The sequence below is a fragment of the Pituophis catenifer genome, unplaced genomic scaffold, assembly GCF_029215685.1.
Source record: "Pituophis catenifer annectens isolate HBS135680 unplaced genomic scaffold, rPitCat1.0.hap2 SCAF_6, whole genome shotgun sequence".
Lineage (NCBI taxonomy): Eukaryota > Metazoa > Chordata > Lepidosauria > Squamata > Colubridae > Pituophis > Pituophis catenifer.
In genome coordinates this window covers 77,912,796-77,984,556 of record NW_027256886.1, presented here as the reverse complement: position 1 = coordinate 77,984,556, position 71,761 = coordinate 77,912,796, and the positions used below count along the sequence as shown (strand labels likewise).

General features: G+C 41.0%; 2 protein-coding genes and 1 long non-coding RNA gene across 4 annotated transcripts; 2 read left to right on the top strand and 1 right to left on the bottom strand.

The window, feature by feature from the left end:
* The first annotated feature begins 21,604 nt into the window (after nt 1-21,604).
* VPS26A (VPS26 retromer complex component A) lies at nt 21,605-38,748 on the top strand. The gene is made up of 9 exons (XM_070946556.1): nt 21,605-21,686; nt 27,258-27,407; nt 28,712-28,787; nt 30,116-30,272; nt 30,807-30,971; nt 31,967-32,073; nt 34,140-34,208; nt 35,767-35,909; nt 37,099-38,748. Exons 1-9 carry the CDS (start codon nt 21,684-21,686, stop codon nt 37,210-37,212), a joined length of 984 nt encoding a protein of 327 aa, XP_070802657.1. The 5' UTR covers nt 21,605-21,683; the 3' UTR covers nt 37,213-38,748.
* Nucleotides 38,749-42,075: 3,327 nt separating this feature from the next.
* LOC139318389 (uncharacterized) lies at nt 42,076-46,317 on the bottom strand. 2 transcript variants are annotated; one of them, XR_011600508.1, is made up of 5 exons: nt 46,232-46,317; nt 44,559-44,676; nt 44,240-44,372; nt 43,482-43,641; nt 42,076-42,407 (listed from the first exon to the last, which is right to left on the bottom strand). It is a non-coding gene; the product is annotated as an uncharacterized lncRNA (long non-coding RNA). The 2 variants fall into 2 exon arrangements; XR_011600507.1 differs by having other exon boundaries at nt 43,482-43,622.
* Nucleotides 46,318-46,645: 328 nt separating this feature from the next.
* Nucleotides 46,646-70,618, top strand: SUPV3L1 (Suv3 like RNA helicase). Its single transcript, XM_070945165.1, has 15 exons — nt 46,646-46,964; nt 51,230-51,307; nt 52,131-52,238; nt 52,803-52,917; nt 55,037-55,205; nt 56,578-56,689; nt 57,475-57,552; nt 58,299-58,390; nt 60,556-60,736; nt 62,031-62,124; nt 62,842-63,061; nt 65,762-65,842; nt 67,687-67,863; nt 69,176-69,324; nt 70,125-70,618. Exons 1-15 carry the CDS (start codon nt 46,646-46,648, stop codon nt 70,576-70,578), a joined length of 2,427 nt encoding a protein of 808 aa, XP_070801266.1. The 3' UTR covers nt 70,579-70,618.
* Nucleotides 70,619-71,761: the final 1,143 nt, after the last annotated feature.

Sequence of the window (71,761 nt, the reverse complement as noted above, 5' to 3'; positions counted from 1 at the left end):
CAGATTTCCCACAGTCACATGATCAAAATTCAGATGCTTGGCAACTGCCATGCATTTATGATGGTTGCAGCATCCCTGGGTCACATGATCAGTCACCATTTCCAACCTTCCCAGCTGGCTTCCGATAAGCAAAGTTGGAGTTGCTTAACAACTGCATTATTCACTTACCAACTGTAGTGATTTGCTTAATAACCATGGTGAAATGGGTCATAAAATCGGACATGATTCACTTAACAATTGCCTTGCTTAGCAACAGATATTCTGATCCCAATTGTGGTCGTAAGCAGAGGTGGGTTTCAACAGGTTCTGACCAGTTCTGGAGAACCGGTAGCAGAAATTTTGAGTAGTTTGGAGAACCGGCAAAAGCACCTCTGACTGGCCCCGCCCCCATCGATTCTCTGCCTCCCGAGTCCCAGCTGATGGGGAGGAAATGGGGATTTTACAGTATCCTTCCCCTGGAGTGGGGTGAGAATAGAGATTTTACAGTATCCTTCCCCTGGAGTGGGGTGGGAATGGAGATTTTACAGTATCCCCTGCCACGCCCACCAAGCCATGCCACGCCCACCAAGCCATGCCATGCCACGCCCGCCATGCCATGCCACGCCCACCAAGCCACACTCACAGAACCGGTAGTAAAAAATTTTGAAACCCACCACCATAAGTCGAGGGCTACCAATACTGATTTGTTATTTGTTTGCTTTTCTTCCTTGCTCAAGAAAACAGTTATTCCTCAAGAGAGGCAGCCATGCTTCTCTGACAATGGTAGAAGGAGAATTGCCATGATGCAGTTATGTCTTCATTTGAAGTGACCGAGATTGAGAGAGGTCCAGCTACAATAGCAGATGGTTTGAATGAGAACATGTGCAGTGGCATGACTCCGGAGTTCCATACTTCTTCCATCTTTTCGATTTTCCGCAAATTGTTCCAGATTAGGGTGGGAGGGGGAGCCGGGAGGTTAGTTGCCGGAGCGTATTTGCAGTAGCGCCTCTCAGTTTTATTTTATTTTATCAATTTTTAGTATTCCCACTGGATCCATTTTTATTTAATTAATATTCTTTGGATGAGATAACAGCAAAGACCACAACACAGATAAAGGGTTTTTTTTTTTTTTCCGTAGGACGGATAAGACATGGGAAAAAGAAAGAAAGGCCATGGTACCAGCCCGGTATCCAGGGGTGGGTTCTAATTTTTTTTACTACCGGTTCTGTGGGCGTGGCTTGTTTTGTGGGCGTGGCTTGGAGGTCATGTGACTAGGTGGGCGTGGCTAGCTGGTCAGAGTCATTTCTGGAAGGTCCTTGCACTTACGACCAGTACTCGCACTTACGACCCGACTCATTTGTTTGCTTTTAACACTGATCAGCTGTAGGACGGCCCTTTGAAGCCCCGCGGCAAGAGTTTAAACAGTTTTTTTCCCTCTAGTCATCAGCTGGGACTCAGGAGGCAGCAATAGATTGGGGGTGGGACCAAATAAAAGGTAAGAATAATGTGGGGAGGTGGGGGGGTGGGAGGGCAGGGGGGAAGAACTGGTTCAGTGACGTCATATCGTCACCGCTACCGGCTCGAACCGGACCGAACCGGGAGGAACCCACCACTGCCGGTATCTCTCCAGTCCGTGAAAACTGCAAAACAACCAAGAATTGAGGAGCACTTTGCTGGAAAGAAAACTGTAAGTATAAGTAACCCCATCCTTCCACCTCCACCAAATTTGAGATGTTAGAACGGGACCTTGAAAGAGAATTGACAAAACAACAGCTATTAGACTCCCAGATTAGGACAGTGGTTGAGCGCCTTTGGTTCAGACTTCTGGTCAAGCTATATCCTTTTTCTTTGCTGTATCTTCTTTTCTTTTTAATTTTCTAAACCGTAAATCATTCAGAATAGCTGTGGTATTGGGCCCCCACAAATTGAATCATTAATAAAAAAAATATATTTCTTGATTGAAGTCTTTGGGATTGGTTTGTTTCTTACCAGTTTGTTACCAGTTTGGGTCACATCCACATAAAGCGTGTACTAGGTCAGGGGTCTCCAACCTTGGCAAATTTTAAGACTTGTGGACTTCAACTCCCAGAGTTCCTCAGCCAGTTGCTGGCTGAGGAACTCTGGGAGTTGAAGTCCACAAGTCTTAAAGTTTGCCAAGGTTGGAGACCCCTGAACTAGTTTGAATGCAGGCCTTTGCATTTCCATGACTGGGAAACCGAAGTTCACTATTGATGGCTCAGCATCATGGCGGCAGATACGATTTTGCAGGAAGGGGATTCAGCTGTGTCAGAACCTGTAACAGATGCTCTTTGTTCTCAGAATTTTAGTACAGCAGAAGGAAAGCCAGTTACTTCACACTGTTTCCAAGGATTTAGGAGATGAACTCAGAGGCAGTATTGATATGTGACTTACACATCCTGTGCTCTGATTAACAACCTAGGTAGTCACTGAATGACTGCATCAGGGAGAGTAGGGGTAAGGGGTCATTAAGTGAGGTGATCACATGGGCACTTTGCTTAACAACTCTCATGACTTGTGACCATAATGGGCAGACTCCATTTCGGCCATAACTTTTTTTTTTTATTGCAAAAGTTTTACAATTACATTTTCCCCCCTTTCCCCCCCCCCCAACCCACCCCAACCTTCCCAACCTCCCTAACCCTCCCTAGCCCTCCCCTCCCCCTGGACTTCCACACAGTATACTCATATCAAGTAAAAAAAAAAAAACCCTTTATATAAAACTTATATAAAACTTGAACCCCTCCCTCCCCCTTATAATTTTCTTTTTTATCTTCATTACATTAACATATTTCTATCTTGATATATCATTTTCAAATGAAAGCTATTTGATACTTCCTAGTTTGGTATTTGTTCTGAACATAATCTATCCACTTTTTCCATTCCCATTCATAAGTCTCTTGTGAACAATCTTTTAGATATGCTGAAATCTTCGCCATCTCTGCAAAACTGGCCATCTTCATTTCGGCCATAACTTGAGGACGGTAGTATGTCATGCTAATATAGTTTTATATTAATAGGTGTTACTTTATTTTAATATATTCTGACATGGATTAATTTAGGATAAGAAATGATAGCTTTAACTTATATTAAATATTCTTCATAGAAATTTGGCTGCTGGTAGAGGAGAACTTCCAAAATGTTTGAATTGCTAAATAGTCAATGGATACCAATTCAATATAATTTACTCCTAGGTAAATGATTTTTTCCCCAAAAATTGAAACCAATGCTGCATATCACCCTTGTTCTTTGGGAGTAACATTGAATCTGGTAAGATTTTACTCCGAGTAGACCTTCTCGTCTTTATCTGCAGAGGAAACACTGGCTTCCTGTAGCAATTAGATCAAGAGTGTAGAATTAGGATCTAGGCTTTGTAAGTAGAGGTGTCCCTTTTCTGAGCTCAGGAAGTCGTGATGCAAGGAAAGGGTTGGGTTTGAGGTTTGGAAACCTTTTGTAAAGGCAGCCACTCGCCTGCCCCTGTTTCATTTCCACATCAGCAGTGACGGTTGGCGGAGTGCGGAGGTGCCCAAGCCAAATTGGAGATGCTTGTCAAACCTATTGGAAGGATCTTTGTGGCTCTTGGTGTAATCCTCTTTCTGGGATGCCCAGGACAAGGTAAAAATTTCCGGTGGCTGTTCTTTTCCTAATCTCCTTGATAAGATGTGTTAACAAAGACGAGATTTGCACGGCAATCCTGTACATGTTGATTCAGGAACAGGCATCAGGGAGGTTCAGATGGGCTTACATCCAAAGAAATGAGGACAGAATCACTCCAAACTCTTGGGCTCTGGCAGATGTTCTTCTCCATGGAGGTTACGCTTAGCAAGTGACAGCCATATCCTTTCTCCAAATAGGAGGCTCATAACTACAGTGGACTGAAGGGTGGCATAGCCATTCCAATATGTTTTTTTTTTTAAAGTGTGTATTCTTCAGACAAAAAAGGCATAATCCCTGAAACTTAATAAGTGCAACAAAAATGATTTTGTTAAAGGAAAGCCAATGGAGTCTTGGAGCATTTCTTTCTGATTATGTTGGCGTTTAATATTTCTATTAGTTGTTCTGTCTTTCAACGTTTTCAAGGGCTCTTCTGTTTTTTGAGCAGGATGAGGAAATTGTCCCACCCTTATGGCAGGAGTGCCATAGCAGCTCACCATATTCCACATGGGATCTATAAGGAGCAATGGCGGTGGAGGCGGGGTGGGGTTTTCCTATTTTTTAAGAAGTTCCATTTTATAGTGGGAAGGTGCTTTAATCATAAACGTTGGGAGCAACACTTGACTAAAAAAAGTACAATTCCTTATGCAATTAAAAATATGATTGTCTTAAAGAGGATCTTATTTTCTTGCAGGTAGTAATACAAACAACATTAAGAGTAATAATAATAATAGCAATAATAATAATAATAATAATAATAATAATAATAATAATAATAGTAATAATAATAAATTTAATCCACCCAAAATTATAATCTCTGGAGGACTGATTACAGAACTACACAAATTTGGAAGGAGTAAAGCATATGCTTTTACCATTATAAAAAAATATGTGCATACTCTATAATTGTTAACTGTACCTTAAAATATGCTGCATGCGATAAAATACAGGAAAATTAAATTCTAAAAGCAGTTTAATGTGACACTGTTTGAGGGCACTTGTATTTTATATATGTATCCAGAACCAAGAATCTGCTGGACAATCCAATACATGTTTACTCAGATGTCTATGGAGATTCTCAATCATCCAGGTCATAGTTTTCCAACAGGTGCTTTTTCTAAAAGGCAAATGGACTTTCTCGATTTTTTTCCTTGAAAGCATTTCGCTTCTCATCCAAGAAGCATTTCAGTTCTGACTGAATGGTAGGGATTATTTTCCCCACCATTCAGTCAGAAATGAAGAAGCTTCTTGGATGAGAAGTGAAACATTTTCAAGGAAAAAACCAAGAAAATCCAGTTGCCTTTTGGAAAACCACTTTGAGGACATATTTACTCAGAATTTAATAGGATTTACACTGAACTAGCTGCTGCAGTCTAAGTACAAGCCAATAAAGCTGTAAAGATTGATCTGCTAGTTATGTGCCAAAGACATTTGTTCTGTGCCAGTTATGCAGAGAAACATTCAAAATGTTAATTGGAAAAGAAAAAAAAAGTTACATCATACATTTTTAGTTCTTGGATATCAGAGCTGCAAAACTCCTTGGGTCTGCTAGATGGCAGCAGTGTGATACAATTTTCTGGTTCATTATTACCATTTTACACCCTCTGGAATTGGCCTGAATTGTGGTGCAATAGACCATATTACATTAAAAACACAACTCTACATAGCCAGTTAAATATGTCTTCACGCTTCCCCTTGTGAGGAAAGACAAACTGACCAGGAACAGGCTTGTGATACAATGGTTATCAAGAATAAAGATGATTTTAAGCCACTGTTTGCTATTGGCTTACAAATGGTGGTTTGTTTGGGGACTTAATTATAATCCTGAGTATAATGGGAAGTTACACATTAGACTTTTAGAAAGGCAACCATGCTCCCTTGATCACACAGTTTAGAAGGATCTGTTTTATTCCCTGTTTCTTTCTGCTTGGCATCTTTTAAGAAACAACATTAGCAGCTCATTTGGCATCCTAGCAAGATATTTGAAAAGGTAATTATTATTTTTTTTTCTGTTAGAGCATTAGGTTTGTCTTGTGATGCAAAAGGAAATTGGTTTAAGTGTGAAGAAACTGAGGTTTCTGTTCTTTACAAGTTACCACACAGGCTGCTTTTACTGTTCTTTATTCAGAACAAACTTCCACTTTCAGTGAGCTAAATTCCTGCTGGATATCTGAGTACAATTTTCAAAAGCTAAAAGACAAATTACAAATTGTCCAAATATATCATATTTTTTTAACCCCCGTCTCATTTTTTAAAATGCTGATTTTTTGCTCTGCTCAGTCAGAGGTGCTTCTGGACATAGGACAGTGACAATAGTAAGGTCATGCTATTTGCAAAAGTACCATCAACACAATCACCCTTAAAAAGTAACCCAGGGAAGGAATTTCGAGGCCATTTGTCCATTAGCGATTTATAGATTACTCAACTATTGTAATTTATATTATCCTGGTGAGATAAAGTCTAGAATTCCTGGTGCTTTCTGAGCTTGGATGCTTGCTTGCACATGACTGATGATGTTATCCAGTTGGGTAATGAAGTCTCTGCAAGAGAACAACTAAGCTCAGAGAGCACCAAGAACTCCACAATTCAACCCTTAGCTATTGATAGTCTCTTTTATTGGAGATGAAGTCTGTCTCCAACAGGGATCTGTAACTACGAGGAAATAGTTGAGTGATGCGACACGATGCTAGAAATCACTAGGTCTAAGGTCACTCAATAAATATTAAGTATGGAAGATTGATTAATGTTGTGGAGGTTGCCTTGTGAAGGGCATGGCTGACTGGCTGAAACCTTGAAGAAAGGCACCCAGTATTAAATATTAACTATGAAAAAGGCTAGCACACTGTCCAAAATTGTCTCTTTTGTACCAGTCTTATTGATACCTCTGGTAATTCAGAAAGAAATTTCTGATGCAGCAAATCTTTGAGTTACACTTTCACTGTTGAGCAAATTTAATTACGAGTTTATTTAATTGTATACAGTGCAGTATGCAATTAAGCTGGACTACTTGCTGAGCTCTTCCTGTTCTTGTGTTGTCTCTCTCATATATAATATCATAATGTACCATTTTGGATTCAACCCACTCAACTCTGGAGCACGGCTTTGTGTTAATCCAGCACATCTCTCCTCCTCTCTGTCAGTTTTAAAGGCAGGCATAGCCCAACTCTCTTTTGTAACTTGAGGGTAGGACAAGCACCTGAGGGCAGGACAAAAAGCAATGGGTGGAAACTAATCAAGGAGAAAAGCAACTTAAAACTAAGAAGAAATTTCCTGACAGTTAGAACAATTAATCAGTGGAACAACTTGCCTCCAGAAGTTGTGAATGCTCCAACACTGGAAGTTTTAAAGAAGAGGTTGGATAACCATTTGTCTGAAGTGGTGTAGGGTTTCTTGCCTAAGCAGGGGATTGGACTAGAAGACGTCCAAGGTCCCTTCCAACTCTGTTATTCTAATTTTAATAATTCTAATTAAAGCCTACTAAATAATAAAACTTTCTTCAGGTTTACAATTAGGCTGCTGCTGAAGAAAGACAAATGATGTAAGATCCTGCAGGTTGGAGGACTCAGTGTCATCCTTTTGGGTTCTTAATCAGCTAGTGTTGATGACAAAAATTATCCTTCATAGCTAGCATAAGAGAGTTTTCTGGCGGTATGGTTGAAGATATGGATTGATAGATTTAATCTAAGAAATCAACTTCCAATGGTTTTCCTTAGTTTTGTTTCACTGACAAGAATGTCTGTGATTCTCAAAAGAATAGGAATATCATTTAACAGTGCAAACTGAAGGAAACGTAACAGAGAGATGCTGTCATACAGTAAAAGCTCAGTGAGACTGGGGTAAAAACAGCAATGAAGACTGAACACTGCGCTATAAACAAATAATATTTCTGAGAGAGGAATGAAAGGTTAAGTCTGTAAATTGCTCAGCACGATTTCAAATGCTTCTTTCTGTTCAGAAATAGAAGCAGGAAAAAGCTTAAAGGGAATGTGGTTAATCTAAAAAAAGAAAAAAAAGAAAAGGGTTGAAATGATTTCAATGATTTAGTCACTTAAATCATAAAATATCAAGGAAACATCTGCAGTCCCTGTTTTACTACTGATAAGCAGATGTAAGAAGGTACAACCATGTTCCTAATTATCCAAAAGGGGGGTGGCTGGGTGGGGGGCATTAGGGGGAAGGGTTAGGGTCTCTCCAGTCTGGTGCTCCTGAGATGGGAGGTTTGTTTGGAATTATACTTCTGCATGCCTGGTGGACAACAGAATGAAAAAGCTAAGTTGTCCTTTTCCCATTATCTCTTTTTCTGCTAAATCTCCCCATCTCCTGAGCTTGGGTTTGTGCTACATCCAGATAGCCTATCCCAACCAAGGCCTTCTACATTACTGAATTCCACCTCACGTCCTCTCCAGGCAAAATGGACTTCTACGGAAGCTCTCTAGAGAAAATTGTTGACTCATATTTATGATGGTTGCAGTGTCCTAGGGTCCTAGGATCACCTTTTGTGGCCTTCTGACAAACATAATCAAGGGGAAAGCCAGATTCACTTAACGACCATGTTACTAAGTTAACTATTGCAGTGATTCACTTAACATCTGTGGCAAGAAAGGTTGTAAAATGGGGCAAAATTAAGTTAGTTCTATCCCATTTTCACATGTAATATTTAAAAAAAAAAAACAACCAGAGAAATATCAATGCATACCCTTCTAGGCATTTATTTTTTTACAAGAATCATTGCTTGATCAGGAAATGTGCACTTCTACACCCTCAAGCTTTTCATTTCTCAAAATTTGGGAAATAATTGCCTTTAACTCATGCCAGTTTGAAATGGTGACAGACTGCCAGCCTTGCCTCTGCTACAAGATTAGAAATAGAAGCTGAAGTCAGCAGACATCCATGGAAACAAATCGCTGATAAATAGGTTTATCGTCAAAAATAAAGTTTATGAACAGTTGCAGGAGCTGCATATATCTAATCTAATGAAGAGAAGGACTAGAGGTGACATGACAGCAGTGTTCCAATATTTGCGATACTGTCACAAAGAAGAGGAAGACAATCTATTCCTCAAAGCAACCGAGGGCAGGACAAGAAGTAACAAAAGGAAAGTTATCAAAGAGAGATTCAATCTAAAATTTAAGGAGAAATTTCCTGTCAATGAGAACAATTAATCAGTGGAACCATTTGCCTCCAGAAGCTGTGGGTACTAAATCAGTGAAGGTTTTTAATAAGAGTTCGGACAATCATTTGTCCAGAATGGTATAGGACAGTGATGGTGAACCTTTTCGGCACTGAGTGCCAAAAAGGTCATGCGGAAACATCGCGCCCCAGAAAAGCCAAACTTCCGGGTTCTAGCCCACATGTGCTGGCATGCATGCGCAGGCTGATTTTTGACACTGCCACGTGCACGAAGGGATTACACTCTGGAAAAGCCGAACTTCCGGGTTCTAATGTGCATGCGTGCCCGATGATCAGGTGGCCGGCGTGCATGTGCAGGCCGGTTTTTGGCACGGCCGTGCACACGAAGGATAGCTGATCGTTGTGCGCGCATGCACGCCAGAAACCCAAAAGACAAACAGGCAAGGCCGCAAGTACCGGGCGACACGGCTTTGTGTGCCACTTTGGGCACGCAGGCCATAGGTTTGCCATCACGGGTATAGGATATTCTGCTTGGGCAGGGGATTGGACTAGAAGACTTCCAACATCCCTTCCAACTCTGTTATTCTGTATTCTGTAAGCCGTTACAAAAGAATTCCAGTGACATTTATAGTGACATCAAGGTTTCAATCAGTGTGGATATCTTTGTGGTACAAATGGCTTAACCCAAGTTGATTTTTGGGAGGGATGATTTTTTCACCCATACTTTGTTTTGGTAACAGGCTAGATTTCTGAGCTTGTGAGAATCATCTCTTTGCCCTGAGCTAGTTCAGAATTAGCAACAGTAAAAATCCCCTCTTGTTCCACAGGACAGGACACTTGACATCTGCATACTGCAAAGTCAGTAAATGAGCTTTGTAATTTCTCTTACAAGATCTGAAGCTGAATAAATGAAGAAACAAACAAACGAATGATAGCTTCGCAGTGTGTCAATTACACCACAGCTAAATTGTACATTGGCACGACCCTCCAATTCTGCTCTTGTGGGAACATAAATACCAGGAACTTTTTTCAACCTATCCCAGAAGTCTCACGAAGTTCATTCATACTGGAAGTTGCAGAAATTCACATTCTGAAACTTTGAAAATGATTCCTCTCCATTGACGTGGGGATTCCTGATTGCGTGCCTTTTTTTTAAATTGTTTTTTTTATTTTTAAAACACAAACAAACATACAACGTAAATACATGTAAAAACACATACATATACATTAATACAATACACACACACAAAAGAAAAAAGAAGTCTATCGACTAGCTCCTAAGAAGCTATCGCATCGGTGGTTGTTTTCTAATTTACCTGTTATTTCTTTATTTAGAAGTTTGCATTTCTGCTTGTTTGTACCTTAACGTAATTATGCGTTTCTAAGTATAGCTTTCTGCAAATCGTACTAACTATTCATAAATACCATCCTACAGTTTCCCTCATGTGCCGATTTCTGTACTCTTATTTAAGTTTTCCTAGCATCTTAATTTACTGGCCCTATCTTTCCCTCCAGCCATGAGTACCATCTTTGCCAAACTATATAGTAATCAGTATCTTCCTTCTCTTGGAGCTCTTTAGGGAGTCTATCCATTTCTGCACATTCGGTTATTTTTGCAATTATTTTTGCTTCTGTTGGTAGTAGTTCGGATTTCCAATTTTGGGCATACAATATGCATGCCGCTGTCAAGATGTGAATAATAAGGTATTTTATCTCTTTAGTATGTTGTGGTGTGGTCATTCCAAATAGAAAAAAATCCGGTTTCATTTTGACTTTTTGCTTAGTTATTTCTTCAATCATTCTCTTAATTTCTTGCCAGTAGTGTTGCGCCTTTCTACAAGACCACCAGAGATGGTAGTATGACCCCTCCTGATTGCGTGCCTAGATGCGCAGTGAACTTAAGTAGGGGAGATGATTGTCTCAGCCATGTCATGGAAACTCAGTTATCTATGTTGTGGTGAGAGAAAGGAAATGGGTTTTTATATCAAGGTCAGCTAGATCTGTTAAAGAGTTTGAAAAGAATGATGTTTGCAGCTTTCTTTAACATGGTGCTTGCTAGCGATGTTACTTCAACACATATGAAAAGCATCTGGTTTGGAAGGTGGACTAAAAACTAATATATCCTCCTATCCCAACCTGCACACTATTTGCTAGAACATCTAATATAATTGTATTTCATGACCTAATCAGTTTCAGATGGCCTTCCTTTGCTCAGTACACTCATCCCAAATGCCTTACAATTCCTCTTTGGAATGCTGCAAATTTTTTGAGTCTGGTTCTGTTTGCCTGTGTCCTGTGAACTTACTATGCTATATTTTAGGACTGAAATATTTTTAAAATTATCAACAGTGTTAAGGGTTATGTGATACAACATGCGTTTGTACTTGACAGTTCTAGAGTGGTAAGTATTATGTTTGGGTGCTCGCTATCCATTTTCCATTTAGTGTATCAAGGGCTTTTATGACAAACCATCATTACGTAGCCTTTCCCAGTTTTGTGCCCACCAGATGCCTCTAGATCAGGGATATCAAAATTCAAGGCATGGGGGATGGATCCAGCCTGCGGGGTACTTAGATCTGGATCACAGGGCTGCCCTGGAAACAGCAAAGGACCGGACTGTGGTGCCTCTGCCAGCAAAAAGGGCCCTCCCAAGCACCATTTTTGCTGGCAGAGGGTTGCAGGATGCTGTCGCAGCTGAAAACGGAGCTTGGGAGCCTGTTTTCGCTGGTAGAGCACTTGGGCCACCACAGGAACCCTGGACATGAGTGACGTCAAGCTGGCCATGCCCACAATGGCTATGCCCACAATGCCCCCCCTCGAGGTCAAACACAACCCTGATGCGGCCCTCAATGAAATCGAGTGTCACCCCTGACCTAGATTTTAGTTTTGAGAATTTTGAATGAATGTAGCCAATGGAAATTTAGGAATATTTTCCCACTCATCTGGAACCCTACAGTGTGGAGAAAACTGCTTATTTATTACTTGTAAATTTATTTCAGTTTATACCTTTATATCAGCTTTATTTCCAATAAGGTACTGAAGCCAGTAATCTATAAAAATGGAACAAAATATTTGTTTAGGTTTATTGTTCCTCATTAGTCTCTCTTGACTAAGATGTTTTAAAATGTAAACTTGGCAAGAGTTTTCTTGTGAAAGGAAAACCATTTTGACTTGGTTATTTGAGGGACTGCGTATCTCTGATCATTTCTGCCTGTCCCATAAGATCGGGCAATGGGGTGTTCCCTTCAATCAAATAGTGCCATCTATTGGGACCCAGGAAGTAGCATCTCCCCAGGGATCTCTCTGCCTCCTAGCCTGACATTGTTCAAAAAAGCACTAAAAACCCACCTGATTCCCCAGAACCTGGAGAAAGGTGGCTCCAGCTCCTCTGGAATTTTTATTTAATTAACTATTCCATTTTTTCCTGACACGCACAATTGTTTTCACCTTTTTTATTGGTTTCCTTGCTTTTCCAATGGCAAGCCACCTAGGTCCTACGACCGTGATGGCGAACCTATGGCACGCATGCCAGAAGTGGCATGCAGAGCCATCTCTCCAGGCATACCAGCTGTCACCTGTTGCTGTTTTGGGATCCAGCGCACATGTGCTTGTCATGTCTTCGCACGAGGAGGAGTGCTAGAAACCGGAAGAGCAGCTCCATGGCGCATATGTGCGTGCCAGGAAGCTAAGCTACTGGTTTCTGGTGCGCATACGTGCCAGAAACCGGAAGACTAGGTGACCGGTGTGTGCATGTGCGCCGGGGAACTGCTCTTCTGGTTTCCAGCGCTCCCGTGCACCCCCATTTCGGCACTTGGTGCCGAAAAGGTTCTCCAACACTGTCCTAGGGTCTTGGCGGCCTCTAAATTGATTGATTGAATAAACAAAACAAACAAAGGAAATCTCAAGCCTGTCCTTTAGTTTTGACAAAGATTATTATGGTTTATAGAGTTTTCTGTTGTTATTTTTGTGGGGTATGATGTTTGTATTGAACTGGCAATGCTATTCCAATACAAACATTACAAAGTGATCGTAGTAATATTTAATAACCTTGATTTCAACACATATACCATTTTTTAATCAGGAACTCCTCAAACAGGCCGGTGTAAACCTGATGCCAATTCTGCCAACTGCATTGAAGGAAAGGGGCCAATGCCGGATGAGAATGCAAAGAACCTCTTTGAAGGAAACCCCACACAGTAAGATAAAATAAACTTTCACGGTTGTCCCTTAAGCATCTTGAAAATGGTCTAACCACCCAAAATCACCTTGTGATGAGATGGGTGGTAGCAGTGGTGGGTTTCACTTACCTTTGCTACTGGTTCGCATGCGCAGAGCGTATTTGATGACCATCTGGGAGGGTGGGTGGAGCCTCCCACCACCGCTACTACCGGTTTGCCTGAACCGGGGCGGACCGGTAGCAACCCACCACTGGGAGCCCGATAAATTTATAAATAAATAAATAAATAATTTGTGCTATTTACAGGGCCATTATGCAAATGATATATTTATTACATAATAAAAGACATATATTCATATATTTCCGTTTTTCATCCCGTTTTGTCTTTATACTGCCTAAAGTTGCCTTGGTGATTGAGGCAGCTGATTACTTGAAATAAATAAAACCCATCAATTAACACTGCTGGCAGTGATGTTACAAAATAACATTATCTTTAGCAATATATAAATTAGTATCATGCCAAGTTGTAAATTGATCTGTATCTTTATAACCTGAACTTTAAAAATAGAGGTAGTCCTTGACTTATGACTGGAACTGAGCTTGGGAATTATGGTCATAAGTCATGATGGTTGTAAAGCGGGTCACCAGTTACGACTTTTTCGCACCGATCATTAAGCAAACACTGTAGTCATTAAATGAAGCCATTTTTTTTTTTTGCTATGGGCCAGTTTTTCCAGAAACTAGAAGTAAAAGCTGACAAAAAAGCATGATATATTGTGGTCACATGACTGTGTCACGTAACTCCAAAATGCAGTCATGTGACCACAAGCGGGAAGTTGATGCTGTCGCTTTGAAATAGGGTTGCAAGTAGCTTTTCAAGGGTCCATTGTAACTTCAAACGGTTGCTAAGTGATAGGGTCACAAGTCAAGAACTACCTTTACCTGTGAATCAATCTTTCTCCCCCCCTGCCTTTGCCGACAGTATCTTTTTAACAAATTGGCCAAAGCTTTTCGTTTTTTTCCTAATCAGGAAAAGCCATGTGAGAGACACAGGATTCCAGCCCACCAATGCAAGCACATCTCATCGAGAGGTGGAAACTAGATGAAGTATCAGGCTCTCAATGAGGCCCATCTGCATTAGAGGGCTAGAAGCTGCTATCTCTCGTGTGGCTTTTGCTTCAAGGAAGGGTGAAACTGTCTCGTTTCTCATGTGGTTGAATTCCGATTTATCTTGTGTGTAATCTATTTTACAGCAACACCTCTCCATAAGTACAAAGAATAGGTTGTCTTATTACATTTGTAGTCCTTTTTTTTCTCCCTCATGCTTTTGGAGCGGATGCTTTGATTTAACCCCTTATTTCAAGGTATAGTTTTAAAAATTAGATTTGCTCTGTTTTCATTGGTTCCCTCATTCCTTACTTTAACATTTTAGTTGGCAAGCTCTGAATGATAGGGAGGGAACCAGAAAAACCTTGGGGGTATGTGTGTTGTTTATGAAAGTTTGTGCAGTTAATATTTTATGTACAAAATAGAAAGGATGTATGTGTGCTTTTGTTACAAAGCAGTGTGAGCTTAGTCTTGTTTATCTGAATCAGCCTTTGACCATACCAGCTGGGGATTATGAAAATCAAATATTCAACTAATAGCTAATAATAATAACTAATTGGGCAGTGATGGCTAACCTTTTTGTCATGTGCTGAAAGCGTGGGCATGCCAGAGTGCCCGCAGCCGTAATGCAATGTGCATGTGACCCTGTGTGTGCCCCGCCCCCACGCATGCACACGTGACCCCCCACGCATGTGCATGTGACCCCCATGCATGTGCATGTGTCCCCCACACACTCCCACCACCCCCTGCATGCACCCTACCCACCCGCAGAGACCCAAAGAGCAGCTGGCTGGCGGGAGGCGCAAACGCATGCGTGGTGGAGCTGGGCTGGGGCGATGGCTGGCGTGCCTGCAGAGAGGGCCCTGGGTGCCACCTGTGGCACGTGTGCCATAGGTTCACCATCAGAAAATCTAAACACTGTAGCTAAGACTTAATGATTGTTTTTTAAAATATGTATTTTCAGAGAGATACTTCAAGACCAACCCAGTACTTTGCCATTTTCTGGAGATGAAGAAGGATCTGGCAACGAAGCTGACCCCGAGACAGGATCGGGCTTTGAGTACGATCTAGAAGAGCCCAATGTGTCTGTGAACCAACCAAATGTGAATCTGAAGCTTAAACTATCAAGTGAAGACTTATTTCCTGAAACCATGAAAACATTTGATGAACGCAAACTGTGATTTCTCTTATGGCTCAATGTGATCTTTCTGTTTACATTATCATAGGTTTTGATGAAATGTATACCCTAGACCAGGCATATGTGTTATAAAAATATTACAGCTAACCATATATATCTTAAAATGTCTAGTGCTTTTCTTTGATAAAATCTATTGTTTGTAAGCTGGAAAAAAAAAAATCAAAAAAACCCCCAAAACAGTTAAACTAAATTCAATATAATCATGCAGGAATCAATCATACTAAGAAATGGAATGCTAGACAAACTCTTTTCATGTCAACATCTCATTTCTATGGCTATACAGGTAGTCCTCAACTTACAATCATTTGTTTAGTGACCGTTCAAAGTTACAATGGCCCTGAAAAATGGGGATGATGACTGTTTTTTACACTTACCACCATTGCAGCATCCTCTCGGTCACGTGATCAAAATTCGGACACTTGGCAACTGGCATGTATTTATGACAGTTGCACTGTTCCAGGATCATGCAATCACTTTTTGCGACTTTCTGACAAGCAAAGTCAATGGGGAAACCAGATTCATGCAACGACGTTACTAACTTAACAACTGTAGTGATTCGCTTAACAATTGTGGCAAGAAAGGTCGTAAAATGGGACAAGATTCACGTAATGACTGCCTTGCTTAGCAATGGAAATTTATGGCTCAATTGTGTAGGTTGAGGACTGCTTGTAATGTAGGAATAGATCAGTTCCCAGGGGAAATAAAACAGGAAGGTGCCACATCATTTTGGAATATTCTGAGACTTTTTTTTTTGTGCGTGCAAGAAACTTGCCAAAAGCAATGCAAGAACTTACTTACGTACTATCTCTAGAAATACGAAGGGCCATAAAAAAACACGGTGTTTCTGGTTTTTCTTCCCATCCCCTATATAGGGGATGTTCCAAATTTTCACAACTCTTAACTTTTCCAAGGAGAAGCATCTTTCTCATTTCTACTACTACAGATAGCTTTCTAATCTGGGTGGATATGGTGCAGTCAAAATAATTTTCAAAAACAGGAGGAAATAAGCAGGATTTGGGGTGCTTGTATTGCTTTTAAGAAAGAGAGAAGCAGCAGCTTTCTAATTTACAAAACAATAGCATTGCCTTCCTTCAAAGAACCACACGGCTTTAAAATGCATTCATGCCTTGTGCTATTTTGTTACATTGTAATTCGCCCTTATATTTACAAATTTGATATAATTCGTATTTTATTTCTTCATTGCATAGTGCTTGTTTTGCAACCCTTTCAGTCACTTGATAAGCATTTTCTTATGCCCGCAATTATTCAGCTATATTTCTATTAAAATCTAATGCAACTAAGGGCTCTTATTTATTTCTTAAATATTATTTATTAATCAGAAGTATTATCCTACCTTAATTATAAAATGACTCTAAATGGCTAATTAAAAATTATTACTACTCTTATTGCTTTATATGTACACTGAGAGCTTCTGCACCAGAGACGAATTCCTTGTGTACCTAATCACACTTGGCCAAATAAAATATTCCATTCCACTCCATTCCATTCTATTCCAAGAACAATAACTTAATCAAAAATATTTTTTTTAATTTTAATTTTTAATTTTTACAGAATACATGGCCAAAATAATACATGGTGTCAACACTCAAATGTCATCTGGAAACCAACTGAAATAGTAGATGAAAACAGTATTGTTGAAATTTTAACATGCCATTCAGCATAGAAAATCTAAGATGTGAAAGCCATTAAAACGATCATCAAGTCAGAGAACAAAATGCATATGAAATAATATTTAAGGAAGCACAACTTGTATGCATGAAATCATTTGGCAGTTTACCAGAAACAAATCTGCAATAATGTTTGTGGTAGGGATGGAAGTCAGTGCTGGACCATGTCTGGGACCTAGTAAACCATTTCATGTTCTGGATGATATATTTCAGGTAAACAATGAACCAACCGAGAATATCCAGACTGGTGAATTCCAGAGAAAAATACAATTGCATAAGACCTCAGGGTGTTTTATCTTATGAACATTTCCACATATCTAAATTGTATTTTGAACATAGGTAACTAAGGGACACTGTGGCTCAGTGGCTAAGATGCTGAGCTTGTTGATTGAAAGGTCGGCAGTTCAGTGGTTCGAATCCCTAGTGCCGCTTAACAGGGTGAGCTCCTGTTCCTTGTCCCAGCTTCTGCCAACCTAGCAGTTTAAAAGCATGTAAAAAATGCAAGTAGAAAAATAGGGACCACCTTTGGTGGGAAGGTAACGTTCCATGCGCCTTTGGCGTTTAGTCATGCCGGCCATATGACCACGAAGATGTCTTCGGACAGCCTGGCTTTTTGGCTTTGAAACAGAGATGAGCACTGCCCCCTAGAGTCAGAAACGACTAGCACGTATGTGCGAGGGGAACCTTTACCTTAACTTATTCTATATTCTAACTTCTGATATATGAGTTGTCTTGGACATCTCTTAGTCTCATGTAGGTGTTTGAATGTGGACAGCTAGGAAGCTTTGGGACATTTTTCCTTTCTCTCTAGGAAGAAGGAAAGAGCGAAGCACTTCTGAAAATGTTTGCCAAGAAAATGGGGCAGGTTTATCCATGAAAGGCAGTCTCTGGTTCAAGTACAATTTAAGAACGATCCCTAGATAGAAATGGGTTGCCTATTACTAAAAATGGTGGATGGTGGTAAAGCATTGAAGCAGCACAATGCTTTCAGGAACTGCTGAAGTCAGGCTTTTTAAATATACAACCGGTTTTCAGCGGTTTATAAAAACATTGGGCCTCTTCAGGGGTTTGTTGCAGGGGTAGATTCTACTTACCTTTACTACCGGTTCACAATGGGGCCGTGTGTGCTCACTCGCTTCGCTCTTCTGCGCATGTGCAGAACTATTCTGATGACGTCGGGGTCAGTGGGCGGAGCCTCCTGTCGGTTTTACTACTGGTTCTATAGAACCGGTGCGAACTGGGGGCAACCCACCACTGGTTTGTTGCAGTGGTGAAATGTAAAATTTGTTACTACTGGTTCTGTGGGCGTGGCTTGGTGGAGGGGTGTAATGTGACTGGGTGGGCATGGCCAACTTTTTTTTTTTTTAACTTTTAGAAGCATTTTTTTCTACAACCTCTTTGGCTGAAGAGGTTGTAAAAAAATGCTTTTAAAAGCATTTTTTTTCTACAATCTCTTCGGCCGAAGAAAAAATGCTTTTAAAAGCCTCTGATGATCCCAGTTGAGCCGAGCGATTATCAGAGGCTTCTTTTTTTTTTTAACTTTTAAAAGCATTTTTTCGGCTGAAGAGGTTGTAGAAAAAATGCTTTTAAAAGTAAAAAAAAAACAGCCTCTGATGATCGCGCGGCTCAGCTGGGCGGGGGGGGGGGGCGCAGGGATTTTTGCTACTGGTTCTCCGAATCACCCGCCACCATCGCTACTGGATTGGGTGATCCGGTCCAAACCGGGAGCATTTCACCCCTGGTTTGTTGGCTCATAGACAGAGGACACCGTCTGCCATTTTACTAATAGGCACATTTGTAGGTGCAAGTTCAGACTTACATACAAATTTAAGTTAGGAACAGAACTCATTGTTAGCCCACTTGTTTTTTAATTGCCAGGAATCAAGTCTAAATCAAAGGTAATAAAGAAGTAAAACAGTAGATCATAAAACTTAGAAACAGGATGTTTCTCTTGGTTTCCATTGAGTCACCGGGAGTTGGGCAGCATATAAATTTAATAAATTATTATCAACAAAATACACAGGGGCCCCAGCCATTCTAGCCAAGGTTCAGAGAAAAGCCAGCCCCACTTAATGGTTCAGCCCTTATAGGAGACACCTCTTCATAGGAGACCCCTCTGTGCGGGCAGCTTAAAGCTCCCTTTAGTTGTTCTACAGTACTGTTACATTCCCCCCCACATATTTAATAAATAAGGTGACATGGATATCCTGCCACAATTATAAATTGGCAACTTACAACATATATGAGTAATTATAATAACAAAAAGGGTAGAAACTACAATACATTTGATACACACATACATTATATGCTATAGCATTTTCATTTTACATTTCCATTTTAAAACTGATTTTGCCCTATTGGGGAGCCATCAAGAAAACCTGATGCCTCTACTTCCCTACACATTGGAACCATCCTGACAGAACCAGGATAATAATTACCTGATGACAATGGGAATTCCAGAAGGTAGGGCCAGAGTGCAACTGCCCATTCCTAGTTTTACCAACTATAACTACTTCCCTGATAATGCAGGTAAATGTATAACTATTAATGACACTCCCAAGGGTGCCTTTTCAAGAGGCAGCTGGACTTTCTGGTTTTTCTTTGACGATGTTTCGCTCCTCATCCAAGAAGCTTCTTCTTCTTGAAAAAGCACCTTTGGGACAACCATGACCTGGATGACTGAGAATCTCCATAGACATCTATTAATGACACCCAAAGCCACATTTTCCACTACTTTGTCAAACCTATTTTAAAAATTGTACCCATCACTACATCTTCTGAAAGTAAACCCCATAATTATGTTCTGTATGAAGTATTTCCATTGATTTGTCTGGAATCTCCCAACATTCAACTCAAAGGATGATCCAGAGCCTGCCTGATATGTTCAGAGAGGAAGTGAACTCAACAATTTAACACTGACTAGGTGAGATGCACATTTCCTCCTATCCGATGCTAAAGTGGCCAGGTACCAAAGTGCACTTGGGACTGCTGTCTCAAATATATTTCCAGGGTAAAGATCTTCAATCCTCAAAGATTTCAATGCAAACCCTTTTCTTCCGCTTCTACAATGTTGTTAGACCCAAAAGAATAGCTCATATTCAGGGCACTCAGGGCTGGGGCCTATCTAGTTGTCAAAAAGTCTCTGTTTCTGTCACCGAACCAGGTGAAAACAACACATCTGCTAGTGATGTCAAAAAACAAATGCTTTCCCCCTACCTGAAAACCTCTGCATGTCAGCAAATTAATCGCGCCCACCCCCATGACAGTATCAATTATAGTACAGGTAGTCCTTGACTTACCACCACTGAGTCCAAAACTTCCATTGCTAAGCAAGACAGTTGTGAGTTTTGACTCATTTTATGACAATTCTTACCACTGTTGTTAACCGAATCGATGCAGTTACATCAGTAACACGGTTGTTAAGTGAATCTGACTTCCCGGTTAACTTTGCTTGTCAGAGGGTCACAAAAAGCGATCACATGATCTTGGGACATTGCAACCATCCTAAATGGATACGGAGGATCCCGGATCTGCGCACCTTCCGCCGTGCTCTTAAGACCCTCTTATTTCAGCAAGCCGGCCTGGCCTAATTTTTCTCCCCTTTCTTTTAAATTTTAAATTGAAATTTTAATTTGTTTTAAATTTATTGGGATTTTAATTGTCGTGGGCAATATTATTTAATTTGGTTTTAAATTGTTTTTAACTTTTGTATTTCTGTATTTTATCTTGTGCCTGTTCACTGCCCTGAGTCCTTCGGGAGTAGGGCGGTATACAAATTTAATAAAACTAAACTAAACTAAAACTAAATACATGTCAGTCACTAAGCATCTGAATTTTGATCACATGACCCTGTATGAAAAATATCATAAGTAACTTTTTTTTTAGTGCCGTGGTACCTTTGAACGATCACTAAACAAATTGTTGTACGTCAAGGACTACCCGTATTTGAGGACTGTAAAATAGAAGGAATTTGAAATCTAGAAGAGCCTGGTAGCCCCTTTTCCAGCTAACAAATTTCATTTTTAATTATTTATCAAACTTGTATGCTGCCCATCTCGCCAAAGCTAGGTGGCTCAGTGCTTGTCGATCAGAAAGGTCAGCAGTTCGGCGGTCCAAATCCCTGCGTGAGCAGGGGGTTGGACTAGATGACCTCCAAGATCCCTTCCAACTCTGTTACTGTTTACTATTAAGAAGCACGAGCTTTTCTGACCTGTAGCTGCCTTCATCAGGCTCTCCTGCCATGAAATCAGTAAAAGTTGCTCCACTAGGTTTAAGTGCAAAAGAAAAAAGATGACTCCAATAAAATAAATTTGACTTCCAACCGATGCACCCTATGTAGTTAATGGTTCAGAGACCCAGAAACTTCGTATGCACCAAAAAACTCCGGCAAAGTTTAGCATCACCTACATTGATCAAAGAGCAGATTATATCCATTGACTTGCAGGGGAGAGAGAGAGAGAGAGAGAGAAAAAAAGCATCTTCACCATCGAGATATCAAACCTCCGAATCCTAGACAAGATCTTCCCTCGCCCGGCCCGCCCAGGACAGCGCCCCCAACCGTCGCCCAGGCTACCCGAGTCGGCCACTCCGCTTTTTACTCCACCTCGATGGGAAAAGGGAGGTCACGTGTCTGGGGCGTGGAATGAAGTGACGGCCTCTCCGGTCACATGATAGTGGCGCGGGCCGGAGTTGCTACGGTTGCTCGGGGCGGGGGGCCGGAGTCTGGCTGACAATGGTAAGTGAGCGGCTGCCCGGTTTAAGGAAACGGGGAGGTGGGGAGGGGGTGGGGGGGAAGGAATATTAAGGCTGTCGGGACGCCCCGCGGTGGAACTCACCGACGGGAGGACCGTTGGGTTGCGACTGGCTTCTTTCCCCTTGGCTCCCTTTTCCCCACCCTTTTGAACGGGCCGGGCCTCGGGCGCGCTCGAGGCAGAACGGCTGGCCGTTCCCATGGAGACGGGGGTTTTTTCTCCCCCCCCTCTCTCCCTCCGTCCGTTCCTTCTTCCCACCTCTGCTGACTCCGCCCCCCTCCACCCCCCCCAGCGAGGGCCGTTTTCTCAGCGCGCGGGGGCGGCCACTCCAAGTCCGCCCCCCTCCCTCCTCGTCCCTCCACGCGCGCATTCCGCCTGCCTCGTGACGTTGAAATCAGTCCCCGTGCGCGCGCGCGCACTCGGTGTGGGGGGGGGAGGAAGAGGGGGTGTTGAAGGAAAGAAAAGCCTTGTGGCGGCGGTTGCCGGGCCTCGTCGCCCTTTCGGCCGCCGAGCGCGTCTCTCTCTCTCTCTGGCCGGGCGACCCTCCTCGAGGTCCGAAGAAATAGCGGCAGGTGGAAGGAAACCTCGCGGGTGGGGGCGGGGGCGGGGTATTGCATCGCGGCGGCTCCTTTTTTTGGGACGTGGGCCGCTGCCTCTTTTCCAACTTTAAAACACCTCGCCCTTAAAAGTGTGTCCCTCCCTGGGTGTGGTTGCTGAGGGCGACCAGATTAGGTCGGGGGCTGCAAAAAATAATAATAAAATAAAATAAAAAATCCGAAGGGCCGTTTAAATGGCAGCCGAGAATTACACGTTCTGCTTAAGAGATTTAACAGATTAACAAGAGTTGGAAGGGACCCTTGTAGGTCATCTAGTCCAGGGGTCTCCAACCTTGGCAACTTTAAGCCTGGTGGACTTCAACTCCCAGAATTCCTCAGCCAGCAAAGCTGTGAGGTAAAAGGCAAAGCTGGCTGGGGAATTCTGGGAGTTGAAGTCCACCAGGCTTAAAGTTGTCAAGGTTGGAGACCCCTGGACTAGTACAACCCCCCCCCCCCCAAGCAGGAGACCCTACATCATTTCTGACAAATGGCAGTCCAGTCTCTTCTTAAAAGCTTCCAGTGATGAAGCTCCCACAACTTCCAAAGGCAACTTCTGTTCCATTGGTTGATTGTTCTCACTGTCAGAAAATTTCTCCTCATTTCCAGGTTGAATCTCTCCTTATTCAGTTTTCATCCATTATTATTCCTTGTCTGGCCTTCAAGTGCCTTGGAAAATAGCTTGACCCTCTCCTCTCTGTGGCAGCCCCTCAAATATTGGAAGACTGCTCTCATGTCTCCCCTGGTCCTTCTCTTCACTAGACTAACCATGCCCAGTTCCTGCAACTGTTCATCCTATGTTTTAGTCTCCAATCTCCTAATCATCCTGGTTTTAGTGTTTTCCCCCCTGGGCTTTAGTCATGCTGGGCGTGTGCTTAGAAAGCGCACCCAAGCTGCAAAATGGAGGTGTGGGGAAACCTCTCTTTCAAGGGATTGTCATTTATGCCGGTAGGATAATCCCATTTATTATTCTGAAAGAGCCAAAGCGATGCTGGGAATCCTTGAAAGAGAGACTTGCTTTTCTTGTGCAGCGATTGCTGAACTGCTTGCCATCTTTTTACCCTGATGTGTACCTAAACTTTATTTAGGTAGTGAGCCTGAGGAGCAGTAAATGGGCTTGATTTAACAACCCAGCTCAGGAAATATAAATTAGTTGCGGAAGCTGATAAGTATAGAAAATGAACTCGCCACAGTATGTTCGACTGATACCTGCAGGGTCCTCGATGCTCTCTGAGCTTGGCTGGAAAAAGGACGTAAAAGTTACTGACAAAGTTTCAGTAGTTTGTTGCATTTGTCTAGAATATACAATTGTATGACATTGCTGTTTATTTTGTGTGCGTTGTAAACTCTGCCTTTTTGTGAGGTAAAAGTGAATATTCAATGATTGCTCCAAGGAAAAGCATTGTTAGATAAGCTTTGTCGCTGCATTCCTTGCCATATGTTGAGTAATAGTGTGCTCTGGCTGCGTATTTGGGATAGTGAGATGTTGCAACAATATCTCAAGTTCTTAACTGATTTCCTTATGAAATATACAAAATGTATATTTATTAAACAGAAAATAACAGCTTCCATGAGGCAAATGAGCCTCCTAGAATTCTTGTACTCATGTTTTTTTTCACTGGGTAGATGTACCCTTAGGTCTGACCATATCTAGGCTAAAAAATATGAGCAGTCATTGGATGATAGAGAGCAACAGAAAGCAAATTCTAGTAGTTGCCTGGTTTGTTGCCACTCAGATATTGTACTATATCAAAATATGGTCAACATATTTATCATTTAAAACAGGGCTGCCAACTTGCGGCCCACGGGCTGGATGTGTCATGCGCTGGCCACACCCAGGCCTGGTTTAGCGAAGGGGGGAAAAGCTGCGATATGTCATTTGACGCTGCCGTGACGACGTGAGTTTGACACCCCTGATTTAAAGTATATGGAGTATATAGGAGGAGTCAGTTGCAGATTTGGAGCTCATTCCCCACAGCTGTGGTGATTGCATTGTGTGATCATATTTAAATATTTCATTTACATGATATGAGACAAAACCTCTGGAATGAACCATTGCTAAATTGTTTCTCCCTCTTAACTTAGAATTGTCTGGAATTTGAGATTTATATGACAAGCTGTGGCTTTCTTTCCATGATTTTGAGCAAAATAATTATACAGTAAACAAAAGGCAATGTATTAGGTGATCATGGAAAAGAGGGAAGGAGAAAATACATTTGAAGTTATATGTTTGGGTCCTCACTGTGCCACTCTTAGTGCCAAAATTCCCTCAATGCCTGCTAGGTTTCCTGATTTTTTATTTTTTTGAGTTTTGGTCACCAGCTGCAGAGTAGAGGCAGTGCCTCTAGTTCTCACAGAAAATAAATGGTAGATGGTTGTAGTTTAGTGCTTTGTTTTTAGTCAGCCAAACTTCCCTTTGGTCAAAGAGCAGTATAGAACATAACAATTAACATGCTGTTTATAAGAGGATCACACAAAATGCAAGCTAAAAGAATAATACAGAGTATTATGAATGAAGGCAAATTCAGAGTATTCACTATTGTTACCATTGCAAGCTACATCTGCAGGAGAAAACCCCCCAGATTATTATTTGTCTAAAACTAAGACATAAAGCTAAAAAACTAAAATAAAAGTAGCTTAATATGACATCTATCTATATGTACTTATTTTAATATTGTTCAAAAGTTAGGCATAGTTACAGTGTATTTTAGAATGGGAATTGGTCATCTTAAATCTTGCTTTACTAGCAGAATAACAATTTAGTAACTTCTGGAAAGGTAGAGTCCCTTTGATTAGGAAGCAGAACCAGGTGAGGAAAAATATTTGTATAACAGCAACAGTAGAGGTAAATCCTTGACTTACAACCATAATTTGGACTGGCATTAGTGTCAAAATATCAGTGTAGTCTTAAAGTGAGATGTCATGAGGCTGCACTTACTTACAAAGCAATCCTGGTATTTCCTGTTGCAGTCATTAACTGAGAATCATGGGTCATTAAGTGAGCACCCACCCCAATCCATGCCATTCTGGGCTCAGTCCCTCCCAGCCCGGTAAGGGACTGCCTCCAACTCCCCCCATTCTCCTGTCTCCCCCATCTATGCCCTTTTGGCCCCTGCCTTACAGGGCAGCAATCAGCAAGTGCCAGCAACATTCATTTGCACAGATGCTTCCCCCCCCCCCCCCCGCAACTCCATGTGGCTCCCCAGCCTGACTCAACCAACCACCAGCAAGCATTCATTTCTCCCAGTTCTCTGCACTGACCTTTGGCCTCTTGCTGTCTCCTTTTCAGACCAAGTTTCTCCAGCAAGTGTTTCGTATAGTACTGAGCCTTTGTAAAGCTGTGCTCTCTTTGGAATGCCTTTGGAAAGATGGCTCAACTTTGCAAAGGGAGTGCAGCTTTACAAAGGCTCAGAAAGTCATGTGTGCTATAAGAATCCTCACTGGAGAAGCTGTGGACACAGCAAAAGGTGAAAAGTCTATTGTGGAAGAGAAGGCAGCCGGGTGAATGAATGCTTGCTGGGACGGGCTGGGCTGGATTGGGAACCCATGTGTGGCTGAAGAAAAAAGGTGGGTGGTGATTGATTGCATCCTGGGGTATGGCAAGCAGCCCCAGAGCTGCATGATTCTGAGGCTGTTTACCTCCTTGTAAAGCAGGGATGTGATGGCTCAGTGGCTAAGACGCTGAGCTTGCTAATGGAAAGGTCGGCAGTTCAGCAGTTTGAATCCCTAGTGCTGTGTAACGGGATGAGCTCCCATTATTTGTCCCAGCTTCTGCCAACCTAGCAGTTCGAAAGCATGTAAAAAATGCAAGTAGAAAAATAGGGACCACCTTTGGTGGGAAGGTAACAGCATTCCGTGAGCCTTTGGCATTTAGTCATGCCGGCCACATGACCACGGAGATGTCTTTGGACAGCACTGGCTCTTTGACTATGAAATGGAGATGAGTACCGCCCCCTAGAGCCGGGAACGACTAGCACATACGTGCGAGGGGAACCTTTACCTTTACCTTTAAAGCAGGGCAGCAGCTAACCAAAAGGGTATATAGATAAGAGGGAGATAGGTGGGTGGGGAGAGTTGAAGTGCCCTTGAGGTTGTAAATGCAGGCAGGCTGCCAAGCTCCCAAATTTTGATCAATGGCTGTAACTTTGGGTGGGAGTTATAAGCCCATTTTTTCAATACTGTTATCATTTCAGCTGGTACTGAATGAATAGCTGTAAGTCAAGAATTACCTTTACAATAAAATGTGGACAATAAAGTCAATTTTATTTGTGTTTTGTTTTGGAAGGGCGCTCACCTGCAAAGAAAGTTCTGTTGGTAGACAGCATAGAGAATGATGAGACTGGTAGGAAGTAACAACCTCATTAGCCTGCATCTCATAAGGGGGTGATTTGCAATTGGTTACGCCCATCATGGTGGCCAATTCATAAAAATAGTGTCCAGCTGGCCCAAACTTTAGAGACCACTCTTACAGGCAGAATCTCTGAGCAGAGATTTGGCTTCCCAAATGTTATATATTCTCGTATCATAATTTAAGCTTAATTTAGGATTTAAGGTAGCTTGGATACCTCATAATTTATATTTTTCTAAAAACAACCATGCATCCAGTATATTAAGTTAATTTACTGCAATTTGAATTACATCCCTATACAATATTTAAAACCTAGAAATGAAACCTTTAAAAATGATCATTGATTTAAAGTGATACAGAATATAACAGAATAGAGGGAGTTTGTTATAAAAAGTAGTTAGGGTTCTACTGTAACAAGATATTTGCTTTTTGCAGTGAATTTATCAGTATTCTGGTCCTAATATCTTGCTGTAAGAGTTTCTATTATGAACGTATAGATTTTTAATTTTTACGTTGAAAAATTACTTCCAAAGCTTCCAATATTTTTGTCTACAGCATTGTGCTAGATAAAGTTCCTGTTTCGTACATATAAATAAGTATTACTTTTATTGCAGAGTTTTCTTGGAAATTTGTTTGGTCCCATATGTGAGATTGATGTTGTTCTGAATGATGCTGAATCACGAAAAACAGCTGAAATCAAAACAGAAGATAACAAAGTAGAAAAACATTACTTGTTCTATGATGGAGAATCAGTTTCAGGAAAGGTAAATTGCATCCTTTGTATCCTCAAAATGGTCCATAATAGAACATATAAGCAAAATCACACATTAATATGGCTATAGTGTGCTTTAGAGTTTCAGTGGTTGATTAATTATGTTTTATTTGCTTTTTGAGTAAAACTAGAATATATAGGAGCCTGAGTGGCGCAGCAGACTAATGCTACTGTTAAAGGTAGTATTTAGCTTCCAGCTGCCTGCAATTACTGCGAGTTCAATTCTCACCAGGCTCAAGGTTGACTCAGCCTTCCATCCTTTCTGAGGTAGGTAAAATGAGGACCCGGTTTGTGGGGTCAATAAACTGACTTTATATAAAATATACAAAAGTATGAAGGCTATTTGCTTAACGTCTTGTAAGCCGCCCTGAGTCTCCGGAGAAGGGCGGCATATAAGTCAAAATAAAAAAACAAAAAACAAAAAAATAATTACCATTTTTGTATGTTAACAAACAGTTTCAGTATGAAAGCTGTCCCCTTATAGTTATATCTGTTTTGAGAGTTTGGTCAGGCATAATGTTCATTTTAAGTGAAGGAAGGAAAAACTAACAACAGCATTTTATCTATATCTTTAAACTACCCAAAATCTAAGCTAAAAATCCCCATCCCCAAGACTTTTGAAATTGCAGGGAAAAAGCTATCCCAGCTCAAAACCAGTTCCCTGTTTCTAGGATATGTGATTATTGTTGAAAACTATCTATCTATTGCTGTATTCCTAAAGATTAGGAAATAGATTAACTTTGTCATTCTTTCCTGAATTTTTGTGATTGTTGTATTGCCAGATAAGTATACAGTATTTAATATTTGCATTTTGATATTCTATTTGTAAACCACCAAGACACTGAATGGAGTTGGCAAAATATGCTCTTAATTTTTCTAAAAATCCTGTTTATGCTACCCTGTACATTTTTTAGAATGAATTTAATTTTAAATTATTGTAAGCCATTATTAGTTCTAGGATTAGGGTATAGTGGTTGAAGGTACTGGACAGAGACCAAGAGATTGTGACTTCTAGCCCATTAAAACCTACTGGGTGACTTTGAGCCAGTTATTTTCTCTCAGCCCTAGGCAGAAGACAATGGAAAACCACTTCTGAAAATATTGCAAAGAAAATTTCATGGGCATAACCTGTGTAGAAATTTAATAAATAGTTGTCAGGAGTCAACTGACTTGAAGGCACACATATAACAACTACAAATAAAATGAAAAATTGGGGATAAATTGTTCCTGTTGCAGCTATGAAACTATGCAAAGGTATAGGAGCACTACATTAATATACTGGTTTTTCCCCACCAGGTAAATATTGTCTTTAAACATCATGGAAAGAGGCTAGAGCATCAAGGAATAAGAATTGAATTCGTAGGGCAAATTGGTGAGTTATAGGCCTGGCACTGAATCTGGATAAAATGTAAAATGTTCACTATGATTTGTAGAAATGTTAATTTGGACGTGACACTGGAATAATACTGAGGTAGATGAATAGCAAGCAATATGAAATATTGAACTTAATAATGAACTGTTTGGGACTGCTTATTGATTAATTATTTGAATGTGTAATATAATGTGATATACATTAAAAGTCGATTTAAAATTATGTACGTGTGTATGAATATACAGTATATAATGTATGGGTGTCTGCACACATGCACACACACACACACACTTATTAAAGTTTTTAAAAAAGTATAAAACCTAACAAAACAAAGTAAGAAAAATAAGAGAAAGAAATCAAAAGTGCAAGAAAGGAAAAAGGAAGTAAAGAAAAAATAGAAAAAAATATTCAAAGACGTAGCTTCCAATTTCCTTTACAGCAGTTATAAATACAATTATAAGTTTATCTCTTAATCTGTGGTTACAACATTTCTCTCCTCTTTCTATAATGAATTCTTTTTAATCATCAAAACAATAAATCAGTTTATTTTTTCTGTTCTACACAAAAAGTCTACTTGGGTTGTGCAAAATATTCAAAAGAGAAGTTGCAGTGTTAAAGCAGTCTCATCTGCCTTGGCACAGGAATAAAGATAGCCAGAGGCAACTTCCGAACCTGTTGTGTGAGCCTTGCAAAAAGCATGTGATTCAAAGAGAGGTTCTTTTATGCTCCCACATGTTGCAAAATGTTTTGCACAACCTACAGTTACTGAGTTGGTCTCAAAACTGGTACGGTAAGTAAAGATGATATAATTGATTGAAAGAAGGAGAGTAAGAGAAAGTCCTGTTGCACAAGAGGAAGTTGGCTTGCGTAATACTGAACTTAGCTTTTTAATATTATGTTTCATCAGCAAACAGTTTTCTGAAGAATTGTTCCATGCTTATACTACGAGAAATGTGAAACTAGGAGGAGGAAGTCGTACTAAAATTTTGAATAGTTAAATATGCAGCATAAAAATATTAGTTGAATAGGCTATGTTGATATTCAAATACATCAGACTATTTTAGCAGCATATTAACAAAAGATTTCAGAGTTCTTGTGAAATATAAGATCTTTGTATTGCAATTGAATTTTTGAAAAACTGTTGCATTAAATGTTCATAAATGTTAAAAAAAAAAGAGGTTCCTTCTTCCAGTTTCACTTTAAAAAATAACACTTATGTCTTCTTTGCCAGTTGCTTACAATCACCCAAATTATTTTAAAAAACCCTTGCATTGTCTTCAGGAATGTTTCTTTTATGTATTTTCTGACACTATTCCTTAATTTTGCAGAACTTTTCAATGACAAGAGCAATACTCACGAATTTGTAAACTTAGTGAAAGAGCTGGCCTTACCTGGTGAATTAACACAAAGTAGAAGCTATGACTTTGAATTTATGCAAGTTGAGAAACCATATGAATCCTATATTGGTGCCAATGTTAGATTGAGGTATGAAATTTTTATGTAGTTAGTTATAGCACTCTCATTTAGCTGAACTGGAATGTCAGTATTACTGTATACATTTTAAAATTAAATAGATATGTTCTTCTGCTTATAGAAACATTTGATCAAAAAGAGGTTTTCACAAACAAAAGGGTGAAAATATTTTTTTTGCTTTTATTATAAAAATTCCTTAATACTGTAAAGTTTAAAAAATAGAAGCATTCAAAAGTTAAAACAAAATGGGTTCAAAATATATTCTTTCTATACATGTGTGCATACATTTTTCATGTAAATATCTCCCGTTTTACTTTGGGGAATAAAACAATTCTTATTAACTAGCATGGTTGTGAAACTAGAATAGGTAAACTGACTTGATTGACTCATACATTTCAAACTACCAATGCAATTTATGAACGTTAGAAACAGCCTACTGATGATTTAATACAGATGGTTGTCTCTGCAGTTGCCAATATTGAAGGAGTATATGTAAGTTTTGGAATAATCTGTTTTGCAGTCTCCAATAATGTCATTCTTTTATAGGTATTTCCTTAAAGTGACGATAGTAAGAAGATTGTCAGACTTGATTAAAGAATACGATCTTATTGTTCACCAGCTTGCAACTTACCCAGATGTTAACAATTCTATTAAAATGGAAGTTGGCATTGAAGATTGTCTGCATATAGAATTTGAATATAACAAATCCAAGTAGGTCTGATTTAAATGAAGTACACACATGAACTTGAAAAAACCAGCCAGCCAAGAACAATTCAAGACACGCAGAAATGATTAGCAACTGATTACTAATTGTATTTGGGGAAAACTGCCAATCTTTTTTTCCATGGTGATCAAAATGCAGAAAATTCATCTTTATTTTGAAGCAGTGTTTATATAACTTTTCTTTTTCCTTATATATAAAATTGTCTACTCATATAGAAAATAGAAGTGAGTTTTGACATGTTAGATTGGACTTCAGGCTTAGGTGGGGGAATCACAATCTTGCATATTCCTGAGTGTTTAAAGCATCGCCAGAACAGCAAATAAAACTTTATAATACTGTAAAGAATAAATTGGAATAATAGATTTCTCTTATGAAGCAAATCAGTTATTTGCAGGGAATATTAAAACATTGCACAAGCCTGAGTTTTGAAGAATGTACATGGCTGTCTCACGATTTTGCCATTCTTTTGCTATACATCAGTATGTTAAGCTGTTTGGGGATACTCTTGAATATTATGTTGCTGCTGGCATAAGCAATGGCTACAGCTAGGGACATTTTTATTTAATTTAAGCTGGTCTTCTAATTGCATATCTGACTTCACCAAAAATGGCCAGAGTCCCTTTTTGTGGGATTATTTTGAGCAAGGGCATATGGGACAAACTTTGAAAAACGTTGGCAGCTGGAGTTTTAACTGGCTAGGGTTTTTTGGACCATGTGACTAGCTATTGTCTGTTTCTGAGTTCAATTCAAGTGCTTTCAGGGCCTAACAGTATTCAAGAAAACGCGTTTAAATAATACTAACTTCAATGTAGTACTCCCTCCCTACTCTTGAATTGTGGGAATCCATCTTTGTGCCGATGGAAAAATTAACAATTAGCTGCTAGTTAGTTGGGTTCCAACCTTTGGTCTGAGACCAAATGCATATGGAGATATTAATGCATACAGAGCTCAATTTTTTACAAATCTCTTTCTTTCTTTTAAGGTATCACTTAAAGGATGTGATTGTTGGAAAAATCTACTTCCTCTTAGTAAGAATAAAAATTCAACATATGGAATTACAGCTGATAAAAAAAGAAATAACTGGAATTGGTAAGATGAAGAAATAATAGTTCGTTGTTAATCATTTAGGTCTTGCCTTTTCTGTTAGGTTCTTGGTTTTATTTAATAATCTTTGAATATAGTTTGTTTGCATGAATGCCATTTAATATATTATGAAAATTTACTGTAACTTTAAACTTAACTATCTGTATTTTTCGGAGTATAAAATGCATCACGGAGTATAAGAAGCACCTTAGTTTTTGGGGAGGAAAATAGAGGGGGGGGAATTCATCTGGCTAGTCCCAGCACATTAGTTCGCTCGCTGGTTTTGAGGTTGGGGCTGGTTGAGGCTGTGCTTCTAAAGCACAGCTGATTGTTGGAGGGAGCAGCAATTAGAAAAGCAGGCAAAGTGCAGAAGATCGCTTCGCTCACGTTGGGGCTGAAAAATAGCTTCAAAAGGACAGCTGATCCTCGGAGGGAGCTCCAGTGACTAAAACAGGCAAAGCGCAGAAAGGGTAAGAGAAGGCAGCAGCTGTTCTGGGTAACCATTTTGGGCACCGCACGGGGTTACATTCGGAGTATAAGACACACCCAAATTTTCAGCCTCTTTTAGGAGGGAAAAAAAGTGTGTTTTATACTCTGAAAAATACTGTAGTTTGATTTGCAGATAACAATCTTCCAAGGGGCCTCTGAAGTAGTTTTTAAAGTATTACCCTTAAATTGTCATATGTAATTTCGTTTTGTCTTTCAATTGCATTACAAAAGATGGAAGACTTTTGTACAATGGCTTAAAATATAGAAGAATATCAAAAAAAGCATAGCATAAGAGCTTTTGATAATAGAGATGATTCAGAACAATAATAAATTATAGTAAATAATCAGAAGTTAGTGTTACATTTGTTAGCTTTGGCAAATTAATATGCAGAAATAATTAGTGCGTCTTCTGGACATGATTTACTACTACCGTGTTTACCTGAAAAGACCCATTCACCTGTCGCGCTGCTGCTTGACTTGTTCTCTGGCCACTCGCAGCCAGACCCCTTGTGCCTCATTGTGCCGGTGTTGCCGTTTGCGGCATAATGCTGCAAGGCTCGTCATGCTGGTGCCACTGCTCGCGGCAGGAGGCTGTGTGGTGTGTTGTACCATTGTGTGCATGAGCGGCAGCATCGGTGTGATGAGCCACGTGGCATCGTGCAGCAATGCGACAGGTGTCAGGGTGAGGGAAGCCTGGCTGCGGGAGTCCTAAAGTAAGCGGGGTGCGTGGGGCAGCTCCACCCCCTATCCCCGCCCTACCTTGATTTTTACATCTGTACCTCGCCCCACCTCGTACAACCGGACGGTGGGTGGGGCTTAACGAGTTTATTTTTAGGGTAGGGCTTATATTAGGTACAGGCTGAAAAACGGGCTAGGGCTTGTTTTCGGGGTAGGTTGTATTTTCGGGAAAACATGGTATATTCAATTATCTTGATGGTTTACTTTAGTACTACAGGAGTACAAAAACCTTGCTCGGTGTATTAATTAAAATTCTACTGTGACACTTAGAACAACCCATTTTTTAAAAATATTGTGTAATCAAATAATGTACAGTTGTACAGTTACAATACAGGTAGTCGACTTCCAATAGTTCATTTAGTGACCATTCAAAGTTACAATGGCACTGAAAAAAGTGACTTATGACCGCTTTTCACAGGACCTTTGAAGCATCCCCATGATCATGTGATCAAAATTCAGATGCTTGCCAACTAGTTCATGCTTATGACCATTGCAGTGTCCCGGGGTCATATGATCACTTTTTGCGACCTTCTGACAAGCAAAGTCAATGGGGAAGCCAAATTTATTTGACAACTATGTTACTGAAATATCAGTTGCAGCGATTCACTTAACAACTGTGATAAGAAGTGTCATAAAATGGGACAAAATTTACCTAACAAATGACTCACTAACAGAAATTTTGAGCTAAAATTATGGTTGTAAGTTGAGAACTACCTGTATACAGTTAAAGCATATTTCATATTGGATTTTATCCTACTGAAATAATTGCAGTTATAAATAGAAAATTGAGAAAAAGCTATACTAAACACCATGCTACTTATTTGTACTTCTATATAACTAACTAGGACCCAGTACAACAACAGAAACGGAGACCATTGCAAAATATGAAATAATGGATGGTGCACCAGTTAAAGGTGAGTGGGTGCATTTTTTTTTTTTTTATCAAATTTATATACCGCCCTTCTCCCTACAGACTCAGGGCGGTGTACAGCCAAATAAAAACATAAAGTAAAAACATTAAAATACTATTAAAAAGATATATATAAATTTTGCCCCGTAATTAAAAACAATGACAAACCAGTTAAAAACATTTAAAAGTGTTAAGCCAGCCCGGCTTGCTGAAAAAAGAAAGTTTTAAGGGCACGGCGGAAGGCACCGAGGTCTTGGATTCTCCTTATCTCTGGGGGCAGTTGGTTCCAGAGGGTGGGTGCCCCCACAGAGAAGGCCCTCCCTTTGGGGGTCACCAGCCTACATTGTTTGGCTGATGGCACCCTGAGGAGGCCCTCTCTGGGAGCGCACAGGTCGATGGGAGGCCGTCGGTAGCAACAGGTGGTCTCGAAGATATCTAGGTCCTATGCCATGGAGCGCTTTAAAGGTGATAACCAACACCTTGAAGCGCACCCGGAAGACCACTGGGAACCAGTGCAGCTCACGCAGGAGAGGTGTTGTATGGGAGCGCCATGCAGCTCCCGTAACTACCCGCGCGGCTGCATTCTGGACCAGTTGGAGCCTCCGGGTGCCCCTCAAGGGGAGCCCCATGTAGAGAGCGTTGCAGTAGTCCAGGCGAGAGGTGATGAGGGCATGAGTAACTGTGCGCAGGGAATCCCGATCAAGAAAGGGCCGCAACTGGCGTATCAGGCGAACCTGATAAAAAGTCCCCCTGGCCACAGCCGTCAGATGTTCCTCCAAGGACAGCTGCGTATCCAGAAAGACTTCCAGATTGCAAGCCCTCTCCGAGGGGGCCAAAGACTCGCCCCCAATAGTCAGAGATGGAGTCATCTGACTATATCGGGATGCCGGGAATCACAGCCACTCAGTCTTGGAAGGGTTGAGTTTGAGCCGGTTTCTCCCCATCCAGATCTGCACAGCCTCCAGGCACCGGGACATTACTTCAAGGGCATCGTTGGGGTAGCTCTTATTTATCTATAATCCAGAATAGCTAGGATATTCTATTTGTATCAGCTGAGATTTTTAGGACACCTTCAACAATAAACAATCTTGCTGTATTGGAAAAGAACAACTGAGCTCTTAATTTAGAAGTTCCTTCCCGTACAACTTGTCTTACTTCTTTAATGAAGCAAGTAAGATGAGAAAACTTTACTTGCTTTCATATGTCCAGTAAAATAGGGTCAAATGTGTTCTTTTATTATGATAAACTAAATGTGCAGTGAGAATTTATTGGACTAAAAAGCTTTCTGACTCTACAGTGACAGTCAGATGTCAGACATAAGATGAGTGTAATATTCTCCAAAGCTGTTATTCCCCAGAAAATGATATGCAGAGGGATATCTTAAATTCCCTAAAAGTAACTTCCACAAAGCTATTTGTGCCCCCAGGAAATTAACTCAGTTGGCTTTATTGAAAAATAGCTTGTAAAAAAAATGTAAAGTATGAATTTGCAAATCATTCAATATTAAACTTTGCAACCAATTTATTTAACAAAACTAAGAATGATTTTGTTTTTCATTTAAGGTGAATCTATTCCCATAAGACTCTTCTTGGCTGGCTATGATCCTACTCCCACAATGAGAGATGTAAACAAAAAATTTTCAGTAAGATACTTCTTGAACCTAGTGCTAGTAGACGAAGAAGACAGACGGTACTTCAAGCAGCAGGTATAGCAGGTTGCTATATAGGTATAGCAACTGGAATAGTGTAATGGAATTGATGTATTTATAACAGCTTCCAGATATGATAGTTTTTTACAGCTAAAAATCATGTATGGGTGTATATGTTTTTAAATTAGGACTAACATCACAAACCTTTTGGCTTTGTCTCAGTTAGAGAAATTGATATAATTAAAGAAGCTGTATCCACTGAACAGAAACTTTTCAGCGTTAAACTGTGTGCTTATGAATGTTGTGTTTAGGCAGTACTTAATGACTATTCCTTTTCAACTAATACTGATCTTAATGCAATCTTAAGACACCTATTATCACAGTTGCATTCAAGTAGACCTTGCCTAATTATCCTAATTGGGACTGGTATTTCTGTCACTAAGCGAAGTGGTCATTTAGGTGAAACATATGACCACACACCTTAGCAACAATAGTTCTGGTAGTATTGGTTGCAGTTGTTAGGTCAGAACTGCACTGTTGTTAGACAAGAACCTTGCACTTCTGCTGCCTTGCTGTACTACCTCCGCTTTAACACCCTCCCACCTTTCTCCCCTGACACATCTGCTCTTTTGGCCATCCTGCGTGCTACTTTTGCCTACCCCTACCCTGAACTCTCTTTTGCCATCTTCTTCCTTCTGCTGCCGACCCTTTCGGACGCTGTGTGAGGGAGGTCTTGCATGGTTTTGTGAAGGGTCAGCAGTTGCTTTGGCCGCGTGCGCCTTGTCTGCTGCAGGAGGAAGAAATTGACGAAGAGCAGCAGGGAATGACAGGAATAAGTGGCATTAAGTGCAGGATGGACTAGAGATGGAGAGGAAGAAAGGAAGGTGGGGGAAGTTGAAGCGCATGCTGCTGTTATAAATGCAGGAGGCTGCCAAATGCCCACATTTTAATCACGACCCCAGGGGCACTGCATTGGCCGTAACTTTGAGGACCAGCCATAACATTTGCTTAGTGCCATTGTAAATTTGAATGGTCCCTCAACAAATGATCATTAAACAAGGACTACTATGACCTTCATTCTGTTGTATAAAGGAGAATAAAAATGGTGCAGCTAAATAAAATATGCTGTACTTCATCAGAAGTGCATGCAAAGAAGTGAGCTGATTGGATACAGCGCCGCTGCTACATTTTGACCAAGTGTTCGTATCAGTATTTTAATCCAGTATTTTCTTGCATCCTGAAATAGGAAATCATTCTCTGGAGAAAAGCTCCTGAAAAACTGAGGAAACAAAGAACCAACTTCCATCAGCGGTTTGAAAGTCCAGAGCCACAGGCATCTGCAGAACAGCCTGAAATGTGAACTGGATCTACAGGATGAAAAACTGGGATGTCGGTAGATCAGCAGATTAAAGGTGGCGACAGCCTGTAGGAAAGAAAGGCCAAACTCCCATTACAACAGTCTTCCTCATCTTACAGTGCTGCATTTCCCACACTACTAAAACATTCTTCAAGTAAATATTCAATTCTGTACATACATTTAAAGTAAGTGCTTTCTGAAACACTGGAACTTTCTTAAGCTCTTTTATACTGCATATTTTACTTTTGTCTGGTGTGATGCAGTCAGAGATGCATACAGCTTAAAGAAGTCTAGTTATGTGTTTCCATGCATGTAGTATGGTGCATCTAAGTTTTGCTTTCATTGATGGTAAACTAAAGCATTTCCTCTTTCTATATCCGACTGCATATCATACATATTTCCTCAGTGTCTGCTATCTGTAACATTGGAGACTTAATAAAAAATTGTCTTAAAATGACAAATTCAGGTTTTATAATGATACTGTTGTCTTTACCCCAGGGAAGTAGATAATATATATAAAATACAATGTATTTGGAATAGATCTGAGAGCATATTACTGTTTTCAGAATTTTTTTGAGGAATGTGTATAAACGAGTTTCTTTCGTAATGTTTTTGAAGACGAGTGGCTTGCACACACTTTTCTTCCCCTTAGCGTACTCATTCTAATGACTCTATGATCAGATTCCAATTCACTTCAAGATTTGTATGACCTGGGCTAAAATACAGTATTCTCTCATTAAACCCCAGTTTGGTTAAGGGTGTGTATATATGATAAAATGTTTTAAGATAATTTTTACTAATTTACACTCTTGAATACTGGATCGTTTGCACAAAATTTTATTTCTCATCAAATACCTATTTTTCACTGTCCTCCTCAAATGTAGAATATCGTATTCCTTTTCCATGCTGAGCTTCTGTGAGGAAATGTGGGCTTGTACAAAAATATATAGTTGAAAAACACCTGAATTTCCTAAGATGGTATTCTTGTGCAGCAAAAGATTGGTTTATTTTTATAATTCATTCTGGAATGTAGTATCTTCAGGCAAATCTTGTTAGCTTCCATTTGTCCACAATTAACGTATAGTTTTTAGAACCACACTGCCTGTTTAGCACACTATGGGGACCTGTTGAATAGAAGGCTACTCACATTTCCAATTCACTTGGCCTATTTATCAAAAATGTTTCTAAAGTGCAAGTATTGTTGGTTATCTTACTGTGTGAAGTAAGCAAAATTGCTAAATTATATTTAGGAAAGAATTGTTCTATTACTGTGGCACTTTGATAAAGCCAAGAATACTCTGCGTGCTGGGATATTTCTCCTCTTCTTAAAACCTGTGACAGAGACCACTTGATTCCCTCATGTAAGTGCCTGTTCAAAATTTCAAAAGAAAAAAAGCCAAATATTTTCATGGACACTTGCATGTTGCAATCTTAGAAACTATTCCAAGAAAATTTTGAAAATTGATTGTATTTAACCAGCCTCAAATTGTGCAACTATGTATAATAGATATAATAAATTGCTATTTGAATTAAAAATAACTGTATTCTCACTAAAATCTCTCGACTACTTTATGTACAATAGCCTGTGAAGTAAATCTGTCTCTTCTAATTAGGAATATAGAACTTTTACTGACCTGCATGTTTTAAATGGCACCTAATCCATCATAGGAAAAAGCAAAGTACACTTTCATCTCCAAAATTCAGTGATTTCTCCATTGTAAGTCCTTAGATGGAAGGGGTTAATGATTCTCCACGGATGCTAAGCTTTGTTCGTAAATGTCTTTTAAATGGTAAAAATTATAGGTGTAAATCTTCCAAAACTCCAAGGAGACAGTAATATACTTTGTAGTACCAATCCATCTATTGCAGAGACAGTACAAGCAGTTTCAGTGGCCATTTGTTTTCATTGTCCATCTATTCTGTCATGCAGATTGCATTACATTAGTGCAGGGGTGATAACCCCCCCCCCTTATTGTTACATTACAGCTCAGGGCAGCATTAGTCAGCATTGTTAATGATGAGGGATGCTGTGTGTTGCTGTTTATCTGAGTGGCCACAGGTTCTACTCCAGTGCTATGATGAGAGTATTTGAGTATTTTAGGTTAATTTTTCAAATATATAAATCAAACATACTGAAAGCATAATGCTGTAGATTTGGAAAAAAACTTATTCTGAGAGACATGAGAACTAGCAACAATAATTGCTTAGATGTCAGCAGTTTGTTCTAACTGACATAAAAGAGAACCCAAGAGAGAGAATATTTAGATAGGAAATAATGGTGGGCTTTGATAAACCTCTCGAAGGACAAATATTTTTAGCTGTTTTATTGGTTGGATTGGCTCCAGGGTTATCAGAGTCAAAATGGTGGTCATAGCCATGCATTTGGAGCCCTACTAAAACACTTTTTTTTATAGCCTTCATGGGGAAGAATATTTTTTGTCTTAAGAAAAGATAAGAGTTTTGAAAAGGGAGCAGTGGTTTATGAGGAAAAAAAAGACTTCTCGATGTCCTGTATTCTACCGGTAGGTTGGGTGAAAAGTTCTTGTGATAGGAATTTTTTTTGTATCAACTGGGCTGACATTCGGTTGCTTTCATTGTTTAAATAAAAATTATGTAAGTTAGTGGGAAGCCAACTTAGCAAAGTGGTAAGGCACCAGGCTAGAAATAGACTGATTCTGGTTCCACTGTAGGTATTGCCAGATGGATGACTTTGAGCCCCCGTTGCACTCGGCTCTAGAAAGGACAAGCCAGTTGCCAAGAAAATTGTAGGGACTAAATATTACCTCAAAGGTACACACTTGTACACAAAAATCTCGGATTGGAGAATTTCTATTTTAATTCAAGGAAAGTAATGCTATAGCATTTTATTTCTTTATTCTGAAATGTTAGCACTGACCATAATAGTCTCAGGAAGAATGATTTTTAAGGGCGGAGGTGTGTTGACTTCTGGTCTTGCTGGATTCCTTCCTTCCCCATTTTATAAATTAAATTCTGTCTTTATGGTTTTATAAATTAAAACAATATGGAGATCTTTTGAGATCTTCACATTTTCATTTATAAAACTCTTGTCTTATTGCTTGAAGCATAATTAGTTTTTGAGATGGCAATGTTGACTTAATACAAAAATTACCAAGTGAAAATCTTGAATTAAGTGGACTTCCTTAAGAAATTCTAATATTAAGGAGGCGGTTAGATTACACACCATCTTATTATGTCTTTTGATGACCTGGTGAATTGTTACTTAAAGTGAGAATAGGGCAGAGTATTGTATGATTATTTCTATTTCATATTAAACCATTCAGATTACTGCATAAATTACGTTTTTCCCAAGGCAGAGCAAAGGTAGCTCTTCTGTACAACGTTCCTTGCGTTATGGGTATATTTATCCATTGGAGGATCAAACAATAAAAATGACTGTGGACTTCATCTCCCTTAGCTGCAGGACAGATACGCCCTGGTAACCATGTTTATATGACACACCACCATCAATCTTTGAAACTTTGTCTTATCTCCAACTCATATCTGAGCCTTAATTAACCTTCAGTAGTTGTTCAAGTTGTAAGGGTACTGCTTTCCTTCTTCTGATGTAGTGCAGTTAACATGCTTTCATAGATTCTATGATTGATGACATGGTTGGATATTGGAATATGCACAGCTTGTATGGCTGTTTCATACTGTCACAGGCTCTTTGGCTTGCATAACACCAAGCCGAAACTTTCCAAACCACTTAAATAAAACCTTTATAAACATGTTGTTTGTTCTGTTGTTTGAGGTGCAATGCAGATTTTTGCTTTTTTGCCGACAATGGTTCCCATGGCCACAATTTTTTTACTCTTTACAATAATGCTCCTGTTTCGGAGAACTTGTGCATCAGTACCAGTACCATACTGCCACCTTGACTAATCACTATGCTTGGAACCAGTACTATGATATTGCATTGCTGTGGCAACTTATGATTTATTTGCATTGCTCCTGATAGAGGGATATCATTTTGCTTGAGGTACTTTAGCTTTGGCCTAGTTACAGTAGCCAATCACAACCCGTATATCTATACTACTTCCAGGTACTTGCACAGACCTGGACTTACTAGCACCACCATTCCCTTGCACCACTACCTGTGGGTGGGGTTAATTTGCTTCCTTGGTATTGAGATTTCGGACTCTTTCCTTCTCCCTAATAGCCTGCAGACAATCAGCCACCTAGGAAAGCAGCTTACAAAGTGTTGATGGGGAGTGATTGAAAAACAAGAGAGACAACGGCATTGCTGGGAATTGGGGTGAGGGAAAGGGATGCAATTCAACTACTGCAATATTGATATTGTCAAAATAAACCTAAGAGAAATTCTCCTGGGATGGATACTAGTCAAGATCAAGGTGCTTTTGGGGTAGAAACACATTCTAGGTCATAATTTGAAACGTTGAAATGCTCTCAGATTGGATTTCTTACCAGCTGTAATGGTTACCTGTGAAAATATTTGATTTCATGACAAAAAGTATCAGAAAAATGCCAGCATTTTCTTATGTTCAATAGAAAGCGCCTGAATTTGTTTTGAAGGAAAGCATTCCTTTTGTTTGATTCATAGGTGTGAGAAGTCAAAGTGGCTCAACATCCTACAATCAATGCGACTTAAGTCTCCGGAATATCGTTAATATGTGTGGATGAATTTGCCACCAATAGGGGTTGTAGTGTAGCAAAGAATTTGAATGTGAGAGGAGAGGAGGGTGAATTATTTGTGAATGTCAAAAGCAGCTGTATTTATGGCCAAGCTGCCCCTTCTCCAGCCAACACCCAGAGAGAATGAAGCTACGGGGACTTCCGCTGTGTGGAAAAAGCCTGGAAAGAGCCAGAATAGCATAGTGGTTAAGTTACTGGACTAGGTCTTTATTTCGGAGTTGCTGCTGTGGGGAGAAAATTGAGGGGAGAGTGCTGTATCTTCCACTCAGACTGAAAAGTGAGTTTATAAATCAAATGAGTAAAATAAAATAAACAAGACATTCGTTTGACGCCCCCCTTCACAAAAGGTTTACTTAAATACATACAAAAACCCTAAAACAAATGGAAAATGAGGCAAGGTGGAGGACTGAAGAACGTGAAGGGTTAGGGCAAACCGTTTCTATGGGCCTCTGACTCTGCCCTCCATTCTTCCAGGGCGCAGAGTCTTCTGTTCTGTGCCTCAAGACGACGGTTCATGGTTTTCACTGTCAAAAGAGAGGTCAAAGAGAGGTAAAGTAAGAAGCTATATCACCAAAGCTGATGGCAGTGATTGCATTTAGAATTGGGGGGGAAAAGCCTATTTTAAATGTACCACATCCCATGAGCTTACAGTAAATGCAGTTCTTGTTCTTGGTTACCAAAGAGGGAGCCAACAGGAAAGAGATACCATATTTTTCGGATTATAAAACGCACTGGAGTATAAGACTCACCAAGATTTCGAAGAGGTAAACAAGAAAAAAAAAAGTTTTTGCCCTCCCTGGCCCCCAGGAATACTCTGCAGGCCTCCCAAACACTCTGCGCATCCCATTTTTGCAGAAAATGAGCCCGTTTTTCGCAAAAGCGGGATGCGCGGGACGGGGTTTTGGGAGGCCAAAAATGGCTGTATTCGGTGTAGAAGATGCACCAACATTTCCACCCTCTTTTAGCGGGGCAAAAAGGTGTCTTATACTCTGAAAAGTACGGTATATTAAAACCATATTTCCAAGGAAAGCCAGGAAAGGTTAAAGCAGTGTTTCTCTACCTCGGCAACTTTAAAGATGTACGGACTTCAACTCCGAGAATTCCTCAGCCAGCATGCTGAGGAACATTTGACATCTCAGTTAAGCATCTTCCTCAAGTTAAAGCTGTTCAATGCTTTCTCTCTCAAGAGTGCTCTGGCGAGCAAGATTTCTTCTTAGAACTATCATTGCTTTGGTGAGCACTCTGGGCAATAGCACCAGTCTAAAGGGGAATGGTTTCAACAGAGATTGTTCCATTCCACTACGCAGGTCTAATGGGTGTTTGTAAGTAAGACTTGGAGCAAATCTAAAGAAGCTATAAAGTTGTTAAGTAAAATAACTTCTCTCTTGGATTTCAAGATCTTCATTTCTATCTGAGCTTCCATCTTGATTTTGATTGGTCAATTCATTTGACTTGAAGCACCTTTCCCACTGCTTGGGCAAACCTGGGAATATTGCTCCTAGCTATTTTTGTGGAGTGTGGCTGAAGAAGTAAACCCTGTGCTTCCATGTCAAGTGAGTACATTAATTAAGACAAAGTTGAAAGTGCTTCAGGCTTACAGTTCTGGAGCACTGCTACCCTGAGATCCTCCAAGGAAAGGCGAAAGGCCTCCATACTGGTACTTCCTTCCTTTGGCTGTGATGTTGGTGCCAGTACTGTTGAAGCATCTCTGGTCTCCGTTCCTTTCCTTTGTAGTTTCCCTGTGGCACAGTGTGAAAGCTATTTGAGATACAATATAAATACTTCGGATGACTACATGAAATTATTCCCACTAGATAATGGACGTTTATTGTACCACATTCACTTTAAACTGGATCAAGAGGAGCTTTGCATTAGGTAGAGGCAAAATGGGCAAAGCATAAATCTCTTAAGGCATTTGGCACATGGCCTGTCTGGTAGCCCCCAGTGGCAGAGGTTTTGACATGCTGATGTCAACTTGCAAAGCATCCCTGGCCTGCTCTCAAGTTGCCATAGGCCAGTGGGGATGGGAAACCGGTGAAATGGCACAGCAGCCAAAGAAAGATGCACATTCCACGCTTCTCTCTCTCAAGGCTGTATCCCAGGTTTACCTACAGCAGCCGAGGGGAGTGACCTCTACAACCCGTGAAATTGCTCCGTTGGTGAATGTGATTGATGACACACTCTGGGGGGATGGGGGAAACAGGGTCATAATTGGAGCGTAAATTACGTAGGGTCAGAGCTGGCTTCACTTGGGAACATGCTAACATGAAGCTCCTAATAAATGGATTTCTTTTGAAGCTTGGCTCAAGACTCATGATTTAATTGGCATCTGTTGGAACCCTGACAGCTGACTTACCATGTCGTCTGGGACTATCCAGTTCCTCTAGTGCCATAGCAGAAGTGGATGGCCTGGGGTCTTCCAAAGAGGTGGTTGGATGAGAAGACACAGAATTAGGAAGAGGGGAACAACCTTCCCTCATTGTGCAGCCCTGAATAGATACACAAATATCAGCAAGAACATGCATACATCATTTGCCCACAAAGGCCACTGCTTCATTAAATTGGAAGCATAGTGCATGCAGCACCTACTTCTGAATTGTGGGATACTTCGGAGTTTTTTGGGGTAAAAATGGCAGAATCAAGAGAACTCAACAGGAAGTCACAGCTTCACTTACAAACAGGTTCTTCTTCCTTTGCTGGCTTGCGCCGGGATCTTTGTGGCTATTTCAAGCGAGGACTATGACAACAAAAGAACCTTCACTGTCACCAGCTTTCTATCCTGACATTGACAACCTGTGAATTACCAAGAGAGAGAGAGAGATTGGAGGCTATCTCAGTAATGAGCATGCAGGAAGAGAAAGTGGAAATGAATGCAAGAACCATGGAAAGTTGTCCTTTTCCAAGATGAAAATGCCCAGTTGTTACAGCAGCCTGCTTGCTTCAGCATGTCATGCACTATATGATTGGTGATTTGAAGAAGTGACAGAACACTAGAAAGGAGAAAGAAGAGTCGATAGCTTGACCTGGATCTCTGCCACACCAGTCACTAATCCCTTACGACATATAAAATGCATAGGAAAAAAATGTCTCGCTAATGATCGGATGCAATCTGCCCTATCATATTTTACACTTCTTGCAAATTCTTGCAAGAAATTGCAGTACAATTTCATTTATTTCTTTTGCAATGGGCAAATAAGTACCCCTGGGACACTCAGGTGGGAATCCCTGAAGCATTTAAATATTATGGTGATAAATACCAGAGAGTCTTGGTGGGGAAGGTTCCTTAATTTTCCTATTGGAAGAATAGGAAGAATTGGAAGAAGTTGTAGGAGCATGCTTTGAGGTCTACAATAACTAAGGTTAATCTAAGAACTGAATTAAATTCAAACTGAAACTATTACAACTTAATATATGGATTTGTATCAATGTAAAATTTAGCGCTCTCTCTCCCCCCCCTTTTGAGATCCTTATTTTAGATATTTTAGGTCCTTAGGCTTTATTTCTCTCCATATTTTAGATCCTTAGGCTTCATTTACTCCAGCAGAGAAATCTCATTTGCTGATTTATAATATGTCGATCATAGTTCTTGATATTCGTGTTTATCTTAGACTGTAGCAATGTTTAATCTTCTGAACAATATATTCAACAGCTATAACCTTTAGCCATTTTAATTCCTTGTTTACGTAGTTGTATTTTATCTCCATTTTTTTTTCTTTCTTTCTTTTAATCACTCTTTAAGTATCTTCTTTAAAATGTCTAACAAGACAGAGAGAGGCAGTTGCTTTCCGGAAGCAATATCTCCATTCACAAAATTGGGGATGGGGATAATGATAATGACATATTGGCTGACTAGGGTGGCTAAACCACTGTCCTTTAATGCAAAACCCCAGGGTACCAATGGGACTAGTGGCAGGTACAATCAAAGCTTGATACCTGTAGCCCCATCCCCTTATAAGAGGCTGAATAGACCAAGGGTCATTCCCAGCAGATAAGTAAGAAAATGTCACTTTTCAGGGATTTCTCAGTGCTCCTGCGGCACATAAGTTTCCACAACGCAACTTGCGATCTCTTGGCTGGGCTACATCAATAAGGGATACTAGCAGGCTAAGACGCTGAGCTTGTCGATCAGAAAGGTCGGCAGTTCGGCGGTTCGAATCCCTAGTACAGCGTGAGCAGGGGGTTGGACTAGATGACCTCCAAGGTCCCTTCCAACTCTTGTTACTGTTAAGAGCGGCGGCCACAACGCCATTAGAGCCTTTAGTTTTTACGGAGAGGGAGACAAAGAAGACCCTAGTGGTCAAAAGGAGATCACGATCGGAAGAACACGATCCTCGGGCGGTGGGCTTACCTGACCCTGCGCCCCGCGGCTCCCAGGGATTCCGCTCATCCGCGTCCCATCCAAACGCCTGCGAGCCTCCAAGACAGCCAATAGGAGCCTCAGCTCATCCTCGGACTACAACTCCCACCTCCTTTCCGCCGCTGATTTCCGGTGCGATCTAAAAGACCTCCCTAGGTGTCCTCAGCACTGCCGGGGATGGGTGAGCTTCCTTTCCTTAAAACCGACCTTGTTCAGTAGTGTTGATATAAATAGAGGCGACGGGGCATACGCGGCCGGTCGGACTAAATCCTCTTTTCAAATCAGCTTTGCCGATAATAACCCTTATGGGGGTTTTTGTTTTTTTTCTTCTCTCCCCATTCAGGCGTTTTCCAGAGACAGCCCCGGTCGCTTAGCAAATGACGCGTTAGCCGCGCGCGGCCTCGCATGCGGCGTCCGAAGGGCTTGCCTGCTTCGATGTCTGTGACCGGCTGCGCGCGGTTGCTTTCTCGGCTCCCTTCGGGCCAGTTCCGTTGCGGATGCCCTCTGGCTCTCCGGAACCGGGGCGGCGGCGGCGGCGGCCTGAGCCGGGCCTCTTCTCTCCCCGCCACTGCGAGAATCGCTTTCTTCGCTTCCTCCAATGGCGACGAGGACACGGGCGTCAAAAGCCCCGACACGTCCTTGTTCGTCCCTCTGCAGGTCTCCCCGCAAACCTTCGCCCCGGAGGTCGACGTGGGAGCCGAGCTGACCAGCCCGCTGAATAAGAGTAAGCCAGAGGAGGAAGAGGAGGAGGCCCGGCCCGTTTTCCCGCGCTTTCCCTCTGCGGCGGCGGCGGCGTTTCCAAGGGTTGCCGGGCAGGTCGTGACCGCATAATTTTTTTTTTTTAAATTTGATTTATATGCCGCCCTTCTCCGGAGACTCAGGGCGGCTTACAATGCGTTAAGCAATAGCCTTCATACTTTTTGTATATTTTATACAAAGTCAGCTTATTGCCCCCACAAACTGGGTCCTCATTTCACCTACCTTAGAAAGGATGGAAGGCTGAGTCAACCTTGAGCCTTGGAGAGATTCGAACCAGCAGAAATTGCAGGCAGCTGTGTTAATAACAGGGTGCATTAAACCACTGTACTACCAAGGCTCATTGTACTGTACTATCAGTCATGGGTGGCCGGTGCTGACCGAGGGTCGACCCATAACAGGAACAGGGTTGGAAGGGACCTTGGAGGTCATCTAGTCCAGCTGGTCTAGATGAGAAAATTTTATTTATTTATTTATTTATTTATTTATTTATTTATTTATTTATTTATTTATTTATTTATTTATTTATTATATTTCTATACCGCCTTTCTCCCGTAGGACTCAAGGCGGTGTACAGTCAAGAAAAATATAGACACACAAACATCATAAAATTGCTAATTAAAAGTATTACTTTATTGTTTTATTTTATTTTATTTTATTTATTTATTTATTTATTTTATTTATTTATTAATTAAAATTATTTTGGTGGTCTTCAGAAAAATTATTTGCATTTTTTATATTGCACTCAATCTATATTGCAAAGAGCCTTGGTAGTACAGTGGTCTAAAGCACCCTGTTATTAAGACCAGCTGCCTGCAATTACTGCAGGTTCGAATCTCGCCAAGGCTCAAGGTTGACTCAGCCTTCCATCCTTTCTAAGGTAGGTAAATTGAGGACCCTGTTGTGGGGGCAATAAGCTGACTTTGTATAAATATACAAAAGGATGAAGGCTATTGCTTAGCGCATTGTAAGCTGCCCTGAGTCTCCGGAGAAGGGCGGCATATAAATCAAATTAAAAAAATAAATAAATCAGGGGTCCTCAAAACTACGGCCCCCGGGCTGGATACGTGCAGTGAACACTTGTGTTACTGTAGAGAGTCTCCCCCTTTGGGGTCTTTTTGTGTGGGTTGGAGGGGGGCAGAAATCCCGACTCGGAGTCTGCTTCGGCCTCCTGGTGCGGGGCTTTGGGCGAAGGCTGAAGGGAAGTGCCGCTGGTGGCAAAGAGCCAGAGGGCCTTGTTCCAGTGGGACTGCATCATGGCCTGGAACTGGCTGACCATCTCCTGGAGCCTCCAGGCGCCGGTACCTGGCCTTGCACTCCTGCAGGTCTTCCCTCTGCTTGGAAAGCCTATGCTCCTAGTCCTTAGTGAGGTGCTTCTGCTGAACTTCCTTTTAGGTCAGATCCAATTTGAACTGAGCCAGATGTTTTGCCAACTCTTTCTCATCGTGGCTGCTTAATTCCAACAACTGCTTCCTGTTGGGGCCTTAAGGAGCCCGGCAGGCAGACAAGGAGTGGCGAGTAAAGACTGGCAAGTTCCCCCTCGACATGAGTGACATCAAGTTGGCCATGCCCACCCATTCACATGACCACCTTGTCATGCCCACCCAGCCGGTCATTAGGCAGATCATATTAGTGGTCCTTGGGATTTAAAATTATGAATTTAGTGGTCCCTGAGGTCCGAAAGATTGGGGACCCCTGATCTAGTCCAACCTCCTGCTCACCATCCTTGAGCCTGGCTCGCTTTGGAGACCTGCTTGGGAAAGACTGGGCTATGGGATGGGCCAGCCAGTACGGGTGGCAAGGGAAAGGGCTTCAGAGGAGGTGAAAAAAAAGCTCATCGGAGACAAAAAAAAACCCAAACCGGGGCTTACCCGAGCAGTGATGGAATTAGACAGCAAAGTTGTTAAGTGAGGACAACTTGAATATTAGGCTGGTCATCCTTAAAAGAAGGACGTGTTTTAGTGCTTTGGATCCAAAGGGTTGAAAAAGACATTTCGGAACAAATATGGGACACTCACATTGTGTGTGCCAGAGATGCCCCCTTGGCACCTTTTTCTGAGTTTACAGTAGTGGCCAAAATTGTGGAAACCTTTTGGGGAAAAGTGTATTTTCTAAAACTAGCTAATAACACCACTTTTTTTTTTTGAGTAGTACCATAAAATTATATATTGATGGAAAGATAAAGAATGCAATGCAATAACTTTTATGAAGGATTTGCTATTAGAGCAGTTACAGTATAAAGGAGAAAAGTGGAAACACGTAGAAAAAACAAGATATGCAAAAATGATCCCCATGTCAGTTCATACTTAGTTTAGTAGCCTTTAGCATGAATGACGGCCTTACAATGTCTTTCCATGGAGTGAACCAAGTCTTTTAATTCTGCAGCTGTTATCATGTGAAACCAAGATTGAATTAACTGGGTTTTATTGCTGGGTCGCTTCTGACTAACAAGTTTCTTTAGTCGGCTCCACAGATTTTCAATTGGGTTAAGGTCTGAGCTATTCCCAGGCCATTCCAGCAGTGGAATAGAATTATCTTGAAATTCCAACAAAAAAAAGTGGTGTTATTAGCCATCAGCCCTCAAAAATACACTTTTCCCAAAAGGTTTCCACAATTTTGGCCACTACTGTATCAGAGCCGAGGTGGCGCAGTGGTTAGAATGCAGTACTGCAGGCTACTTCAGCTGACTGATAGCTGCAGTTCAGCAGATCGAATCTCACTGGCTCAAGGTTGACTCAGCCTTCCATCCTTCCGAGGTGGGTAAAACGAGGACCCAGATTGTTGGGGGCAATGTGCTGACTCTGTAAACCGCTTAGAAAGGGCTGTAAAGCACTATGAAGTGGTATATAAGTCTAAGTGCTATTGCTATTGCTATCCTAACCGTGCGATCCTTAGGAAAAGAGGTGCTTGCAGACAGAATGTGATAGAGCGGGTTATAAGGCATGCTTTCAACATTTGCTCAATTCAAACATTTATTTTCCTGGAAAAATGAAGCTATTGTGAGAGACCAGAAAGGACAGAGCTCCTTTAAAAGATGCTGACAGGTTTGATGTATATGGCTTTGACTTTCCCAAGGATCCTTTTCTGTTTTGGATCCAAAATGCTGCATATCTCCATTAAGTTTCGATAAAGATTTCTAACTCCAAATACGGATTTGTAATGAGAGAATTTGCATATATTATAATCATGAAAGAGTTCATCTTTCCTACCATATCTTAGTATAAGTCAGTGTGTTACTAATATAATGCGGTGTAGTATTTTATTATATCATGGAAGAATACTTTGTTCTGTTTGGAACAAGAGAGAAAAACATTGTTACTTGGTTTCTCTAGTACAGTGATGGCTAACTTTTTCCGGACGGAGTGCCCAAAGCGCACATGTGTGTATGCTTGAACCCCCCAAATGCAATGCACGCTCACCCCTCGCATGCATGTGCAACCCCCCCCACATGCCCTCCGTCCCCACGCATGCACGTGTGACCCCCGCGCATGCCCTGTCCCCCGCGCATGCACGCGTGAGCCCCCTCATGCACCGCACCCCCCACACATGTGAGTCAGAGACCCGATGACCAGCTGACCGGTGGGAGGTGCACACGCATGCGTGGCAGAACTGAATTGGGGCAATGGCTCGCGTGCCCACAGGGGGGGCACTGCGTGCCACCTATGGCACACGAGCCATAGGTTCGCCATCATGGCTCTAGTATTTTGTTTTAAATCACCACCCCACTGTCCTTGGTATCCAATAAAAAGAAACTTACTTGCTAGATTCTGTCCGTAGTTTCTTGTAAGAGAAGGCAGCAGAAATGACAAATTTCTTTCAGGACTGAATTCACCTAGTGCAGGAATCGGCAACCTTAAACACTCAAAGAGCCACAAAGGTCCTAACTGGAAGCCCCCCATTCAATTCTGGAGCTGACTGGAAGTCCAGTTCCCACATCATAGTGTGTCCTCCTAGCGTGGTGTCCTTTTTCCTCTACCTGTCCTAACCGAAAGTCCTATCAGTTGTGGAGCCGACCAGAGACAGGGAGCCGCAGCAGAGGGATGAAAGAGCCACATGTGGCTCCAGAGCCACGGGTTGCTAACTCCTGACCTAGTGTGAACTGAGGCAGTTTTTGTGCAACAGCTGCTTTCTTCCAAAGCTTTCTAAATAACATCAGAATTATTGAGGAAAAGGCTTCCCATGTATTGTTTGTTAATTCAGTAAGCATGATGCAGCCTATGTTTTGACTTCTAGATGAAGTATTGAAGACATTAAATAAATTTTGCAAGAGGAGAGAAGTTCAGAAACTGGCAGCAGAAAATGGACTGGATGGTATGTAATTCTTGGGGATGAATGAATGTTACTGGATATTTCTTCCAGTTGTTAGAAAACCACATGTTTAGATTTGATCTCTTTTTGCATATTAAATTCTAAGCTGGGGCAAGCACTGTTTTCTTCAATTGTGGCCTACTCTTACTGTCATTCCTTCCTCTTTGAGAACAAAGAGAGTCATTTGTGTCACTGGAATGGAGCGAATGAAGTTTTGACCTGTTCGGTGTTCGGCTCTTATTTACAAATTGGTTTCATGGAAGCTCTGTGTTACCCTTTTGAGCCACGGTGGCACAGTGGTTAGAGTGCAGTACTGCAGGCTACTTCTGCTGACTGCTGGCTGCCTGCAATTTGGCAGTTCAGATCTCACCAGGCTCAAGGTTGACTCAGCCTTCCATCCTTCCGAGGTGGGTAAAATGAAGACCCAAATTGTTGGGGGCAATAGGCTGACTTTGTAAACCGCTTAGAGAGGGCTGTAAAGCACTGTAAAGTGGTATATACCGGTAAGTCTAAGTGCTATTGCTATTGCTTTTAAGCAGATCCTTCTTTTAAAGCTGGTCTTTTGTGACCAACATTAAATATATTTGAATATTGCTTATAATACAAATGTAGTTTTAGGTTGTCAGGTTTCTAATCCGATTTGAAATGTCTTGAAGAGAATGTTAGTAACTAAATTCATTTGATTAGTCCTGTTAAAAGCAATTACATAATTAAGTTTCATTGACACATGTTTTAAAATATTCTTGTTAAGATTTGATTCAGATTTTAGGAATTTTACATGTTACATGCAGTACTGAACTTAGGTTTGTGTTTTTTTTCTTTATAGCTCGTCTTTTTCATCAAGTATTTGTAAGTTTTAGGAAGTACATTATAGAGTCTAGTTTTCTGAATCCTGATCTGCACATTATTCTCAACGATATATGCTGTGGTGCAGGTAAGTGGATAATAGAACCATCTGCAACCTTTTGCTCCTCAGATATATTTTATAGGGTCTGATCATTTCCCCTTTATCATGGCCAAATTTATCAGGTCACTTAGATGCCCCGTGTTGGAGATGACTGATGCTGGGAGATCAAACATTTCATAAGCATCGTCTTTAAAAAAAGTATCTTATTTATATAATTGAATAGTAAATATTATTAGATACACAGCTGTTCATGAATGAATGAATCAAACTTATTGGCCAGTGAATAATACAATTTTATAGCAGAAATTATAGAGTTAGAAGAAAAACTAAAAGCCAGAGAAGGCTGATTAAACTTACTTAAACCCTAATGTTTATCTTCTGTCTGTTTGTTTTGTTTTGTTTTGTTATGTTTAATTTGGAGTAGTCATATTTTCTGAGTTATATGGAGATACTTTCCAGTTAATTTTTAGAGGTGTGAAAAATTGTATGCAGACAGAAATTGTGTACAAACTACAAATACCCTAAATATGTCATTTGAATGTGGTGTACTTGTGATTTTTTAAATGCGTGTTTTTCCCTTTTATCCCTCAGGTCACGTTGATGATCTGTTTCCATTTTTCTTGCAACACTCTAAGCAGATCTTTCCTATGCTGGAGTGTATGGATGATCTACGTAAAATCAGTGATTTAAGATTGCCTCCAAACTGGTTAGATTTTTAAATCACCTATAGCTACTGTGTAATTATTATCATTTATATTTGTACTGAAACATACCAGATTTATAGGAGTGTGTTAATTAATGTAACTGGAATTATAAGGTGATTTTTACCTTTTTGAAAAGTTAGCTATTGGACTTGAGATTATGTAGCTTTATATTAAACATATATTTTGACATTTCAATAATATGACTTCTCTGATGCTGGATACAGTTGACTTTGGAGTAAGTTCTGCTCAGTTAAGTTAGGTGTGCTTGAAATTAATGAGTGTAGGATTTCAATCCAGGTCTGGACTTACATGTTGCACTTAACCTGACATGGATGGCTTATGGCTTAGTATATTGTGTATGGCCTGTCACTGTTCATCAACATATTGTCACTTGGTGCAACATGCAAATTAATTTATATCTGATGCATATTCTGTTCAGAGTCTCATTTGAAATAATTACATATACACAATATATGTTTGGCTGTCTTAGCTTTAATTAAAGTTTAGAGACTTGAAAATTTGGACAAGTAAAACCGGCTTCTAAGCAGTTTCTTGTACTTGGGCTTAGTTTTGGTGCAGAATTGCCTTGGTTCAACTTCCTGTACTGTTAAAACAGAAATACTCGTAAATAAGAGTACATAATTTGTTTACCACTTTTGCATGCAGTTTATTTGGTAAATTTTGATGGAAATTATTTTTCACTTAAAATATTTCCAATAGATCAAACAACAGAAAAAACATAATGCCCTAGCAATCAGTGGCAATAATGAAATTTAATCAAGTTCAGATTCTAAATAATGATGGCTTACAATCACAAATATTTTTTTTTCTAAAATGTACTGAAAATAAAGTACTTAGAATACAGGCCATCCTCGACTTACGACCACAATTGAGCCTAACATTTCTTTGCTGAGTAAGACAACTGATAAATTAACTTTGCCCCGTTTTATGCCCTTTCTTGCCAGAATTGTTAAGTGAATCATTGCAGTTGTTAAATTAGTAACATGATAGTTAAGTGCATCTGGGTTCCCCGTTGACTTATTCATTTATTTAATTTATTATTGCCGCCTATTTGCCCACTTGCTCGTCAGAAGGTCGCAAAAAAGTGATCACATAACCTTGGGACACTGCAACTGTCATAAATAAATAAATATGAATTTTGATCACAGGGCTGGGGGGACGGACGCTGCAATGGTCGTAAGTGTGAAAAATGGTCATATGTCCCTTTTTTCAGTGCCATTATAACTTTGCACAGTCCTTAAATGAATGGTTGTGAGGATTACCTGCAACCGAAGATGTCTTCATTAAAAAAAAATACATAGTATTTGAGAAATGTGAAATTTACAGTAGAATAAAATTCTCCTTTTTTGAGGGCAGAGCATGTTCTTAGGAAGGAAATTCAGAAGACATGTAGTAAGTGTCTTCTGAATTTAGTAGTGTTGTGACATCACCAGAAAAGAGATACTTGAGATGGAATTTTAACCTTCAGTTTCAAAACAGCAACATAAACTTATTTAAACCTGACAAAATCTTAAAAGTTTTCTTGTGTAAACACTCTGAAAAATTGCCTTGTCAAATGTTACCACTTCGGTACTGCATCTTGGCTCTCAATCTGGTATACTCCAGGGCAGTGGTGAAATCAAAAATTTTTTACTACTGGTTCTGTGGGCATGGCTTGATGGGCGTGGTGTAGCTTGGTGGGGGTGGCAGGGGAAGGATACTGCAAAATCTCCATTCCCACCCCACTCTGGGGCCAGCCAGAGGTGGCATTTGCCGGTTCTCCGAACTACTCAAAATTTCCGCTACCGATTCTCCAGAACCTGTCAGAATTGGATTTCACCCCTGCTCCAGGGCAACAAAAAAGGATCTGGGGAGAGCTGTGTGTTATGCATCCCAGATGTAAGAAAAGACACAAAAGTGGTATTGAGGAAGAGAACAGTCTTGCTTTCTCCTTTTTTTCTCTTACCCCATTTCCCCCACCCCATTTTACCTAGGGGTGACTAATCCAGCTTGCTATTAAAAATCATCCTCCAAGTGTTACAGAGCTACACATCTAATGATGATTAAATTACGAATTCATATTACTTGATTTATTTTTACATTTCTACTTATGTGTTCTAGGTATCCGGAAGCCAGGGCCGTTGAAAGAAAGATTGTGTTTCATGCTGGCCCTACAAATAGCGGGAAAACCTATCATGCAATCCAGAGATATTTAAAAGCAGAATCCGGAGTGTATTGTGGCCCTTTAAAGCTCTTGGCTCACGAAATCTTCCAAAAGAGTAATGATGCTGTCAGTATGTCATTGAATTTCCATCTGATATTGCCTTTGTTGCAGTCATGCTGTTAACATGGAACATTGTTGGTGGTTTTAAAAAATGTGTGTTGTCAGTGTCTATCTGGAGTCCAAAAACAGCTTATAAGGTGGAGTGAAAAAAACACGGTTTTTAGGGACAGTAGGTGGGTTTTAAGGAGAGCTGCGGTGGCACAGTGGTTAGAGTGCAGTACTGCAGGCTACTTCTTCTGATCACCGGCTGCCAGCAGTTTGGCAGATCAAATCTCACCAAGCTCAAGGTTGACTCAGCCTTCCTTCCTTCCGAGGTCGGTAAAATGAGGACCCAGACTATTAGGGGCAATATGCTGACTCTGTAAAACCGCTTAGAGAGGGCTGTAAAGCACTGTGAAACAGTATATAAGTCTAAGTGCTATTGCTATTGTAGTATTTTTCAAGGGCATTCCTAATTTGGAGTCCGCTAAAGATAGCCCCCCCAAAAAAAGTGGATTTCAACTAATTGCATTGACCATTAGAAAGCTTTCACCACTGGAATGGGGAAGATACAATTGTCAGTAGTCTTCACTCTTTTCTATAATTTACTAATCCTCTCAGAAGTCTGCTCTGGAAGAATCCAAATCTTTCTGGACCATATTTTCAGAGAAAAAGAGATTTCTTCCACTGCATTCTAATAGTAGAAGTCTTTCCAGTGCAGGTTATGTGAATCCATTATGTCATGTGACCACAGGTAGACCTCAGTTAACAACCACTTTCAGCAACCATTCACAGTTACAGTGAATGTACTTATGAATGGATCTTAAAATTACAGCCATCCCAGCACCCATACAGTCACATGAACCCAATCTGGACGCTTGGCAACTAATTTGTACTTAGGGCGTTGCCACATCCTAAGGTCATTTGCGACCTCCTCTACTGCCTTGCAACAAAAAAATCAAAACAAAACAAAAAAACAACAACCAATCAATGGAAAAGCAGGCAAGGAAGGTTGTAAGTCACTCTGGTAAGTCACCCTCCCCCACACCTTTGGCCTCAGTGCACTCACCCCTCACCACCCATCCATGCACCTTCCCCATCCGGTAGTAGCCACTTACACGGGCCATCGGCCTGCTTGCAAGCGTCCTAGGATTTGCAAGGAGGCCCTTGCTTAATGATAGCAGTGTTATTGTCCCTAAGCAAAGCACTAATTGGATGCACACTTCTTCAAAACTGCATCACATAGTGATGAAAATTTCAATCCCAATTATCATTGTTAAGAGAGGATTATCTGTGGTTTTGTTATCGCCTTCAAGTGCTTTGTTGGACTGCATTGTTTATGTCTTCAGTGTTCTATCATTGAGGGAAAAGTTTGTTTATTTATTTTTTAATGTTACAGAATGTACCATGTGACCTGGTTACGGGAGAAGAACGAGTCTGCATTGATCCTGAAGGAAGAGCAGCTGCCCATGTGGCTTGCACTATTGAGATGTGCAGCGTTAATACACCTTGTATGTATGCTTTTTTTTAAAAAAAAACGTATTTAGTTTTGAAGTGCTTGTAATGTTTGTATACAAAATTGGCCAGAAGAGAAATTAAAATGAAGAGATGCCTGTTGTGGCCTGCCGGTGGCCAGCAGAGCTGGCAGCAGAGTCGGACAGTGAGGCAGTTGAGGAGGAATATGGGTCAGTCCTGGGGGCCTGGAATAGCTCAGACGAGGGCTCTGCATTGGAGGCAGAGAGGGAGCTAGACAGTAGTGAGGCAGAGGAACAGCTGGAGCCTGTTCCCAGTGTGCGCATGCGCAGAGCTGCCAGAAGATAAGAACAACTAAGAAAGCAGGGTCGACTTGGGAGTAAAGCCACACCTTGGAGGTGATTGGCCCCTCCCATAGGAATCAAAAGAGGAGTGAACGGGCTTTTGCAGAAAACAATTTGTTTGTTCCGTGACTGAGTGACTCTGTGCCAAATTTTATCTTATACTGCGTTTGGAAACTAGTTACTTGGCAGCTTTCCAAGCGAGATAAGGTCTGTGTTGATAAATATTCCTTTGAAAAACTGTTTGGATAGGCTTTGATGACTGTGAATGAAAGGAATTAACAGTTGTGTAAATAAAGGAGGTTTTGCCGGGATCGAGACTCTGCTTCCTGCTTTTTAAGGGAGCCTAAGTCAGAATAATGCCCATTTCAAATACTTCAGTATGGAAATGCCTCTTATTCCTGTAGTGAGAGTTTATGAATGTTAGCAAATTTTTAAATTTGATAAATAAATGACTCTCTTATTCCATGCTGTTCTTTAAGATGACGTGGCTGTGATTGATGAAATTCAGATGATCAAAGATCCTTCTAGAGGCTGGGCCTGGACACGAGCACTCTTGGGTATGTCTTTGGAGAGTTTATTATTACCAAATGGTGTTACCTTAATCCATATTGTATATAATTCTCAGTGTAGCGTTCTAGAGCAATCTTCCCAAGTCTCAAGTTCTCCAGATTTGTTCAGAGTACATTGGCCAACACTTTCAGTCATGAAAAAAATCCCACAACTTTGGATACCTTAGATAGTCTAAGAATTCATCAGGTTCCAAAACTCAAGAAGAACACATAAGAGTTACTTTTGAGTATCTATGAAGATTCTCAGTCATCCAGATCATGGTTGTCCCAAAGGTGCTTTTTCAAGAGGAAATTGGACTTTCTGGTTTTTCTTCGAAGACGTTTCGCTTCTCATCCAAGAAGCTTCTTCAGTTCAGAAAGTCCAGTTGCCTCTTGAAAAAGCATCTTTCGGATTACTTCTGAGTAGTTTATTGTTGTTTGCCTACCAACAGAATCTTGCCAGACTAAAACAATCAATCTGCATAACTATAGATATAGCCTGAACTGCTAGGGTGGTGCATCTTATCTCTCTTACTATCTAGCAGACAATCCAAGCTCCGCTGCCTTTTTGCCCCCTGGGGAAAAGCTCTTCCTCCTGGGACTGCATTCCACCACAGAATGGCTGGCTGGGGAATTTTGAGAGTTGGAGTCCAGATGCTTTAAAATTGCTGAGGTTAAGAAACACCACTATAGACAAAGCATTTTGTTCCATGAAAATAATTCTGTAATGCTTGCAACATCATTATTTTGTTCAGGACTTTGTGCAAGAGAAATCCATGTTTGTGGCGAAGAGGCTGCTATTAACTTAGTGACGGAGCTCATGTATACGACAGGGGAAGAGGTTGAGGTAGGTGCTCGGCTTCGCTCTCTGTATGTCCAGGATAAGTAAGGAGGCCCAGTGGGTGGAGCTGCAGGGAAATTGTCTGTGTGTGTTTGTGTGTCATTCGTTTTCCTGGAGTTTGGGAGGTCATTTTATTTATTTATTTATTTATTTATTTATTTTATTCAATTTGTATACCGCCCTTCTTCTAGTGGATTCAGGGTGGTGCACAGCCAGAACTAAAACACATACCAATACAAAATTTAAAATTATTAAAAGAATTACATACTTTGGCCCAAATTTAAAACAATTCGAATTAAAACCCATTGACAGATTAAAAGCTAAAAAACTAAAAAGGGGGGGGTTAAGTGTTTTTCAGTCTTTCCCTTTTTTCTAAAATATATCTTGTACTGTAGGGCTTATACTATGGTGTTAATGTGTTTCCCACTCAAAGTAATGGTAATTATATTTCTGATTTTGAGTAATGATGGACAGAATGGAGTCTTAGGGTTGCAAAAAAAAGTGGCTCAGGATCTTCCAACACCTTTGGAACCTCATACAGTCCCAATTTAGTGTGCAGACTTCTTCCAGTTGCTTTTCTTAAGAGAGAAAATAAATGAAGTATATGAAAAGTCATCCCCTCCACCAACAGTTTGTATCCTTAAAGCTAAATTGCTCGGTAATATTTACTGTATATGCAAATTATACAGTGTTTTTAGACCACAGGTGTCAAACGTGATCGCGTCATGTGACGTATCGCGACATTTTTTTTGCCATTGTGGAGCCAGGGTGGGTGTGGCCTGCGTGTGATGCATCTGGCCCACGGGCCAAAAGTTTGACACCCTTGTTTTGAGCCAGGGTGGTGCAGTGGTTAGAGTGCAGTATTGCAGGCTCCTGCTGATTGCCAGCTGATTGCAATTTGGCAGTTCAAATCTTACCAGGCTGAAGGTTGACGCAGCCTTCCATCCTTCCGAGGTCAATAAAATGAGGACCCAGATTGTTGGGGGCAAGAGGCTGACTCTAAACCCCTTAGACAGGGCTGTAAAGCTCTGTGAAGCGGTTATAAGTCTAAGGGCTAAGTGCTATTACTGTCTTAGAGTCTTATTTTATTTTCTCTATATTGGCCACTATTGAGAAACATCTAGAAATGTAATTTAATTTATATTTATTTATTTCATTTATTTTATTTTATTTCTATACCGCCCTTCTCCTGCGGGACTCAGGGCGGTGTACAGCCAAGATAAAACATTGCATATAAAATTTAAAAACAATTTAAAAACAATTAAATAATTTCGGCCCAAGATATTAAAAACAACCCAATTAAAACCGAATTCAATTAAAACTGAGGGATGGGATCAAGCCAGCCCGGCTAGATGGAATAGGTGTGTTTTCAGGGCCCGACGAAAAGTCTGGAGGTCTGATATCGTGCGTATCTCAGGGGGTAGGTCATTCCAGAGGGCGGGTGCTGCCACAGAGAAGGCTCTCCCCCTGGGAGTCGCCAGCCGACACTGTCTGGCCGACGGCACCCTGAGGAGGCCCCCTCTGTGCGAGCGAACCGGTCGGTGGGAGGCTATTGGCGGCAGAAGGCGGTCTTGCAGATACCCCGGCCCTAAGCCATGGAGCACTTTAAAAGTGGTCACCAACACCTTGAAGCGCACCCGGAAGACCACAGGAAGCCAGTGCAGCTCGCGCAGGAGAGGAGTCATATGTGAGCGCCCCGTCGCTCCCGTATGATTTTGAGGTTACCTCACTCCAAAAAAATCTGAATTCTGAAATTCACTTAGAAGTGAAACCCACAAAGGGAAACATGGTTCTCAAAGCAGCAGTTTTTATTAATGACTGAAGCAGAAAGTAATTTCTAGTGAATATACTTCCCCCCAATGTGCTGTCTCCTTCCCTATCCAGCCACTAAGAAAAGCCATTCACCAATTGTTGAGTCCCATATTTGTTTCCTTTGATGTCAACACCTCCATTTGTTACAAAGGTGTTGCTAGATGGCCTGCTTAGGATGAGGAGCTAGTTAAGAGTCCTTCGCTTTTAGTAATTGTTCTTACAGCCTGTGATCAAGATCAAGCTGAGAGCTATTAGGGTCAGAGGTTGCCGCCCATTCAGAACCCCTTGACTAACCAGTGTCTTTTGTTCAGTATTATTGTGTTCTAGTTATGGCTATAAACAATATTGTATGTTCATAGGTGAAAAGGTACAAAAGGCTTACTCCCATCAAGGTTCTGAGTAAGGCTCTCGAATCCCTGGATAACCTTCACCCTGGAGACTGCATTGTTTGTTTCAATAAGAATGACATTTATTCAGTGAGTCGGCAAATTGAATTCCGGGGCTTGGAATGTGCAGTCATATATGGAAGTCTTCCACCTGGTACATATTCTAAATATTTTGGGGTGAATGATAATGTGGGAAATACTTCTCACTGCAATTATTATTGAAAAGTAGAATTGGTAGGGTTGACCTTTGTTTACTAAATTGTTCAATATTTCTACATCTGATAGTTTAGGTGTATTCTTTGTTTCTTTATCTTTGGAATTTTGTAGTGTTTACATCCACTATTTGTTTCATTTATTGATTCTTGAATTAACTGCCCCTTATATAGGCAGCAGCCACTTGAAGATAATAATATGCACCTCAGAGTATTCCTTTTGTTTTAGTTCCTTCTTTAAAAAAGTTCTCTATTACTGTGTATGAATTGTATTTTTTGAATGGGTTGACATAATTTTCTCTCATGGAGATTTGTATAGATAAGCAGAATGACTCCTTGTAAGATGTAAGAGTGAAACACCAGGGATATACTACTCTAAATCATTTTTATTTCATGCTACTCCAAAACCATACTACAATTAGAAAATATTCCCAGAAGGCATTTAGTTCAAATTCCTATCAGTATAAACATTTTCCTACTACATATTGGCATGTGCAGTGGTGAAATCCAATTTTTTTACTTACCGGTTCTGTGGGCGTAGCTTGGTAGGCGTGGCAGGGGAAGGATACTGCAAAATTTCCATTCCCACCCTACCCCAGGGGAAGGATACTGCAAAATCCCCATTCCCTCCCCACTCCTGGGGCCAGCCAAAGGTGGTATTTGCCGGTTCTCCGAACTACTAAAAATTTCCGCTACTGGTTCTCCAGAACCTGTTAGAACCTGCTGAATTTCACCCCTGGGCATGTGGCAACATTTCCTCTGTTTAAAAAGTTCTTAGAAAATGATTTTCTTTCCTCGGCTGTCTCTTCCACAAACAAACAGACCAGCTTCTCTTATATTGCAATATTTTTCTTAATCTGAGGTCATCTTAAAGAGATATTAGTAGTATGAACTGGCAGTTCTTTGTGGCTTGTTGCATAGCCACTATAAATTCAATAATTTGAGAACATTTAGTTCTTAGAAACACGTAATGCATAAATGTACGTATGAGTGTACGTGGACACCACCAGACAGATACTATCTCTGTGCAAATGCAGAAGATGTGACATACTTTGTAGTCGCATAGCATAGCTGGCCCTTATGCAGTTTTGGATGCTGCATTTTTTCCACCATCTAATTAAAATGTTAGCTTCAGAAGGGAATTTTTAAAAAGTAAATATTATAAATCTTAAGTAAAAGTAAGTATTCAGATCCTTTTTGTATTCGGGACTTCATCTGTTGTTCTGATTGTTTCAGGAACAAAACTTACCCAGGCAAAGAAGTTCAATGATCCGGATGATCCATGTAAAATCATGGTTGCCACAGATGCAATTGGGATGGGTCTCAATTTGTAAGTTAAATTTGTAAGATAAATTAAAAATGATCTCTTAGTGAAGCCGAAGTATTGATAGAACCAGAAAAAGTTTGATGGTTGTAAGGCTCCTCTTTACCAACTGAGGAGGCTGTGAGCTGTGAGATAGTAAGTGTATTGTAATGTCCTTACTTGGGTGGGCTTCCTTTACATTGCAGATGACCCTGTGGAGGCTTCAGTATTGGGCAGAGCTCTGTTACCTCCCTCACAGTCCCCTAGCAACTTTTCAGAGTTTACATTTTTGGTTGGTAGTTACATTAGCTCGGCTAGGATCACATTTGGAGAATCACATTGTTGCAGGGGTCTGCAACCTTAAACACTCAAAGAGCCATTTGGACCTGTTTCCCAGAGAAAAGAAAACACTGGGAGCCACAAAAATCTTCCCATGCCTGACTATTTCTTGAGCGGCCACAAAACTAGCATATGTAGTTGAATTAAACATTCTGTTTTCTTCTGAAACTTTTCTTTTCTTGGATTTATCCATGGTTGGCCTACCGGGGGTTGAAAAGCTCAATAAATTGCGTGCCGGTGGGTGTCCCACATTGGCAGTTGTGACGCATATTTTGAGTGATGAGCTGCAGCAGAGAGGTGAAAGAGCCACATGCGGCTCCAGAGCCGCAGGTTGCTGACCCCTGCATTGTTGTAATGCAAATATATTAATTTGTGTGACTTTGGTGTTCCTTATCTTTATTCTAGGAGCATAAAAAGGATCATTTTCAACTCCCTAATAAAACCCCAAATCAATGAAAAGGGAGAAAAGGAAATAAATAAAATTACCACTTCTCAGGCACTACAAATTTCAGGCCGAGCTGGCCGATTTAGTTCTGCATTTAAAGAAGGGGAAGTTACTACCATGTATGCAGATGACCTCATTCTGCTAAAGAAGATTTTGAGTGAGCCCGTGGATCCTATAGAGGTATATTAATCAACAGACTGAGCTTGTTTTACGGTTTTGTTTTGTTTTTAATTTTTGATTTATATGCCACCCTTCTCCGGAGACTCAGGGTGGCTTACAATGTGCTAAGCAATAGCCTTCATCCTTTTGTATATTTATACAAAGTCAACTTATTGCCCCCACAATCTGGATCCTCATTTTACCTACCTTAGAAAGGATGGAAGGCTGAGTCAACCTTGAGCCTTGGCGAGATTCGAACCTGCAGTAATTGCAGGCATCTGGTCTTAATAACCAGTTTAATAACAGGGCGCCTTAGACCACTGTGCTACCAAGGTTCTTGGATAGTGAACCTGCTCTGAATGTGGAACACAGTATAGGTCCGTGAGGCTGAACCTATGGCACACGTGCCAGAGATGGCACACAGCACCCTCTCTGATGGCACGCAAACCGTCACCCCAGTTAACCTCTGCCGCACATGTGCACGTGCCTCCCACCGGCCAGCTGGTCTTCGGGTCTCTGCCGCGCATGCTGCAGAAATAGGAACTGAGCACCTGTTTCCTGAACAATATACAAGCACCTGATTGGACATTTGCAGATAATCGGGATTGCTAGGGTGGGGAGAGGGAACTTTCTTTGTGCCATTTGCACAGGAAAGCCTCAGATTCGGCTTACGCTACTTCTGTAACCATTTAAGCTTCAGTAAAGTATACTCTTGGCAAAACAAATGGCCAGGAGTCTTTCTTTGCTAGATGACTTGAGTAGGACGGTTGACGAGTAGCTTTTTTAAACACTCATAAATTTGAATGATTATTAGGTTCGCCTGATACGCCAGTTGCGCCCCTTTCTGGATCGGGACTCCCTATGCACGGTCACTCATGCCCTCGTTACTTCCCGCCTTGACTACTGTAATGCTCTCTACATGGGGCTCCCCTTGAGGAGCACTCGGAGGCTCCAACTGGTGCAGAATGCAGCCGCGCGGGTACTTATGGGGGCGGCATGGTGCTCCCACGTGACACCTCTCCTGCGCGAGCTGCATTGGCTTCCAGTGGTCTTCCGAGTGCGCTTCAAGGTGGTGGTTCTCATCTTCAAAGCGCTCCATGGCTTAGGACCCAGTTATTTACGAGACCACCTTCTGCCTCCGATAACCTCCCACCGGCCAACACGCTCCCACAGGGAGGGTCTCCTCAGGGTGCCGTCTGTCAGGCAATGTCGGCTGGCGACCCCCCGGGGAAGAGCCTTCTCTGTGGGGGCACCCGCCCTCTGGAATGAGCTGCCCCCAGGGATACGACTAATCCCGGATCTCCGGACCTTCCGCCGGGCCCTGAAGACTTTTCTGTTTCAGCAAGCCGGGCTGGGTTAAAATTTTTTTAATTGGTGAATTTTATGGGTAACGGGGTTTAAAATTGGAGAAGCCTAAGATAATTTAATTCTGTTTTAATGCATTTTAATATTTGTATTGTGTGTTTTTAATCTTGGCTGTTCACCGCCCCGAGTCCTTCGGGAGAGGGGGCGGTATAAAAATTTAATAAATAAATAAATAAATAAATAAATAAAATAACCAACTGTAAGTAAAGGACTGTTCGTAAGCACTAAATAGATATTCTGCTACTGTGCTATAATTCCCTTGGGATTGTGGGTTGAATAGGCTCAGGGAACCAGTTGAGAAAACCAATGTGAATTGGAATGCAATACTTGCAGATGAAGTAAGAAAACTTCCATCAACAGAACACGTTGAGAATGAGGACATTTCCCTTTGTGGAAATTACGGCTGCTTTTTATCTAGAGGTGTGCAGAGTATTTGAAAGGTGTATCCCAAAACAGACAGGAGCAGCAGCAGGGGTCTCCTTCAGGTCTTTAAAGCAGCCCCATAATTTGTAATCCTTACAAGCAGCGGTGGGTTTCAAAAATTTCACTACTGGTTCGGTGGGCGTGACTAGGTGGGGGCATGTGACTGAGTGGGTGTGGCCAACTTGACGTCACTCATGCCCACACCCACTCAGTCACATGGCAACACCCCCCCCCCCCCCAGGCATGCCGACAGGAAAAGGTAGGCAAATTTTTGGAATTCTACCCCCGCCTTCCCTTTGCCAGTCGCCCCTGTTTCCCCTCCTTTAGTGGCCCCGGCCCTAGCCCCACTTCCTCCCCCACCACCGCCTCTTTGTTCAGGCTGGTCCAGAGTCCGAAAGGCAAGCTGACCAGTTTTCGGCGGCCTCCAGCCAGCTGCTGGAAAGCGGCTAGCAAAGAAGCCTCTTTGAGAGCCACTTTTCGGCTGTGGCAGCTGGCCACAGGCCACCAAAAATTACCAGAGGTCACAGAAAAAGCTTCTGCCATCGCCACCATGTTCTTTGCGCATGCGCATCCCATTGGACTTGCAAGGCAATGGGATGCGCGTGCATGAACATGGCGGTGATGAACATGATGGGCGGGGTGAGCGAGTGGCGACCGGGGGACAGGTTCGGGGGCGTGGCCAGCTGGCCATTGCTACCGGTTCGGCGATCTTGACCAAATTTCCGCGCGAACCGGCTGAATACCAACTGCTTACAAGGCTGCAGGGTTGCATGAGGTTTAGCCAAAAATGGCAAGATGGCGGCCACACTGATATGATAGAAGCTCTGCCTGGTTTTATATGTGTGTTATAGTTGCCATTTTAATGCAACAAATGCTAAAAACTTCATAAATTGTGGAAAAATGACGCTCCCTTTCTTTCTTTTCCCCCTCCAGGCTGCTGGCTTGCACCCCACAGCTGAGCAGATTGAGATGTTTGCATACCACCTTCCAGGAGCCACTCTGTCAAATCTCATTGTAAGAATGGAAAAGCCTCTTAGCTTTACCTTTACAGCAGGCAGCTGTTCGAGTGCTGCTTTACATAAGCTGGGACGTGCTAGGTGTTTTAGGCTCACGTCATTTTCGATCCACGCAATCTCCCCAAAACGGGACTATATTTATGTTGGTTTTTGCAGCTGATAGCAAAGCTTAAAAGTTGTGACTGCATCTTTCCTTTTTGGACTCTTGAGAGCTGCAGGAGGAAAAGTGGAACTTCCCTTTGTATAACTCATTCTTCATTCACGGGACTGTGTTACACAACTAAAAGTCAGCAGCACAGATTCAGTGCCAATTAGAACTCGTGACCAGTGGATGCGTGTCAGGAATGGTTGACCCGTAGGCCATACACAATCCTGCCACCTTATGCATATTGCTTCCAGAACTCCCCTAAATCACTTTTTCTTGCATTTTCCCCCCTCTAAATTACAAGCAATAAGATTTTGATAGACTCTGTGTGTCCTGAATATATTTTTTATATAGAACTACCTTTTTTTTCTTCTGCATTAAACTCTTACTGTAGTCAGAGTTACATTTTCCCCCAGAGGCTTAACATTTCTAATTTTAAGTGATGGTTTTGTTTTATCTAGGAGTGGGACACCCATTGGGTCTTCATTGCATCTGCTGGACTTTCATTCACTTTTCTTTCCAAACTGTTATCTAAACCAAATAGCGCTTTCCACATTCAGAAGCCCCTAACGCTGGCAAGATTTAATGCCTCCCACCACTTGTGGGAAATTATGGGGGTTTCCATTTGAATGAAGGGTTACCCCTTTAGTGAGGCAATTCCTGATACATTAACCCATGTTTTGCCATATTGCTCTCATGAGAAAGATGCCTGGAAATGCATGAATCCATTTTATTTGAGCTTGTTAACTGTCTGTAGGAAATGGGATAATTATTAGATTTTACTGTGGTTTTCCTTATGGTCTCACAACGTTGCTTTCTGTTTTGGGGAGATGGGTTTGGGAATGGGTGGATTGGTTGTTGTTTATTGACCTGATCTATAAAGGTTAGTGTAATAAAATATCTACTCCGCTTGTCCGCATGTATCGAATGGCCTATGTTGGATCACTGCTCTCCTGGTCACTTGTCAAGAGACCCTTCCTTCCTTCTCATCAGAAATAAACCTCTTCTTAAGTTTAGCCTGCCCACAGTAGCTAACTACACGGCATCTTTGCATTCTGGCTTTGGAATGATACACATTCTACAGATCTCACTTTTCATCCACCATAAAATACATTTTTTTAATGGGAAAAACTTGTGGAGGAAAGAAAACACTAAAAAGTGTACGGCAGGGGTGTCAAACTCGATTTCATGGAGGACTGCTTCAAGGTTGTGTTTGACCTCGGGGAGGGGGCAGGGGGGCCGTGGCCAGCTCAACATCACTCGTGTTGGGGGTGCCTGTGGCGGCCTAAGTGCTCTGCCAGTGAAAAGGGGCTCTTGAGCTCTGTTTTCGGCTGCAGTGGTATCCTGCAACCGTCTGCCAGCAAAAACAGAGATGGGGAGGGCTGCTTTCAGCCCTCCCCAGCTCCATTTTCACTGGCAGAGGCACCGCAAGTTGGTCCTTTGCTCTTTACAGGGCAGCTCCACAGGCCAGTTCTAAGCACCTTGCAGGCCAGATCTGGGCTCCAGGCCTCAAGTTTGATGCCCCTGGTATTCGGGAAGGACCAGATTATAAAACACTGAGTAAGAGAACCAGGTTTCTGATAATTTTGTGAGGAGGGAGGGATTGGAAAAGAGAGTTTCAAGTTTACTGGTCTATGAATCTTCAAAAAAATTTTACAGAGCTGGGATTTTGTCTAATTAATTTTTTTTTTAAACAGGATATTTTTGTGAGCCTCTCTCAAGTTGATGGACTCTACTTTGTCTGCAATATTGATAACTTCAAATTTTTAGCCAAAATGATTCAACACATTCCACTCCATTTGAGAGCAAGATACGTGTTTTGCACAGCTCCCATTAATCAAAAGGAGCCTTTTGTGTGCACCTCGCTCTTAAAGGTAACTTGCATCTGTGTTTTATAATATTTTTAGTTTTTTAGCATATTTCCCTGGAGGAGCCTATCTAAGCTCCCAGTATGCCCGAACAGTAGATATGCTTGTATTATATGTATGTGTGCGCTTTGTTGTAGTGGATCAAGATATCCCTGGCAATAACCTCTCTAGCATAATCATTTGGTGGAGCAAGGAGATTTCCTAGTCTTATTTACCAGTTTAAATACGTCTTTCCAAAATGTTCTTTTTTTTGCTTCAGTTTCCTAAGCAGCAACTGCAGAATCCCTTTGTCAGGGACAACTTTCGTAGATTTCATTACAACCATAGAAGTGGATTGAGTAATGAACATCTTGCACTGTCTCTGATTTTATGTTTATGTGAAGTTTCCGAAAGATGCCCTAATTAATTCATGAGCCATGAGCCGAACTTCAAAAGAAATACAGTCATTTATTAGGAGCACCATTTCGGCAATATTCAAATGCAGTTAGAACTAATCCCACGTAGAATTATGTTCCCCTATGACCCTGTCTCTCCCCTCCTCTCTGGCCATGTCATAAATCACATTCTCCAATTAACTACTTTGGCTGGCTGTGAAATCCAACACCCTCCTCCTGATTACAGTCAGGAAGAATGTATGGAATGCACTTCAGTTAGGAAAATCAATCAGCTCTATCAGTTCTCCCTCCCTCCTGCTCATGGAACTTGAAAGCTTTGCAAGTTGACAGTTTATAGATTTGATTGTTTAGTTGAGAATAGAACGCAACCCAGCATAATTTGTTGATTCGCATATTCGGCTATGTGTGTGTGAGATCAGATACTGTTTTTGCACTAATGGGGAAAGTCATTACTGGACAATCATATAACCCAGCTTAGTTTCTCAGAAATTGAGTGTTGGCTAAGACACTGCATCAACTGAAAGGCCAACTATAACCGCTAATGAGGATTAGCAGATTAGATATCTGATTTGATCTCTCAACTGACAATTTGAGCAAAGTTTCTGTTCCACGAAGCATAAGAAATTGTCAGAAGCTTTCTAGAAAAGCAAGACGGACAATTGTTCCCGGTTTTAGAAGGATTGGAACGTTCACCGTTTTCTTTTTCTTCCAGTGTCTAAGAGAACATACTAAGAGAAAGGAAGTATTTTGCTGATCCTTTGAAAAACTTTGAAAAACTGTAAAATGTTTTGCCTGTTTATTTAAGTTCATGTTTGGGAATTGCTTTCCTTGCTTGCGCATGGTTGTTGCAGAGAGTGTTTGGCGATGTGAGGGCATCGCCGTGGAAATATTGTTTGGCCTAATTGTCTCTTTTTGTGTTCCAGTTTGCACGGCAGTTCAGCAGGAATGAACCTGTGATGTTTGATTGGCTCTGCCGACATATTAACTGGCCCCTGGTCCCACCCAAGAACATCAAGGACCTTGTCCATCTAGAAGCCGTTCATGATGTTCTTGATCTATATCTCTGGCTGAGGTATTGGAATGGAAGATTGGTTCTCCCCTCCCCCACTTCTTAAGGGGCCAGCTTAGGAAATTGTCTTCTGTTGGGAGAATCTGCCCCAATGATACACTTTTCCTGTGATAATATATAATTTTACAGTGCTGCAGGGAACTTTTTTGTGTGAATATCCATCTTTGCCAAAATGTCTGTGACATCTGTCTCTCTCCAGTTCCTATTCTCCAGGAATAACCCCCGCTGGACTCTTGATTCTTGAAGAAAATAGGCTCTTTTGCTCAGATTTATCCCATCTTTTATGCTAATCTATACAGTAGTCCCCATTTAGCAACCATACCGGAACTGCCAACTTGGTCTTTACTTAGTGAAACTGTGACTAGTTATGGTTTTACTTCAGCTTTCCCTTTGCTTTACAGACTTGCGAAGGTTGCAAATGCAACGACTTGTCATAAAATTAGTTTTTCTTCACCATTGCAATTGCAAACGGTCGCTGAATGAGTCAGTCGCTAAATGGTACCTGTACAATATTTAAATTGTCAAGCTTTTCCTTTATTTAATTGTGAAACAAAATATTGCATGCCACAACCCTATTGTTGTAGACTTTTGAGAGGACAAATACAGTTGCTTGCATTAATGAGCTAAGGGCCCAGGACCCACATTTTTGTAACTTTGGAGTTTGGTCAGTACTAAATTCTGTCAAGTGATGCCCCCCTAATAAAGTATTTGTAGACCCATAGAGAAATGATTTGATTTCCCAAGAACTCCCATTCTCAAGTTGACTGTACACTTGTGTGTGTGTGTTTTTTTTTAAAATACAGTTACCGGTTTATGGACATGTTCCCAGATGCTGGACACGTGAGGGCGATTCAGAAGAAACTGGATGACATCATACAAATCGGAGTGTTGAATATTACGAGACTGATTCAAGCTTCGCAAGTCACTTCTGAGGCAATGGGTATTCCTGTTGAGAGCCTCAGAACTGACGACAGGCTCCCGCATGGAGAAATGACAGAGATTTCCACAAACAAAGAAATGGCCCCCGGCCCCCGCAAAGCAAGAGGACCTAAAACCAGGAGCTTACAGTCTGCGGATGCGCACTTGGGCACCCTGGGCCAGATGAAGGGTCCTCTGACTGAAAGACTAATACAACAGGGGCTCCTCAGCAAGGAAGTGCTGAAGCAATTGGAGAAGGAATGGCTCGCTCAGCAGGATGCTCATCCTGAAGTTAATGAAAACAGGAGCTCAGCCAAACACAAAGAAAAAAAGAAATGAAGTGACGCCTCTGCTTAAATAAAAAAAAGTAGTTTTTTAAGTATTTGTGTTCTGATCTTACACAGATTTTTAAAAATCTCACTATGAACAGGGGGAGATCTGTGAGTTTTGGGCATCTTCATAAATGTAGCTTCACCAGAAGCCAACAAAACTGCAAGGGATTTTCATCTTAAATTGAAATGAGAGATCAGAGAGCACGACTATAATAAGGAGAAAAGGAGAAGTTAGGTCTCAAACCACTGAGGGATTGCAATGTGGGCATAATACAGGTAGTCCTCAACTTACGACCACAGTTGAGCCCAAAATGTATGTTGCTAAGTGAGAAACTTGTTAAGTGAATTTTGGCCCTCTTTACGGTTCATCTTGCCACATTTGTTAAGTGAATCATTGCAAAGCTAGCTGAGGAACTCTGGGAGTTGAAATCCACAAGTCTTAAAGTCTTAAAGGTTGGAGACTCCTGATGTAAATTCCAGCTAGGAAATTCAAAAGAAAGTCAAAAGAGCCTAAAAATTGCTTAAACATTGACTGGTTAGCACTGAGTCATGTTTGGGCTTGTTCCATAAGAATGGAGCTTAGCTCATCATTGCTTCCTCAGAGTACATAGTTCAGCAGATAAAAAGCAATTTTAAATGCTAATATACAACTTGACCAGAAATCGGTCAAAGTAGACTGACCATTTGGTTGATATCTACTTTGGCAGAGAAATCGGCATTTTAAAAGTCTTCCACATGAACAATTATATTTTGGGGTGGAGGGAAATACTTTTGAGGGGGAAATCATAATTACACCTAATAAAGTCCTCTGCCTTTTAAAAACACTTTCAGAGTCAACTCAGTATGTAAGTTTGAAACAAAAATTGTGTTTGTGATCTTTATCAAATGTTTTTAGTATGAATGCATTTAAATCCAGAAAAAAATTCAGAGATTTTTGAAAATTATGCATGTTTTACTGTATATATGCATATAAAATGAGGGTGTGAAGGCAACTCTACTCATCAATTACAATTGAGAGAATTTCCACTTTCAGGAGCAATCTTAAACTGGTGGTTTTGTGACATTAACCGCTTTTAAAGATATCTGTTTGCTTTGGATTTCTGACAAGAAAGCACGTGGGCTGTGCAGTTGGGAAATATAAAACGAAAGCTTCGTATTCCAGTTCTTTTTAAGAACTAAAATGCTAACCC

What these genes read in the sequence shown, in the direction of transcription:
- VPS26A (XM_070946556.1), top strand. An exon ending in GGATGGTGCACCAGTTAAAG is followed by an intron (nt 34,209 to 35,766) that starts GTGAGTGGGTGC and finishes TTTTCATTTAAG; the next exon opens with GTGAATCTATTCCCATAAGA. An exon ending in GACGGTACTTCAAGCAGCAG is followed by an intron (nt 35,910 to 37,098) that starts GTATAGCAGGTT and finishes ATCCTGAAATAG; the next exon opens with GAAATCATTCTCTGGAGAAA.
- SUPV3L1 (XM_070945165.1), top strand. Translation starts at nt 46,646, where the DNA reads ATGCGGCGTCCGAAGGGCTTGCCTGCTTCGATGTCTGTGACCGGCTGC. An exon ending in AGCAGAAAATGGACTGGATG is followed by an intron (nt 51,308 to 52,130) that starts GTATGTAATTCT and finishes TTTTCTTTATAG; the next exon opens with CTCGTCTTTTTCATCAAGTA. An exon ending in GATCTATATCTCTGGCTGAG is followed by an intron (nt 69,325 to 70,124) that starts GTATTGGAATGG and finishes TTTAAAATACAG; the next exon opens with TTACCGGTTTATGGACATGT.